At 41.8% G+C, this 72,089-nt stretch overlaps 1 non-coding gene and 1 pseudogene across 1 annotated transcript; one reads left to right on the top strand and one right to left on the bottom strand.

The window, feature by feature from the left end:
* Positions 1 to 22,212: 22,212 nt before the first annotated feature.
* trnas-gcu (transfer RNA serine (anticodon GCU)) lies at positions 22,213 to 22,294 on the bottom strand. The gene has a single exon. It is a non-coding gene; the product is annotated as a tRNA-Ser (tRNA).
* Positions 22,295 to 47,580: 25,286 nt separating this feature from the next.
* LOC113077997 (transcription factor Sp1-like) lies at positions 47,581 to 53,283 on the top strand (annotated as a pseudogene).
* The last annotated feature ends 18,806 nt before the right edge of the window (positions 53,284 to 72,089 follow it).

Here is a 72,089-nt window from a genome sequence, read left to right as displayed (position 1 = left end):
ACCACTATATATGTTCAAATGTATAAATTAAGTTAACAAGTTTCACTTGTGACTTCACTGATGGAGCAAGATCATTTATTTTATTTTTCCTGTTTAAATTTGTCATATTCTTCAGTCTCTTAACCTTTAGCAAAACCTTAAACCTTTAGTTTTGAATCTCGCTGGGTCTCTCGCGAGAAGTAAATCAAACTTGCTTTTTGTTGGAAGACTCGTGATTGGCTGTTCGCCAGTGATGTCACACATTCATGTGCATCATGTGCATTCATGTACAAAGAAAGCTGATGAACAGCATCATGGTACCAACAGAGCCGGATTGGAGAGGTTTGGTTTTGTCAACTCAAAACTAATCCTGTAACTCAGAATTTGTTCAGCTACCATCATGGTACAGGCCCCCGGTTACTTGATTATCCTTGTGGAAAAAATAAACAAACAAATGTGGAATACCGAGTAATATCCTTTTGTACACTGGGTTGCCCTTTCCGTGGGAAGAAAACGGAACACTGGTGTCCTTTGGCAGAAAGGAGGTCGTCATCATCTCCAGCCATGTCGCTAGCTGATCCCAAGGGACTGCGGGACTGGATGCACGCGACATCCTGGCTCACTGCGGACGAGAGAAGCACAACACACACACAAAGAGGCCAATGCAAGTTTGTTCTCTGGCTAACGAGCTATCGTATGGGCTATGCCGTCTATAAGAATTTTGGCTAAATGATGCAGACAGTTAGACAGGGAGGCGGGTCCAATTAGGGTCGGCCCAAAATAGAGACTTGACAGGGGGTAGCCTCGTGGGTCACCTGGTGACACCGGCTGCTTGGTTGTCGCTCTACTACTTAGCTCTCCTTGGGGTCTCTCGGTGAACTGCAAGAAACAGAATCACAACAGCATGCAAAAAGGTGAAGGTAGGAAAGAGCACAGTGAAAACAAAACACCAAATAAATTTGTCTGCAATGAAATGGAATGAATAAGAACGCTAGAAGTGTTAGGTAGAGAATAAAGGGGCTAAGCCTGCTACTTTTCACAAGAGTTTCTGCTAGGGCCTACAGCACATGCGGCTAGGGGAGTAAGAGACCTAGGAAAAGGTTGTGGCTTAGAGAGGAAATGGACCAAACACTTAACATAAATATCTGGGGGAATGTCTAATATTCTGTGCCTTATAATAAGTGGATAGGTTTTATCACATTTGGTTCACCTGGTGGAATCCAGCGGCACAGTCAGCCTCCCTGGCGCTCCCAAACACTCAACCGCAGTGTCTCTGGCCCTCGTTACTCTGGTGCTGCCAACTGGAAACCTGAGATGACTGTCCAGTCACCAGGGGAGTTCTACAATCAAATACACAAAGGATGAACAAAGGAAACTTAAAGTGAATTAAGGTTTGGTTTGTTTAATCATCAACTGAGTAAATATATATGAAGAGGTATGATGAGAGGTAACAGCTTTACCTAATAATGATAAAACAAAAACAAAAACTTATGATAATGATGGTAATTATCAAAATAACCTAAGCCAAAAGAGCGAAGAAAGAGAAACAAACAAAAAGGGCTATATAAAAAAAATAAATAAAAATAAATAAATGAAAGAAAAAAAACTACAATAATAAAAAAAAGAATAATAATAAAATAAATAACAAAAGACAGGAATGAACACGGGAGAAGAAGTAGCTGGTTTTCACCACAAAGGGTGCATATTCACTCTCTGGGCTTAACCTGGTGAGCAGAAAACTTCAAATTAAAAATTCAAAACTGGTTTAAATCAAAAAATAAGCAGGTGAGAAGAATTAAAAGGAAAATCTGAATAAATACCCTATAATAACCAATGATAACAGTAATGTATCGTTAATAATTATGAAATTAATCAGAAAGGGTAAAAGTAGACGTATGCAATTCAAAACAGAACAGAAAAGAAAGAGATCAGAGAGATGCAAGCTGTGAAAAGAAAGAGATCAGAGAGATGCAAGCTGTGAACTGACTTAACAGGCGACTGCCACTAGATGGCTTACTTCCTTCCAAATGGGTTAATCAGTGGTTGGCCTGAGACACTTAGGGTGTACTCACACTAGCCAGTTTGAACCGTGCCCCAGTGCGTTTGACTACCAAAGCGCGGTTCGTTTGACTAGTGTGAATGCTCCGAACCGTGCCCGGGCGCGGCTCGATTAGGGCGCGGCCCGCTTGGAAGAGGTGGGCCAGAGAACGGTTCAGTTGGACTCGGGCACGGTTCGCATGCAGTGTGAGCGCTAACCGTGCTAGAGCACGGAAAAGGACGCGTTGCGTCCCAGTTTTGCGACGCTCCAAAACCAACATGGCAGGGAAAGGGTCGCTTTGGTCTACGGCAGATGTGCAAAACGCATAAAAACTAAAAACTGCAAAGTCCTTGCTGCACTTGCTGGTACCTTCCAAACATCCTCATACGAGCAGCATGATTACGTGAAAATTTTTGCACCACTAAGGTGACACATCTGTTTAACAACAGGCTGTGAGAGGGCTGTGGACCACCGTGGACCAAACGACACAGAATTATCCACAAAGAAAACAGAGCGATGGACTCCATTGTGTTCAGAGAGCGCTGCTCTTCCTGTTTTTCCTGAAACCGTCGCACCATAATGACGTAAATATGCTCCGGCACGAATGCTGAAACCCTATATGTGAGTGCAGGCCAGAGGGGGAGCGGGGAGGAGGGACAATCGTACTCGGGCCTGGTTCATGGCAACCGTGCCTAGTGTGAGTACACCCTTAATTTACACTATTAAACAATTAAATTCTAATTCAAATCATGTTTGAACCAAATTCAAAGCAAATGTGAACAAAGGCAGACAAAAATTGTCTAATACTGAAATAATATTCGCACAAGCAAAGCTGTTAATGCAAATAATTATTGAGAATTTAGACAGCTAATTCAATAAATCACAAAGGGAAATAGAGGTTAGTAATTAGAGCGTCTTATCTGAAACGGCCACGAGATGGCACTCATGCAAGCTGGAAACAGAAGACAGGGCAACTTGAAACTTCTAAACAAAGGACCCCCCCCTCTGGTGTTTAGTCAGCGGAATTACAGCAAATTTCATATGACTTAGAATCTGATCGTTTGTCAGGCTGATTTTCTGCATCAAAATCGCAACTCAAAAACAGACAAAGGTTTTATGACCCTTGAGGTGCTAAATTAAAAAGTGTGTGAGACCGGAGCCTTTCACTAACCAACACACGACTGTTAATAACAGGTTTTGTCCATCTGTTGACCTCCCATAAACATTTAACAAAATAGCACTTATGATTTAAATGTTTTAGGTTTAAAATCGGGTAGCTAAGCCAATTTAGACCAGGAGTTTTTATCGTTTAATTTTGAATATCACTGTGGTTCACCACGAATTCAATAACGATATTTAATAAGCAAGGCCTTTTTAACTGAATCAGAGGAACATCGCTCAGGTTCAGAATTACATATTACAATTAATAAAAGATTTCTTCATCTTTTAATTATTCATATTAAAATGTTGGTCTTCTCTTGACAGAAGACTTTTAATATTTACTGCAGTTTACTATTATTAAAATAACAGTGACTATAGGTATTTTTAGAAACTGTTACTGTGCTGAACAGCTGGCTTTGTGCCAAATGAGTTCGCTCCAAGCGCGACTTAACTCACAATTCAAAAATGCGCATGCATAATATTAACATCCAAAAATGCTCATGAAAATGAAAATGAATATTGCTCGCAAAAACAAAGTTTGAACACTGCCCAAAATTAAACTCCACCATAAAATATGTAGCAACAATCACTTTCTGGGGAATAATTAACTCAAATGAAGTGAATATTCATGAGTCTATGAATATAACGTGCTTATTGCCTACAAATATTAAATTACCCAAAGAGGGAATATTTAATCATTTAAATGTAACCTTTACTAGAATTAATTTAAGTTAATCTAGACAATCTGTTGGTCCAGCAAACTGGAAGCTAGACTTCCTTATCAAAATTCAATAAAAATACCCTTCTTACAAACTCCAAGAAATATTAATCTTCTGATCAGGAAAAAAATATATTTTCTCTGTCTGTACTACAAAGATTACTGAAATTAATTCATATAAAACAAAGCTTGTAGCTTAGATCACACGATTCAGGGACTTCGATCTCAATGAGCAATAAAACTCATTTCTTTGAACTCAATTCAATTCAAGCAACTTATAGGATTTAATAAAAACAGACTAAAGAGTACATAACTTCTATTCACACGGAGTAAATATGAGTATATAGCAAAACAAAAATACAATTTAAACAAGGTAAACGAACAAGAATAGTAATGAGAGAAATGAGAGGAGAGAGAGAGAGAGAGAGAGAGAGAGAGAGAGAGAGAGAGATTGATTTAGATTTTTCAAAATTACTTTTATTACAATAAAAAAAATACCAACCATAAACAGTTTTTCACAATTAATTAATTCTTTACTAATTTAAAGCAAAACACAACTCTCCGTTCACAACTGAACATAAGGCTTCTCTGTAACACCATATAGATTCAAACTTCATTAAGTTATTCATTACTTTATAAAATCAAAAATCAACAACAATTCTGGATTTCACCATTACTTTAAACACCTGTACCACATCACTATCATTCCTTTGTTCTACATGATTTCTCCTACTAATGTATATAGCCATTTTCGCTTTTCCAAGTACAAAATTCAACAGCTGACATTCCCCACTTCTACTTCTCGTATATTTGAAACCACAAATTAAAATCTGTACAGAAAATACTTCATTAAAACAATTGAAAATTGCTTTCAACATTTCAAACAAAGGCTTTAGTCTGAAACAATAAGTAAAACAATGGAAAACAGTTTCTCTTTCAGAACAAAAAGGGTAATCTTGACTTGATTCAGAATTTAAAATAGAAATGAAAGCATTGACTGCAATTATTCCATGTAAAACCCTCCAATGAATGTCAGCTGTTTTTTTAAGTTAATGGTGGCTTATATAACGCTCTCCACTCTGGTCTTACATTTTCATTCAATCTCAAAACATCACGCCACGGTGTATCAACTTTTTTATGTAAACCTTTTTTGTTAAAAAACTTTACACATACCTTATACAACTGTTTTCCATTAACATCATTAAAATCTAAACACAAACTCTTTAGTTGTAGGAAAATTCCAGAATGATCATTTAAATTGGGGGATAAAACCATTTTAGGAAAGGGATCCAAATCATTAGGAAAAATAAGTCCTTCACAATAGTCGTTGAGCATATTAGATTCCTCTGATGTAAGAGCAGATTGCATCCTCTGTAATATTTGAGCCATTGTTCGAACAGATTTCATCTTCAGACAAGCAGTCACTTCTTCAGCATTAGCAAGTTCAGCCCCCACCAAAGTTACAAGTTTTTTTTTTTAAAGTTGTGATTTCAGCTTGAATAAAAAGTTCAGTGAATGTGCTGCTTGTGCTCATTACATCCAGTCTCACACCATTTATCAGGGGTTCTTCCAACAACCAAAATAAGGAGTTTATATTTTCAAACTTCACATTAAAACAACTCCAAACCTTAAAAAGATTTTGATAAAAAAACAGGTAAACATGAAATTTCTATCTTTTTAGGATCCATTAAAAACAGGGATTTATCGAGGTTCATCTCTTGAACAGATTTTAAAATACTGCTGGTTACTGTTCTCCAACTTACATTTTCTGAATTTTTTAGAAATCTATGCAAAAACTGCAGTCGAAATGTAGCAGTTCTGCTTTGCAGATGGACCAATCCTTGTCCACCTTCCTCTTTTGGTAAAATACAAAATATTTTGTATTACCCAATGTAACTTGTCCCAAAAAAATTATATCAAAATTGATTGTATCTTTGCCAACAAATATGTTGGTGGATCAACACAAGACAACAGATGCCACAAAAAGGATGCAACCAAGTTATTTATTATAATCGTCCTTCCTCTATAAGACATTGCTGACTTAAGCCACTTCCACCTGTCCAATCGAACTTTTAACTTCTCAATTACTCCTTCCCAATTCTTCTGCACAGTATCTTCATCACCCAGGTATACCCCCAGATATTTAAAACCATTCTTTTTCCATATTAAACCACCTGGTAGATTTGGCAGTTTTTCCTTCCATTTTCCCAGTAACACTGCAACACTCTTTTTCCAGTTGAATTTTGCAGAAGAAATAGATTCAAAATCATTGGCTACTCTTATTAAACTATTTATATCTTTTTGGCCCTCGGTCATTACAACAAAGTCATCAGCATATGTTGATAACTTGATTGCATTATCACATTTTGGAATTTTTAAACCAGTCAACTCTTTTCTCAGTTTGTGTAAAAAAGGTTCAATTGCCAGTGCATAGAGCATCCCGGACAAAGAATAACCTTGTCTGATCCCACGACGAACCTTAAAAGGAGCACATAAGCCACCATTAAACTTCAACACACCCTCAATGTCATTATACAAAGTTTTGATTTTATCACTAAACGCTGAATTAAAACCGAAAGCTTTCATAACTTTCCATAAATAATCATGTTCAACACGATCAAAAGCCTTCTCTTGATCGATGGAAATCAAGCCTGCATTTAAACCAAATATTTTAACTACTTCAAAAATATCTCTAATTAATGAAATATTGTCAATTATTGATCTGCCAGGGATGCAATAAGACTGATCTGGATGTACAGTATTGTTCAAAATAATAGCAGTACAATGTGACTAACCAGAATAATCAAGGTTTTTCGTATATTTTTTTATTGCTACATGGCAAACAAGTTACCAGTAGGTTCAGTAGATTCTCAGAAAACAAATGAGACCCAGCATTCATGATATGCACGCTCTTAAGGCTGTGCAATTGGGCAATTAGTTGAATAAGTTGAAAGGGGTGTGTTCAAAAAAATAGCAGTGTGGCATTCAATCACTGAGGTCATCAATTTTGTGAAGAAACAGGTGTGAATCAGGTGGCCCCTATTTAAGGATGAAGCCAACACTTGTTGAACATGCTTTTGAAAGCTGAGGAAAATGGGTCGTTCAAGACATTGTTCAGAAGAACAGCGTACTTTGATTAAAAAGTTGATTAGAGAGGGGAAAACCTATAAAGAGGTGCAAAAAATGATAGGCTGTTCAGCTAAAATGATCTCCAATGCCTTAAAATGGAGAGCAAAACCAGAGAGACGTGGAAGAAAACGGAAGACAACCATCAAAATGGATAGAAGAATAACCAGAATGGCAAAGGCTCAGCCAATGATCACCTCCAGGATGATCAAAGACAGTCTGGAGTTACCTGTAAGTACTGTGACAGTTAGAAGACGTCTGTGTGAAGCTAATCTATTTTCAAGAATCCCCCGCAAAGTCCCTCTGTTAAAAAAAAGGCATGTGCAGAAGAGGTTACAATTTGCCAAAGAACACATCAACTGGCCTAAAGAGAAATGGAGGAACATTTTGTGGACTGATGAGAGTCAAATTGTTCTTTTTGGGTCCAAGGGCCACAGGCAGTTTGTGAGACGACCCCCAAACTCTGAATTCAAGCCACAGTACACAGTGAAGACAGTGAAGCATGGAGGTGCAAGCATCATGATATGGGTATGTTTCTCCTACTATGGTGTTGGGCCTATTTATCGCATACCAGGGATCATGGATCAGTTTGCATATGTTAAAATACTTGAAGAGGTCATGTTGCCCTATGCTGAAGAGGACATGCCCTTGAAATGGTTGTTTCAACAAGACAATGACCCAAAACACACTAGTAAACGGGCAAAGTCTTGGTTCCAAACCAACAAAATTAATGTTATGGAGTGGCCAGCCCAATCTCCAGACCTTAATCCAATTGAGAACTTGTGGGGTGATATCAAAAATGCTGTTTCTGAAGCAAAACCAAGAAATGTGAATGAATTGTGGAATGTTGTTAAAGAATCATGGAGTGGAATAACAGCTGAGAGGTGCCACAAGTTGGTTGACTCCATGCCACACAGATGTCAAGCAGTTTTAAAAAACTGTGGTCATACAACTAAATATTAGTTTAGTGATTCACAGGATTGCTAAATCCCAGAAAAAAAAAAGTTTGTACAAAATAGTTTTGAGTTTGTACAGTCAAAGGTAGACACTGCTATTTTTTTGAACACACCCCTTTCAACTAATTGCCCAATTGCACAGCCTTAAGAGCGTGCATATCATGAATGCTGGGTCTTGTTTGTTTTCTGACAATCTACTGAACCTACTGGTAACTTGTTTGCCACGTAGCAATAAAAAATATACTAAAAACCTTGATTATTCTGGTTAGTCACATTGTACTGCTATTATTTTGAACAATACTGTATAACCTCTTCTAAAACCTTACCAAGTCTTGTTGCTAGCACTTTCGAAAGTATTTTATAATCACAGCATAACAAAGAAACAGGTCGCCAGCTTGTTATGAGTTAAATCACCTTTTTTTGGTAAAAGAGTGAGAACTGCTCTTCGACAGCTTAAAGGAAGACATCCTTCAGTTAAACTGTTATTTAGAACTTCCAAAAAATCCTCACCTATTATATTCCAATAAGACTTATAAAACTCAATTGGAAGTCCGTCCATTCCAGGAACTCGACCACATTCCATGCTTTGAAGATTCTTGTACAACTCTTCCAATGTTATGGGTTTATTAAGATCTTCATTAGATTCTTCAGAAATCTGGGGTAAATGTCTAAAGAAACATTGTTCTATACACTGATCTTCTTTAGACTCATTTTTATACAACTTTTCATAAAAACTGACTGCTCTCTTATGCATTTCAATTGGATCTGAAAGTAAAACCCAGATTGTAAAACGTTAATAAATCTTCGTAGACCGTTTTTCTTTTCTAACCCAAAAAAAAATTTGGATGGAGCATCCATCTCATTTGAGTTTTGTATTCCTATTAATGCTCCTTGTGCTTTTAACCCCAACAGATCAGATAAAGCAGATTTTTTTTTTGTTTAAAATCATCAATAAGGTCTTGATTTCCAGTTTGTAAATGGTAAATGGACTGCATTTATATAGCGCTTTCAACAGACCACATGGCCATCCAAAGCGCTTTACAATTTGCCTCACATTCACCCATTCACACACACATTCACACACCGACGGTGGTGTCTGCCATACAATGCGCCATCCAGCTCGTCAGGAGCAGCTGGGGTTAGGTGTCTTGCTCAAGGACACCTCGACACTTGGTCAGGTGGAGCCGGGGATCGAACCACCAACCTTCGGGTTTGTAGACAACCTACATGAACCACTAAGCCACTGCCGCCCCATTGTGTTGAATTTTGAATTCTCAAAACTTCAGCTTCTAAAATCTGAACAGATCTAGTCAATTCTTTGGTGACATTCAGGGTGTATTGTTGACATAGTTGTTTTATTTGAATTTTTCCAAAATCCCACCAGTTCTTTAAAGATTGAAAATTATTTTTTTCCTCTTTAAAATTAATCCAGAAACATTCAAAAATGTCTTTAAACTTACTATCGTCTAAAAGTGTTGTGTTAAGATGCCAATAGGCATTATTTGGCTTAACAGAATTCATAGAGATTACATATCCTATTAGACTATGATCTGAAATACCAACCGGAGAAATAAAACATCTTTTAAAGATATTAAGGTGGTGTTTAAAGACAAATAACTTGTCTAACCTTGCTAATGATAACAAGTTATCTCGAGCATGAACCCAAGTATATTGTCTAACATCTTTGTTAAAATTTCTCCATACCTCACTTAAATCATGCGTTTCAATCATTTGAATGAGCCTTCTGCGTGATGGCATATATGGCTCAATATGATTTCTGCCTAGACTGCTTACTGCACAATTGAAATCACCTCCCAAAAACAAGTATTCTTCCCCTTTACACTCTTCTAAAGTTTTACAAAGAGTATCTAAAAAACACATTCTTTGTATTGGTTGACTTGGGGCATAAATACATAAAAAAATGAATCCATATTTTTCAAAATTCGCAATCACTTTTAAAATTCTTCCTTTTATAATTTCTTCCATTTTAACTGAACTGGAAACAATTTTTATCAAATAAAATACCAACTCCACCACTAAGGGAAGTATTATGGCTTAAAAAAGATAAACCTTTCCATTCTTTCAACCATTCAACAGCATTTTTATCATCACTATGGGTCTCTTGCATAAATAAAACATCAATTTGTTTCTGTCTCACTACATCATATATTTCCAGTCTTTTCCTCACATCTCTGGCTCCATTCACATTTAAAGAGGCAATGCGAAATTCACCCATAGTACAGGATAAGATTAGCCATAGAAAACTGAGTAAGAGAGAGGCCCCATACATCATTAAATCAAGCTTCATTGTCGCTATTACTCAGTTGATTTTGAACTTTAGTGACAATTTTCTTAAGACGATACACTTCTTTATCTAAGAAGCATCCTTCACTCATTGAATTCTTAGTCACTTCAACAAATCTTTTAAGATTTGGAAAATAATCAACGACTTGTACACCTCTTAGATTTTTTGTCACTCTTAGAAATATCTTGATTTTTTCAGTGCTGCAGTCATGACATGGCCAATCACTCTCAGAACAGGTTGAAGCAGTGGAATCAGAATAATCGCTCTCACTTCCTGCACCTTGGTCAATTTCATTGGCCTGTGCTTTTGTTTTTCTTGCTTGTTTATTTACAACGCATTCATTTCTCTTCTTCCTTTTCAGGGGTGTTTTAAACAGGTCTACTTGATCTACTTCCATCAATAAGACATTACCCTCATTGTTTGGATTTTCAGTGGCAGAATCATTGTTTTAACCGCAGACTCTTGATTTTCACCAGCATCAGTTGAAACTAATCCATCCGCAGCATTAGAAAGAACCACTTCACGCAGGTGAAACAAGTTTACCAAAGCGTGAAAGCTCTCTTGCTAACACCTCATCCTTGATAAAAGGTGGAACATTTGACAAAGTCACCTTTTTCGCTGGTGTAGAGAGTGGAAGTACAGATGAAAATGAACCTCTCAATTCAATCTTTTTCTACCACCTCATTTGCCTTTTCTACCGTGCTCAAAAAAAGTACAATTGCATTGTTCATCTTTGAAGCAGCCAAAACGCATGCATGCCCAATCACATTTCCAACAGCTAAACTAACACTCATCACGCGCTCAGCATTCACTCTTAGCATTTGCAAAGAAATCTCACCCACACGCTCCTCAGCTCGCTCGCTCGCTCAGCAGACGCCCATGCATGCGTAAGAGAGAGAGAGAGAGAGAGAGAGAGAGGAAGAGAAAGTGAAAGTGAAAGTGAAAACCAATCTCAGCGTGACAATTTTAAACAGTTAACTTTGCAAGAGACCCCAAGTCATTGAATAATTTCACAAACATGGACTAGCCTAGACAACCTTGAACAGCAATTTTAGTTGCGATATAAGAAAGTACTTGCTTTGATCTGGCTCTTGTGTGTAGCTGCGTTCAAATTGTCCGTCGGTGCGGCTTCAGCGTTGTTCTTTACAGGGCAGATGATGCATGAGCTCGAAGGTTAACGCGAATGTAAACTTTGCCAAAAGATGATTAGACTTAAGTTTCGTGCTCGTGAAGACAATTGAACGAAGTCAAATATCAGAAGACAATAAAGAAAAACTAAAATGAAATGAAAAGTAAAGAAGAACAAACGAAGAACTTCTTGAAGTCCGGTTGCGAAACTGGAAACCCTCTTTTCTCTCTGGTGGAATGCCAAGAATACCAGTTTCCGTGAGCTTTTACGTAAACTTAGGTTTACACCTATCTTTTAGTAACGAAGTGTAAGAAACTGAGGCGGGGAAAAAACTTCTTTGTTTGCTGATCTCCGCCCACTGGTCTAATTTATGGCGATGACAAAATTAAAAAAAAATTCTTAAGCAAGATCGTTCCTCTTTTTGTAATTTGCTATCAAGATTCGTTACAGTCGTGTTTTTACGATTATACAGACACCAAGAACTATGATTTTACCAATCAAGTATACAGAGATACATAGTTATTCTTAACTAAATGCAGCACACAGTAACATTCGTATACCGCATACATACATTGGAATGTGTGATAGGCCGTGAGTGAAAAGGGCGGGTGTTTGTCTTCCCTTTGAAGTTCGATATTGTATCTCTGGATAGTCTCCAAGGTGTTATAACTCTCATCCACGCCAGGACGTTGCCGTCATGGCGGCGCCCAGGGTGGTGAGTTATGTTGGAAGAGGGTTGTAAAACGAAGGTCCTTGTTTTTCTTTGACTCACGTTCTGGTCTTTGAGTGTAGAATGTGTTAAAGAGTCAGGATTTATTAATATGGAACAGATGGTTGAATACCATCCGCTCATTGGTGTTACAGCGCATCAAAAACAGGATACTCGGTACCACTGGTACTTAAGAAAACCTGGTACCATAATGTTTAATTTTTTTTAAATACTGACTTGGTACAGACATATCGGGTCTTTTGACAACACTAGTGTTATGTTAGAATCATCATTACAGTTGCATGTAAAAGCTTGGGAACCCCTTGCAGAATCTTTGAAAATGTGAATAATTTTCAAAAATAAGAGAGATCATACTAAGTGTATGTTATGTTTTATTTAGTACTATCCTGAGTAAGATATTGTACATAAAAGATGTTTACATTTAGTCTACAACACAAAAAAATGCTATGCCAATGGTACACAGAGTACTGTACCTTGGTCTGCGGAATTTGCATCTCGAGCTCTGCCCTGCGAGAGGGTTAAGGAGCAGTGTGAGTAACTCGCACTCAAGCTTTCGCTTCTGGGTCGAGCACATTGCTTGCTGCTTTCACCGGAGTGTTTACAAGGGAGTCAGCTGGTGTTGGTGTGACGGCGCGATTCAGTGGTTCATCTGGGTTTCTTGCAGTCAGCTCCCGCATTCCCCTGAGCACTCCAGCACCACTCAAAGAGCTTTTTGTCTCTCTCTAAAAGAGTAAACGGTTTGAATTTGCATCTTTTTAAAGATGTCATTTTGCCCGTGTGTTTCTGGGTGCGGTAGATATATCCTCCTCCTTGTGATGGCCATGATTGCTGTGTCACCTGTCTGGGCTTTCAGCACGCTGAGACTGCGTTTGTGGATGACTCATGTTCTCTGATGTCTCTAACATCTCATTGGTGGGCTTGAGTCCTCGGGAGATGAGGATTCGTCTGTATTGCCACCCTCAGGAGTGCAAGCATTGCCCGAGTCCGATTCTGACCTTACAGGCGTTCTTTCCTGGGCAGCTGAGAGCTTTGGGCTTGAGTGGAATCCTCCACCCTGTCCTGAGCACTCGAGGCTGGATGATTGGTTCCTGGGGGCTGCTCATGCTGGTTCCTTTCTTTCCGGAAGTGCACCAGGTAGTGACCAGTTCAGAGAAGGCACCTTTAAGTGCCCGAAACCTTTCTGGTGCTTCCTCCGCCTTCACTGCCCTCGATGGCGGAGCGGCCAAGGGGTATGCTGGGATTCCCCTAGTGGAGCTTTCTGTTTAATGCAACTGTGTCCGCAGAGCGCCTCCGCATGGCTTGGTGGTCCCAAGCTTCCCTCCAAGGCCTCTAAGTTCTCATCCACGTTTGTGGCCAAGGCTTACAGAGCTGTGGGTCAGGCTGCACCTGCCCTGCATGCCATGGCCACCCTTCAGGTCTACCAGGCCAAGGTTCTCAAAGAGCTGCACGGGGGCAGAGTTAACCCAGGGGTTTTGCAGGAGATGCGCACTGCTACTGACCTCACTCTCTGGGCGACGAAGGTTACTGCCTGCTCCTTGGGTCAGGTGATGTCCACTTTGGGTGTCCAGGAGCACCACCTAAGGCTGAACCTGGCAGACATGATGGAGCGAACGACAGTAGGCAATGGGCTTCCTCACTGCTCTCGTTCTCCTCTCCCCTTGCCAGTTTTCCATGCAGAGCTGGCTCGAGAATGCAATGCCGTCTCACGCCCTCTTTGCCACTGCACGGGTCCGATTTTGTAAATCCGCACCCTCCCGTACCCGCAGTGCTTAAAACTGCATCCGACCCGTTTTGCGACAGCAGCACTAATTAAAATCTGCACCCGACCCGACCCACACCTGAAATCAAATCAGTTAAGCCAATCACATTAGACACAATTTTTTCTAATTTTATTGCCAGGTCATGGCCTACAGTAGTTATTTATTCGTTTTGTATACATTTTATCTTAATTTTGATCAATGTTTTATCAATCAATTGCGCATATTTAATAAATAAGAAGCAAATATATAGCAGACAATGTAATAACCTTAGTGTAATTAACAGAATTAGCCTAATAAAACATATTTTGCTACCTAAAACTTAAATATTTTTTTGTGTCACGCATGCATGCATGTCTATTTCCCTCATATTAAATATAAAATGTCTGGACTCCTTTATTAATGGAGTAAACAGACGTTTCAATACATTGGTATTAAATGCGTTTTCTGAGAATTTATATTTCACATTTTTACTGCAAATGTCGAAATACGTGCTCTGATCCATCAGTGCTCGAGTCACTGATCACATTAGAATAAAATATCTCATAATAAAATACAAAATTGACTGATTTATGAATGTATATGCAAAGTTCTGATCAGTCGGAAATACAGATAAACGCTTTCATTTCTTGTATTTTTGATCCTGAAAGAAAACCGATCAACAAAAGTTCAAATGCACCCATTTTTAAATCTTCTATTCCAATTGTCAAATACATGCAAGTGGAAGTCAAAGTCACCTTTATTTACATAGCACTTTAAACAAAATACATTGCGTCAAAGCAACTGAACAACATTCATTAGGAAAACAGTGTCAATAATGCAAAATGATAGTTAAAGGCAGTTCATCATTGAATTCACTTATGTCATCTCTGTTCAGTTAAATAGTGTCTGTGCCTTTATTTGCAATCAAGTCAATGATATCGCTGTAGATGAAGTGTCCCCAACTAAGCAAGCCAGAGGCGACAGCTGCAAGGAACCAAAACTCCATTGGTGACAGAATGGAGAAAAAACCTTGCGAGAAACCAGGCTCAGTTGGGGGGCCAGTTCTCCTCTGACCAGACGAAACCAGTAGTTCAATTCCAGACTGCAGCAAAGTCAGATTGTGCAGAAGGATCATCTGTTTCCTGTGGTCTTGTCCTGGTGCTCCTCTGAGACAAGGTCTTTACAGGGGATCTGTATCTGGGGCTCTAGTTGTCCTGGTCTCCGCTGTCTTTCAGGGATGTAGAGGTCCTTTCTAGGTGCTGATCCACCATCTGGTCTGGATACGTACTGGATCCGGGTGACTGCAGTGACCCTCTGATCTGGACACAGCCTGGATCTGGTGGCCACGGTGACCTCAGAACAAGAGAGAAACAGAAAAATATTAGCGTAGATACCATTCTTCTAATGATGTAGCAAATACAGAGTGTTATGGGAACTGTTTCCGGTTCCAGTTAACCTAATTAATGCAGCCTAAAAATCTGTTAACGGATTTGGATATTAAAAGCATATTAGTATGTTATGTGTATGCCAGGTTAAAGAGATGGGTCTTTAATCTAGATTTAAAATGCAAGAGAGTGTCTGCCTCCCGAACAATGTTAGGTAGGTTATTCCAGAGTTTAGGTGCCAAATAGGAAATGGATCTGCTGCCCACAGTTGATTTTGATATTCTAGGTATTATCAAATTGCCTGAGTTTTGAAAATGTAGCGGACGTAGAAGATTATAATGTAAAAGGAGCTCATTCAAATACTGAGGTGCTAAACCATTCAGGGCTTTATAAGTAATAAGTAGAGGTGGGCATAATCTAGATTAATCTCACTGTGATCTTGAAATTAATCTAGATTAATCTAGATTAAAATGGCTCATTCGAATTCTGCCAAAGGCATTCGGAATATGTGTGTTACCCAAATAAAATTTACAAACAGTAAGTCTTTGAGAAGGGGTTTATCAAGCTAGGTGGTGCATTAAAAAAGGGGCTCATCTCCTGTTTCCAAAATGTATCATAAAGTGCTTGAAAAAGCTGTAAACTAATTCCACATTGCACGAGGTGCAAACAACATTACTCCTGTTTCACACCAATGTTTATGTTTTTTTTGTTTTTTTTTCAAGTTTGTATGTGTCAAGGTACAGAAACCAAATAATAGCACTGGATAGTCTTCAATGTAAAAATGAAATATACAATCAAACCTACATTTATTCAGACACCTTCATTTCTCACATTATTACAGTTTTGCTATATATATCAAAAATTATATCTGGTTTCTGAATAAGTTTTAGTTTGACTGTTAAAACTACAAATAAAAAACAGGCAAGAGCAGTGAGTGATTTTCATTTTCTTGGATTAACATTACAGCAGCCAGTCGCTAAATTAGGCGCGGTCACTTTAAGAGTCCATGAACGCATCAAATATAATACACATCCCATTTTTTTCCTCAACTGTTTACTTTCACTTAAGAAATGACTGACAGTTTTTTTTGAGCATAATTTCCAAGGTGGATATTTTGACATATTTGGTATGTATTTGTTGGCACAAGAGCAAAAATAAGCAAATTCGATGTTCTTGTGTTTTGAGACGCCTTTCTCTGCGCGAGCCCTGAACACCACAACTGCAATTTGCATTTGTTCGTTCGGGTGCAGGAGGAACATCGAGGAGAACTTTGCAGATGAGAGCTCGGTTCAGTGTCGCTGTCCGTGATACGCGGCTCTCTCTCTCGTGCGCACCTAACGGCACGCGCTAATCTGTTCAGCTTTTCCGTGTCTAGTTTTTGGATGCTTTAATGTTTAAATCGAAAAGCGGTACGGCTTAACAACACGTGAGAAAGATAAGCTTTCGTGACGATGCGCAGCAGTGGCCCGTCAACTGTCCTGGGCATCTTTTTAAGCTGTCCTCAGCGATTCAGTTATATGAAATATCAAGGTGAAAGTCATCATAGTTTGCTTAGTATAGACCCTGCTCCCAACCCAACTTTGAGAATAGATTAACGGCGATATTTTATTTATCGCCCGATAAGAGTCTCGCGTTAACGCAGCGCATTAACGGCGATAACGGCCCACCACTAGTAATAAGCAATATTTTTAAATCTATACAATGTTTGATAGGGAGCCAGTGCAGTGTTGACAGGACTGGGATAATATGGTCATACTTCCTGGTTCTAGTAAGAACTCTTGCTGCTGCATTTTGGACTAGCTGCAGTTTGTTTACTAAGCGTGCAGAACAACCACCCAATAAAGCATTACAATAATCTAACCTTGAGGTCATAAATGCATGGGTTAACATTTCTGCATTTGACATTGAGAGCATAGGCCATAATTTAGATAAATATTTGAGATGGAAAAATGCAGTTTTACAAATGCTAGAAACGTGGCTTTCTAAGGAAAGATTGCGATCAAATAGCAAACCTAGGTTCCTAACTGATGACGAAGAATTGACAGAGCAACCATCAAGTCTTAGACAGTGTTCTAGGTCAGTGGTTCCCAACCTTTTTCAACTCGCGGCCCACACAACCAAACACATATGTTTGCGCGGCCCACTTCAAAAAAATTAACTGACCCCGCTATTGTTGGGTTAATAACTTAGTACTCCGAAGCTAGATTTTAAACTGTAAACTGTATTTATTGAATAAACTAGGGCTGTGCGATATGAAAAAAAAAAAAAATATCGCGATTTTGTTTATCAATTTTGCAATTGTGACACACATCGATATGCTTTTACAGTCATAAATGCATTCATGATTAATTTGAAACATATTTCCAAAAGAAAACCAATCAGAGCTTTATCAAAAAGTCATCTCTAGAACAGAAATAAGTCAAAATTATCACTATAGTGAAGATGTAAAAAAATGTATAGACTTGTGGCAAAAAAAAAAAAAAAAAAAAAATCCTGTATACAGGGACTTTTTTTTCTTTTTTGCCATGCATTGTTCATAGAGCTCATTAATTGTAGCGGTGCCTCAGGTGTTTGCAGTGTATGCGGTCAGCAGTGAGAGCGCATAAATATAACGCGAAAGCACATTAAAATAATGCACGAGTGCGAATCTATCTGTTCGCAGCAGATTTCCTTTGCCTCTGTCACAAAACCAGTCGTGCTTGCTCAGATACACACTGCTTTGCGAGGAGAGAGTGTGCACACTTAAAACGTGTCTCCTCTCACTTAAACTGCATCCTGTTCACTAAAAAATTCACTCTATGCTCATGTGTTAGACATTAATTATCGCACGTTTTTATTTCTAGCCTTTTACCGCAGTGAGAACGCTCTGATCCGTCAACATTGGCTCAGAAAAAAGGCGCATCACAGACAGTGTGTGAACCTGGAGTTAGGCATATGCCCAGTCTCTGTTCTCGCGGTAGGCGCAATGCATTCTGATGGGATCGGATACGGGAGGTCAGGGCCACGGAAAATTGTGGTATAAAGCGATTTAGAAATCACGCACGCTCAAATCGTGATTTTAGGACGTTTTCTTTTAATCGCACAGCCCTAGAATGGACTGGAAATGAACAGAAAATAATTGGCGGCCCAGCCGCGGACCACAGGTTGAAAACCACTGTTCTAGGTTATTTATCTAGAGTTTTTAGGTCTTATAATTAACACCTCTGTTTTTTCAGAATTTGGCAGTAATAAATTACTCGTCATCCAGTTTTTTATATCGACTATGCAATCCATTAGTTTTTCAAATTGGTGTGTTTCATCGGGCCACGAAGAAATATAGAGCTGAGTATCATCAGCATAACAGTGAAAGCTAACACCATGTTTCCTGATGATATCTCCCTAGGGTAACATATAAAGTGTGAAGAGTAGCGGCCCTAGTACTGAGCCTTGAGGTACTCCATACTGCACTTGTGATCGATAGGATACATCTTCATTCACTGCTACGAACTGATGGCGGTCAAGTACAATTTAAATCATGCTAATGCACTTCCACTGATGCCAACAAAGTGTTCAAGTCTATGCAAAAGAATGTTGTGGTCAATTGTGTCAAATGCAGCACTAAGATCCAATAAAACTAATAGAGAGATACACCCACGGTCAGATGATAAGAGCAGATCATTTGTAACTCTAAGGAGAGCAGTCTCAGTACTATGATACGGTCTAAATACGGAAGTGTATTGTTGTTTAAACACCATAACGATCGCGTTAGTTGAGCTGTATGCGCGATATAATTTTATGACAAATTTTGAAATAGGCTTAAATATATATATATATATATATATATATATATATATATATATATATATATATATATATATATATATATATATATAGTAACACCAATGAGCGGATGGTATTCAACCATCTGTTCCATATTAATGAATCCTGACCCTTTTGACACATTCTACACTCAAAGACCAGAACGTGAGTTACAGAAAAAACAAGGACTTTCGTTTTACAACCCTCTTACAACATAACTCACCACCCTGGGCGCCGCCATGACGGCAACGTCCTGGCGTGGATGAGAGTTATAACACCTTGGAGACTATCCAGAGATGCGATATCGAACTTCAAAAGGGAAGACAAACACCCCCCCCCCCCCCCCCCTTCTTGATCGCACATTCCAGTGAAACAGACGCACACACATTCATGAGACGCACACACACTCAAAAACAGGCACAAGCATTTTTGGCTAGCCCATGGACCTTTTTACTTAAACTACCTCTAAATGTATTTTAATGTCTCCCTTTTTGTGCTCAAATGTATGTATGCGGCATAGTGGAATTTATGAATGTTACTGTGTGTTTAATGCAAACTTTATATGCATTTAGTTAAGAATAACTCTGTACCTCTGTATATGGGATTGGTCAAATCATAGTTCTTGGTGTCTGTATAATCGTAAAAACACGACTGTAACGAATCTTGATAGCAAATTACAAAAAGATGCATTGTTTCAGAGGAACGATCTTGCTTAAGAAAAATGTTTAATCTTGTCATTGCAATAAATTAAACCAGTGGGCGGAGATCAGCAAACAAAGAAGATTTTTCCCGCCTCAGTTTGTTTACACTTCATTGGCTCATACTGAAAAATAGGTGTAAACCTGGTTTTACGTAAAAGCTCACCGAAACCTGTATTCTGGGCATTCCGCCAGAGAGAAAAGAGGGTTCCCAGCTTTGAAACCGGACTTCAAGAAGTTCTCAGTTTATTCTTCTTTACTTTTCGTTTCATTCTAGTTTTTCTTTATTGTCTTCGGATATTTGACTTCGTTCAATTGTCTTCACGAGCCAAACGAACTTAAGTCTAGTCATCTTTTGGCAAAGTTTACCTTCGCGTTAACCATGGAGCTCGCGCATCATCTGCTCTGGAAAGAACCACGCTGAGGCCGCATGGACCGGACAATTTGAGCGCAGCTACACACAAGAGTCAGATCAAAGCAAGTACTTTCTTATATCACAACTAAAATTGCTGTTTAAGGTTGTCTAGGCTATTCCATGTTTGTGAAATTATTCAATGACTTGGGGTCTCTTGCAAAGTTAACTGTTTGAAATTGCCACGCTGAGATTGGTTTCCACTTTCACTTTCTCTTTATCTCTCTCTCTCTTTATCTCTCTCTCTCATTTATCTCATTATTATTCTTGTTCGTTTACCTTGTTTGAATTGTATTTTCGTTTTGCTATATACTCATATTTACTCTGTGTGAATTGTAGTTATGTACTCTTTAGTCTGTTTTTATTAAATCCTATAATTTGCTTGAATTTAATTGTTTTATTGCTCATTGAGATCGAAGTCCCTGAGTCGTGTGATCTACGCTACGAGCTTTGTTTTATATTATTTAATTTCAGTAATCTTAATAGTACAGACATAGAAAATATTGTTTTTTCCTGATCAGAAGATTAATATTTCTTGGAGTTTGTAAGAAGGGTATTTTTTATTGAATTTTGATAAGGAAGTCTAGCTTCCAGTTAGCTGGACAAACAGATTGTATAGAGTAACTTAAATTAATTCTAGTAAAGGTTACCTTTAAATGATTAAATATTCCCTCTTTGGGTAATTTAATATTTGCAAGCAATAAGCACGTTATATTCATAGACTCATGAATATTCACTTCATTTGAGTTAATTATTCCCCAGAAAGTGATTGTTGCTACATTATTATGGTGGAGTTTAATTTTGGGCAGCGTTCAAACTTTGTTTTTGGTGAGCAATATTCATTTTCATTTTCATGAGCATTTTTGGATGTTAATATTATGTATGCACATTTTTGAATTGTGAGTTAAGTCGCGCTTTGAGCGAACTCATTTGGCAAAGCCAGCTGTTCAGCCCAGTAACAGTTTCTAAAAATACCTATAGTCACTGTTATTTTAATATAAGTAAACTGCAGTAAATGTTAAAAGTCTCCTGTCAAGAGAAGACCAACATTTTCATATGAGTAATTAAAAGATGAAGAAATCTTTTATTAATTGTAATATGTACATCTGAACCTGAGCGATGTTCCTCTGATTCAGTTAAAAAGGCCTTGCTTATTAAATATCGTTATTGAATTCGTGGTGAACCACAGTGATATTCAAAAATAAAACGGTAAAAACTCCTGGTCTAAAATTGGCTTAGCTACCCGATTTTTAAACCTAAAACATTTAAATCATAAGTGCTATTTTGATAAATGTTTATGGGAGTTTCAGCAGATGTAAAAATTCCTGTTGGAGAATCAGCGCTGGCGAGTGCACAGAGATTAGATCATAGTGAAACTGACTGTCATTCCGCTATCTAAACACCAGAGGGAATTTTAGAAGTTTCAAGTTGCCCTGTCTTCTGATTCCAGCTTGCATGAGTGCCATCTTGTGGCCGTTTCAGATAAGGCTCTCGAATTACTAACCTCTATTTCTCTCTGTGATTTATTGAATTAGCTGTCTAAATTCTCAATAATTATTTGCATTAACAGCTTTGCTCGTGCGAATATTATTTCGGTATTAGACAATTTTTGCCTGCCTTTGTTCACATTTACTTTGAATTTGGTTCAAACATGATTTGAATTAGAATTTAATTGTTTAATAGTGCAAATTAATTGTCTCAGGCCAACCACTGATTAACCCATTTAGAAGGAAGTAAGCCATCTAGTGGCAGTCACCTGTTAAGTCAGTTCACAGCTTGCATCTCTCTGGTCTCTTTCTTTTCGGTTCTGTTTTGAATTGCATACTTCTACTTTTACCCTTTCTGATTAATTTCATAATTATTAATGATACATTACTGTTATCGTTGGGTATTGTAGGGCATTTATTCCGATTTGCCTATTAATTCTTCTCATCTGCTTATTTTAAATTTTGATTTAAACCACTAGACTAGAACCCACAACCCTTCGATTGGGAGTCCAACCCTCTAACCATTAGGCCACGACTTCCCCAGCAAGGAACGACGAGGATGGGATACGAACCCACGTGTGCAGAGCACAATGGATTAGCAGTCCATCGACGTAACCACTCGGCCACCTCGTCACAAAGGACACCAGTGACCTGCAGCACTTGAGCCAGAGACATCTGGATACTGAGATGGACCAGCTGATGGCGAACGATCCGACGCAGAGTTACACCCACAAAGAACTCGCCAGGATCACAGGGACCCTAGCTCACCTCCTCATCGCCCAGGCACGGATCAGCGAAAAGAGCAACCACGACTTGGAGCAGGAAGCCGCGGCTCTGAGACTTCAAGTGGAGGAAGCCCTACAGCATCAGGCCCACACCCAGAGTCGTCTAGATAAGCTACTTCTCGAGACCCAAGACCAGCACGAGAAAGAGAACGCTACAGATCCAGAACTACAGAAAGAAGTGGAAAGACTTCAAAATGCCCTGGAGAATCTTCGTCTGGACACAGACCAAAGAGAACATTTGGAGAGAGTAACCCGAGAGAGACTCGAGGCAAAGCTCCGACAAGGTGACGCTCTCCTTGAAAGGGCTGAAACCGAACTGAAAGAAAGAGATGCTAAAGTTAAGGCCTATGAAAATCGACATTCACGCTTATTTACAAGATATAGACTTTCACTTGCAAACTGTCACCAACGTAACCACTTGGGACAAATTGTACCTGCTCAGAATTACGTCCAGTCGTGAGGTACGCAGTTTCTTAGACCGTCAACCAGAGACTGTCAAAATGGACTACCAGCAACTGCGAAAAGCTTTGGTGCGTGAATTCTCTGATCCAGAATCAGACCAAGGGCTAGTAACCGCAATGGACCTCAAGCAAGGTCGACTTGAAACCCCACCAAATTTCTACAACCGACTGCAACGTGCCTACTTCGGAGCAAGGAATGAACCAGGCATGGAGGAAGACGTCAACTTCCGAACTTTGTTTCTGCGAAACCTCCATCCTACTGTCAGCCACCATTTGGGAGTGTTAGCGTGCCCGCGTAGCATGTCAACGCAACAGTTACGTGATTTAGCACATAAGGCCTACACCAAACAAAAGACTGTGTCAGAAAAGACTGTAAAACACCCAACTTTTTGCTCTGTCTCTGAGTCCTATTCAGAGTTGACCCTAGAGGGCACCCAACAGCACCCCAGTTATACACCCAGCAACCGAGAGTCAAGACCGTTCCAAGCCAGCAGAGGGCAGCGCGGTCGCGGTGGTGGTGCTGTCCGAAGCACCAGAACGACCGCTCTGGAATATCCCGGGACCGGCCTCGCCCCTCCCATAACCAAAATGGGGGGGCCACCTGGGAAGCCGGCCGGAGACCTAGAAATAGCCAACCTCCAGCCTCCAGAACATCAAGCCCAGGGAGGCGGGAGGGGGAACACTCTCGACGTGATGCTTGGAAACTCAAGTCTGAGCCCACATCTAACAAGGAAAGTGCAGCCACATCCGAAGCTGCAGAACTTCTGAGAATACTGAGAGAGTTCCTTCAAAAGAAACCTCACAAGGAGGACAAGAAGGATAAACCAGACACCGCATGACTAAACCTTATGCCTGAAACCAACACCATCCCGACTTCTCCACAACTGAACCAAGCACACAGAACACTGTTTTTCAACCACGAACTATTGAACTACCTGTTGCATTAACAAACGATAGCAACACCCACTCAGTCCAGCTGACGTCTGCACCTCCTGACCAAGAAAGCATCATCCCACACACTGAGGTGCCAGAAAGTGCTGTTTTGGTTATCTGTACCCACAACGAAACGCACAAAACATACCCTAACTGCTTAACGATCAACACACAAGCCCCAACACCAAAACTCCTGGGGAATCTGATCGAGAAGGGAGTGACTCGGAAACTCTACCTAACCATCACTTTAGAAAAGGAAATGAGACTCGAAGCCCTTGTGGACACAGGCTCAGACCTCACGTTGATTTCAGCTCAACTATTTGATAAGCTCAAATTTGAAGCTCAGAGACAGAATAGAACTCTAAATTTTCACACTTGCAAGCTGAATGTGCAGTCATACAGCCAAAATGACATCCAGCTCAGAAATGTAGCTCCCATCCACCTGACAATTGGTCCTATGAGTCTAGTACATCCTATTTATGTCTCACCAATGAACAATTATTCATTTCTCATCGGGAAAGACCTGCTTGATCGCTTTGAGCCTTTACTGGATTTCAAACAGCTGAAAGTCTGGGCTCAAGTGCGAGAACCTCTTCCCCTCCAGCCACACAGGTCACCGGTGCCAGGCGGTCAGGTCACAGAGGTCACGAGAATTCCCACAGAGCCAGACTGTCAGGTGACAGAGGTCACGGGAACCCCAGCAGCCAGCCATAGGTATCCAGCCTCAACAACGAACCAAGGCTCAAGTTCGATCCTCTGTACCTTCAAGGCCATTAAAGACTCTGATACCTACTGCCCCAAGGTCAAAACCGAACTGCAGCTGCATGATATAACAACGACGGACAGTATTCTGGCCATATGGGCAGACAACTCAGCCATTAGTCTCTCACTATACAATGCAATCACTGAGAAGACACCTGACCTCCCTTATGCCAGCAAGCGCACTCGTTTCCCTTTGAACTCACACCCATCCTCAATGGTGTCTGCTAGAGGAATCTGCGCTTTGCATGTGAAATGGAATTACCGGTGCCTGACTCATTATTTCCTGGTCCTTCCGGACCTGCCCCACGATGTTTACATTGGAGCAGACCTCTTGATTCGCCTCAAGGCTCATGTGGACACTTTTAATGAAGTTGTATGGGCCCCATTGACTTTGCAGCCACACGTTTCCATCAACCATGACAACCTCATATCAGGGCAGACCATCCCAGAAGTCTGCACTTTAGTCAACGAACAGGAAATGGTGGTACCAGCTTACACCAAAGGGGTCGCTATTCGGCTCAACATGCGATGGGGTCAAACCTTAAACCACATGCTGGGTTTCTTCCGACACTCACCTGAATGTGTGGAACTCGGACTCACACTGGAAGCCACACCCCTCACTGAAGTGTCATCTCGTGTAGTCTACATCCTGTTCAACAACTGCATGGCAACTGACATCAACATTCCCAAGGCCTACCGGCTGGGATGGCTAATGAGCCATGACTTTCATGATTTTGAACTTGTACTACCTGTAATTGGTCCCATTCCACCTGCACTGATACCCGAAGGGAGTACAGACAGTACATTGTTCACTGCACCCTTCAAACTCATTCCCATCACATCTGTTATGTCAGTGCCTAAAGACCAAGTGTGCAGAACGGAGCTGACCGAGGACGAACACCTCACAATATACACAGTCTCCCACAAGAACGTCGGTGAGGCTCATGAACCTACTACACCTCCCAATACCAACCCGACTGATGACACACCGATGAAGGAGCCTTACCCAGGTTTTGAATCTCAAGTGCAGCAAATTCTACAAGACGCTAATGCACTTCAGAGTGATACGGATCGTCAAGGACTCAGACAAGTTCTGTATAAGTTCAAAGAATCCTTTGCCAAAGACTCTCTAGACTGTGGTCGCACCAACCTCCACACGGTGCGCATCCCTACGCACCCTGATGCTCCTCCCACTTTTGTCAGACAGTACAAGATTCCCATCGCCTCACACGAACCAGTGCAGGAGATCATCGAATCTATGCTTGAAAAGGGGGTCATCCGTCCATGCAACAGCACCTACTCAGCCCCCATCTGGCCCGTCCTCAAACCTAACGGCAAATGGCGACCCACCATTGACTACAGGAAACTAAATCAACAGGTGCCGCTGTCACGATGGCCCATGACCCAGCTAGAACAAGAACTACCCCGAATCAGAGGAGCCACAATCTTCTCTACACTTGATGTGGCCTCTGGATTCTGGACCATTCCGGTGCACCCGGAAGACCAACACAAGTTGGCATTCACATTTGGCAACAGACAGTTCACCTTCAACAGGTGTCCGTTCGGCTACGCCAACTCACCAGCCGAATTCAACATCTTTCTGAACAAAGCCTGCCCAGACGCTAGAATGAGAGGCAACCTGATCTATGTAGACAATGTTCTCATGAAGAGCACAACGGTGGTCGACCACCTGAAAGAAATAGACTATGTTTTGAACCAATTATCCACTGCCGGAGCCAAGATCGCCCTCCACAAAGGACAGTGGTGCCGAACTAAGGTTAACTACGTGGGCCTGCTCATCGGATCCCAAGGCATTGAACCTCAGTCAAACCGCATTCATGCCATTCAAAACATCAAGCCTCCCACCAATGTCTCTGAGCTGCAGAGTTTTCTAGGGGTATGCAATTACTCACGACAGTTCATCGAAAACTACTCAGACATTGCCAGACCTCTGACAGCTCTGCTAAAAAAGGACTGCCCTTTCGTCTGGTCAGAGGCTCAAGAACACGCCATGAAAGAACTAAAAAGACATTTATGCACAGCTCCGTGTCTTGCTTACCCCGATCCACAAAAGGAATTCTACCTGGAAGCTGGGTTTTCCAACCAATGTCTCAGTGATGGCCTGTACCAACGGCCTGACCAAGACAAGAAAGTAGTTGCCTATGCCAGCAAGACACTGCTTCCACCAGAGTGTAAGTTCTCAGACTGTGAAAAAACTCTGCTCTGCACTGTATGGGCCATTCAGCGATTCTCCAATTACATTGGGGAACAGAAAGTCATCATAGAGACTTGCCACCAGCCAGTAATGTTCCTCAACAGCCAGCGAATACGAGACGGCGTGGTCACCAATTCACGCATAGCCACATGGTTAATAGCTCTCCAAGGACGCAATGTTGAGGCACGGTATGCACAGAATCACAAGTCTGCACTGGGCAATGGCCTGGCCGCATGCCAAAACTGTTCTGATAACACATCTGCAGAAGAAATGGGTGTGCAAGAACCCCAACAGCAACAACCGACCTGTCACAGGTACTTTGAAGAGAATGCGTCTCAGGGCATGCTCACAGCCTACGTCGATGGATGCTCCTACAACCACGATGGCATCCTTAAGGCAGGTGCAGGAGTGCTGTGGGTCAACGACCAGCCGTGTTCCCCACAACACTTCAAGTTAGGTCCCCAGTCATCACAATATGCAGAAATAGCAGCCATTCTCATAACTCTGCAGATCGCATCAGCCCATGACATCAGAGAAATCCTCATCTGTACAGACTCGAACTATGCCAGACTCAGTTTTGTGTGCCACCTTCCGGGCTGGAAACAGAATGGTTTCAAAACGGCAAACAACAAGCCAGTCAAACACCAACACCTGTTCCAAGAATGTGATAACCGAAATCACCAAATGCACAATATGACTGTATACTGGAAGAAGGTAAAAGGACACTCTAAGCTACCAGGGCTGGACAAAGACTTAAATGATCAAACCGACGCCCTCGCCAAAACAGGCGCACTACACGGGGAGGTGTGGTCACCCCCAGAACCCACACCCAGCCCCGATGTTGCAGTGTTAACCCGCAGCAAACGACCTTCACCTGTGGCAGTGCCCGCCCCACAGTCGCTATCGCTAACTCCGCAGATCTTCAACAACGACATTGCGGATATGCAAGCCTCTGACACTGCCATAAAGACAATTCTTAACCACCTCTCTGACCCCTCCAACCACCCTATCACTGAAGCTGAGCTCAATGATGACTCGTGCCTCCGACACCTGTATAACACCAGACACATGCTACGTGTACAAGACGACATTATGTGGTTTGCACCTGATGACAGCACATCGCCACGGCTCGTGGTGCCACGATGCCAAAAGGGGGTAATGCTAATGTACGCCCATGACACACCATGTGCACCAAGTGAATACTCAAAGAAAAGACATGAGGGAGATATCTATAGAAAGCTTGACATGTCTACTTTTAAACTAAACAAGTGCTGCCGAAAACAATTATTCGGAGATAAAGTAATCCATATGAAAACAACGTGATGTCTGTTTTTCATGTCTCCCTTCATTATATCTAATGTGACCACGCCCCCCGCGATTAACGCGCTATTCAGATTCAAACTGAAGCGCGCGGCTTGAATACGCCCACACAGAAGAAAAAGCAGCCAGACTGTTCTTCAAGTTTTTATTTTATTTTACTGTTTGCTTCGCGATGAGAGGAATAAGACATAATTCACCCCAAAAAGATGTGATGTGGTTGAGGATTTGAGAAATGGATTTCCTCAGAAAAAAGAATGAAGCACTTTATTCAGCAGAGATCATAAACATGAGTAAGTCTCTTTTTATTTATTTATATACTTGTACTAGTTTTCACATAACGTGTAAACATTTTACTAGTTAGACTTTTTCCAAAGAGTTTTTCCAAACTATAATTCCTGACTAAATGTATAATCAAGTGAAACATTATGAAGTTTCAATAACAATATACAATACTATACCATTCAAAAGCTTGATGTAAATAATATAAATGTAACAAATAGAGATGTGTGACTGGAGTAAGGATGCCTAAAAATTTGTTTGAAAGTAAGCTTTGATTGTTCCTAATAAACTGTTTAACTGCCCCCCCAAGTTGATATTAAATTATGTTGTGGGATAATTAAATATATTCTTAATAAACTACAAACATAAAATTATATACTTTTATTTTGTTCTCACATTCTTTCTTGTAACTCTTCCCCCTCAGTGGCACAGCTGAATGAGAGGCTCATTATGCAGCCCTTTGTCTTCTCAGGTGTAAATAATAATGATATTCATGATAGTTGACGCCTACTCACATATGATTTTACCAACAAAAAGTGTCTTAGAAAATTTAAATCAATATATTGTTTTCTGTAAGTGAGTAAACAAGATGATTTTCACATAATTTAGAAAGAAAAATTCTAGGCTACAAGCTCCAGTTCTCAACAGCAGAGGTGGAAAGAGTACAAAAATATTGTACTCAAGTAAAAGTACCATTACATTAATGAAGTACAAGTAAAAGTACCAGCCTAAAAATATACTCAAGTAAAAATAAAAAGTAGCTCATTTAAAAATTTACTCAGAGTAAAAATTACTTTGTTACATTTTAACAGTGGGAGGGAGTCAAAAATGGGACAGACCAAGGGTGTCAAACTCAGTTCCTGGAGGGCCACAGTCCTGCACAGTTTAGATATAACCCTAATTAAACACACCTGATCCAGCTAATCTAATCATTTAAGTTTATTTGAAAACTACATGATATGTGTGCTGGAGCAGGGTTAGAACTAAACTCTGCAGGGCTACGGCCCTTCAGGAACTGAGTTTGACACCCCTGGGATAGGCCTATTAATCTCAAACTAGTTGTTTTTAATTAAAGGAATCAGTTATTTAAAATAATAAAACATTTGGGCTGTTACCAGGCAAATCAGTATCAACAAACTCATCTTTTAATGCAGAGGAAATGCAGAAGATTCATTGGAAGTGGCATTTAGATGTATTACACTGTTTAGTGCAGGTGTAACAGGTCAAAGAATGACATATATTTTTGCAACCTTTTATCTTTTATTTTCTATTGTTTGTGAGTTTATTTCACCAAAATACTATATTGTTCAGTTATGTCATTGTAGCTTTATAGGTATTGGGAGAGTTATTTTTTTTTTGTGTATGTGCGCCCTCTATTGGATGTGAGGTCATATACTGGATTTTAGCAGTCTTTTCTCAGTCTGCATTCTACGTGATTGAGAGAGGTATGTGTTCACGTTAGTGCAATGTAAAGATTGAGATATACCTGTTAAAACTTTAGTTTCAGAGCACATGGTAACTTGTATGTGTAATTTATGATGAGTGCGCTTACATTTAATTGAGATGTTTCGAGAATTTTGCTGTTTTGAGAGTTTGAGAAACTGCTAACATAGCTAACCTCGTGTTTTGTTTAGCTGTATGTTAGCGATCGTCATTCTGTCCTCTTGTGTCACAGCCCACGTTTCAGTTGTCCTTTTTCTTATGTTAGGCTGATTCTAATTCGAGGATTGAATCCTGAATTATCGCTCTCTTTGAAATTTAACAGGTATGTACTCCCAATACCAGGTTATGAATATAATGTGTTCATTTAAAACGTTTTCTTGTATTGATTAATGTTCAATGGCACTACAAAGCCCAGATGTAAAGCATGTACGTGTTGCTTTGTGCATATTACTGTATATGTATTAATTATTGAAAAGATAGTTTATTTCATGTTGCATAATGTTATTGTAAGAGCTAAAAGCCCAGAGTGGTGAACAGAGATAACATGCAATATGACACATACACATTATATATATCTATGTCTAATGTGATATGTTTAATTATTCTTTTGCTTTTTTTTTTCTGATTTTTGTATGTGATTAAATGTTTAGTCTGCATTCTACGTGATTGAGAGAGGCTGATTCTAATTCGAGGATTGAATCCTGAATTATTGCTCTCTTTGAAATTTAACAGTGAGCCGAATAAAGTGCCTTGAGGAAAGTCAGTGTCCTGTCATCAGTGCACTAGAACACAACGCAGTAGTCGGCGAAGTGCAGACCACGCCAGCTACATTGGTGCCGTGACCCGGATATCTCCGCTTCAGATCATCGCCAGGGTGATCGCCGGTGGTTGCTGTGACGAGTAGGAATCTCTTTTGGGACATTGACAAGTACAAGGGCTGATATTATTGTGTAAATTGTAACTTTTAATTGGCTCTATCTCAGCTAGTATCATTTTACATAGTTTTTTTTTTTGCATCCCATATTCGCATGTACTAGTAATTCACATATTATTATCATAGTCTATCACATTACAACTTTTTTTTTCCAAAATGACTGATGGCAAGCATGTGCAGACACCACTTAGTGTTGGGGATGCAGTGGGAGTAAACCTAGGGAGGGGTAGGTTTATGAGTAGGGTTGAAAGCACGCCGGTTAAATGTGCTGGTGTACTAGGTCGACCTGTATTCTCGTCCAAACGCTTACGCACTGATGAACATTCTCCCGCACCACACATGAGTAGGTTAGGAGATGCACCAGACATTGGGAGTGACGTTAATTCAGTGGGCCATCCTGTATTTTCATATACTCATGCACATTCAGATGAATATTCTCCACGTCAGCCAGTGTCTAGTCCAGATGTGAGTTCCGCAGACCTAGGAAATCTCATCACACAGTTAGCTCACGAAATAGGAGAGAACATTGCTAGCCAACTACAGAGATCTGTTGGTAGTGCAGATAGCCAAACCACTCCTACACTTAGCATGAACTTAGGATATGGACAGTCTGACTTGAACATGACTGGAGTTAAGTTAGTTATGAAGACAGATGTCAAAGAGCCGCCGTACTTCAGGGGTGATGGAACGGACAAACACACAGTGCATGAGTGGGAAGAAATTATGAGCGTTTACCTGAATAAGAGGGGCATACACCCGCAAGAGTACTCCCAGGAGATAATGTCAAGACTAATGGGAAAGGCTAGAGACATTGTAAAAGTTACCCTGCGCAGCATGCCATCGCTGCAGCCAGCTGAAAACTCCAAGCTCGTCTTTGATATTCTGAAACAACATTTCAGCGAGGTAACCTACTCTTCAATGCCTTTAGCAGATTTTTACAACACGCTTCCTTTGGCTGGAGAAAGTCCCATGGACTATTGGATACGCTTTAAAGCTGTGGATGTCGCGGATGAGTGTCTGAGAAGGCAGGGGCGAAACATTGAGGACCCCTCTCACGAAGTCACAATGATGCTGGTGAAACACTGTCCCGACCCCGCTCTTGCAAGTGTCCTGAAGTGTAAAACAGCTGAAAAGTGGACGGCAAATGAGATTCAGGAACATCTAGTTGAACATCAAAGAGAGGCCAGAACAATGTCTCAAGCCAAATCTTGTCGGCCAAAGAACATTGGTATACATGCTCAGACATTAGCAACAGAGACAGCCACTGTTAATAACTCCACAGACATTACAAGCCACCCGAAGGCAATGGGGCTCCCATCTTCTCCTCAGACCGAGAGTGTCTGCATCCAGTCTCTCATTGGCTTGCTGAACCGTGTGCTGGAGCAGACGTCACAGACAGCAGCAGTTGTGCCACCGAGCAGGGGCCCCGCGGCCATTGTTCAGAATAGATGTAAAGTCTGTCAGTCTGCTGAACATTCAACTACTGCGCACTGTAGACAGGCAAACCTCTGTATGGGCTGTTACAAGCCCGGCCACTGGAAGAGGGAGTGCCAACAGCACCGGCCAAGAATTAACACCAGGCCACAGTCAGCGCAAGCACCGCCTAACCCAGAGCAAGGTGGAGCCAGTTTAAACTAGATAGCTCACATACGGGAAGGGGATGTGTGAGCACCAGCACGTCAACCCTGAAGAATTGAAGGAGATGTATGTCAATGTTTGTAAAGCAATGTCTGATAATTACACAGTAATTGTTCCGAATATTCACACAGTCGAGACATTCAGTGAGTTATTTCACACACCAGTGACAGTTAATGGCTGTGCTCAGTTGCAAGGGCTCATCGATACAGGCTCAATGGCCTGCACGTTAAGTGAAGAGGCAGAACAGAGACTACTATCAGACAGCGTCTTGACCCAACAGCAAGAACTCCCGCAGCGCATCATCCTTGTTGGCTGTGGAGGAGTACAGGTGAGCCCCAAGTGTATGTATGATATAGAACTAAGTTTGTATGGGGTGAAGTGTATGGTCCCAGTTCTGGTGGTCACTGGTCAGAAAGATGACATCATAGTAGGAACCAACATGTTGAAATGTGTGCTGCATCAGCTGAAAAACGAGAACAGTTATTGGACACTTATCTCGAGCAATACAAGAGGGTCTTCAGACGGCGAACAGTTCTTGGAAATGATGACAAGTCTCACGAGATGGAGAGGTGAAGATGTGCCGGAAAAAGTAGGGACAGTGAAGCTAACTCAGGCGGTGACTCTCCTTCCCAAACAAGAGTACTTGCTGTGGGGGAGACTGCCAAGTAATGTGCCCAAGTCACCTGGGAGCACAGTTATGGTGGAGCCTACAACCTCCAGGTGTGTGCCTCGCGGCATCATGGTGGGGAGAGTGCTAACACCACTTTGGGGAGATGGCTGGACCCCCATGAAAATCACCAACATCTCCGACAAACCACTCACTCTGAGAAAGAACAGCAAGCTTGCAGACGTCTCTACTTGTGTTGCAGCCGAAGACCTCACACTGTTCCAGGGTTCCTGTCAGAGTGACGCTGGCTCTGTTAAAGTGACTCATGTTGAACAGGATGACAACACTGCCCTGAAAGACAGGCTGCAAAAGTCTGGTCTAGGAAATGTCGATATTGACCATTGTGAAGTGAGCTCCTCCACCAAGCTCCAACTTGTGACATTGCTTGAGAAATATCAGGATGTATTTTCAAAGCATCATCTTGATTGTGGAGAAGCCAAGGGCTTTGCGCATAGAATCCGCCTCACTGATGACCGTCCCTTCCGTCTTCCGTATCGCAGAGTGCCACCAGCCCACTATCAAAAGCTGCGTCAAGTTCTCACCGAGATGGAAGAGCAGGGAATCATACGGAAATCAATGAGTGAATATGCTTCCCCACTTGTGATGGTCTGGAAGAAAAATGGCGATCTCCGTATATGCAGAGACTTTCGATGGCTGAATGCGAGAACCATCAAGGACGCTCATCCTTTGCCCCATCCTTTGCCCCATCAATTGGACTGCTTGGCTGCCCTTGGCGGTAATGCTGTCTTCAGCACCATGGACCTTACGGGGCTTTGCAACAGTCCCGCGTCGTTCATGAGGATGATGCTGAGTATCTTTGGTGATCTTAACTTCAGCAGTCTCTTGTGCTACCTAGATGACCTCTTGATCTTTGCCCCCAATGAACAGCAGGCCCTCAGTAGATTGGAGGTTGTTTTTCAGAGGCTGCAGGAGCATAACCTGAAGTTGAGTCCAAAAAAGTGCCATCTGTTACGGAGGTCTGTGAAGTTCCTCGGACACATCGTTGACGGTGACGGTGTTGCTGTTGACCCGGAGAAGGTCGAGGTCATTGCCAAAATGTCAAAGAGGGACTTGATGGAAGACGATGGCTGCACTCCTTCAGTCCACAGGGTGAAGTCGTTCCTGGGGATGGTATTTTACTACCAACACTTCATCCTAAATTGCTCCTCCATCGCAAAGCCCCTGTTTGCCCTCACAGCTGGCCAGAAACAGAGAGGGAAGGCCGGGAAGTACAGTCAGAATCCAGGAGTGTACAGAAAGCTCAAACCTGCAGATTGGACCCTTGACTGTGACTCCGCTTTCACCAGTCTTAAAGAGAAGCTCCTGAATTGCGTGGTCCTTACCCATCCAGACTTCTCCAAACCCTTGGTTCTGTCCATTGATGCGTCTCTTGACGGCCTTGGGGCAGTTCTGTCCCAGATACCAGAAGGGGACATGAAGGCACGCCCAATCGCTTTTGCCAGCAAGACCCTCACTGGCTCACAAAAGAGGTATCCTGCCCACCGCCTGGAGTTCTTGGCGCTCAAATGGAGTGTTTGTGAAAAATTTAGCCACTGGTTGAAGGGCCACACTTTTACAGTGTGGACCGACAATAATCCTTTGACCTATATAATGACCAAACCAAAACTTGACGCTTGCGAACAGAGGTGGGTGGCAAAGCTTTCCCCATACACCTTCAGCATCAAACACATCCCTGGGGTAAAGAATGTTGTGGCGGATGCCCTAAGTAGAGATCCTTTTGCAAAATCAGTGAGTCAAAGGTTGATCAGTGAGCCATATGAAAGTCTTTTGGCTGAAGCGGAGGGAACCAAGGAGGAGAAAGTCCAGGATCTTTTCCGGTGTAAGACCCAGTGTCTCCAAGCACACGATGCAAGCTGCTGCGTAACCATGGGCACCACTCGAGATAGGTTGGCCGGCAGTCAAGAACCCTTGCATGTAAGATCTGCTTGTGAAGCTCACGTAGAGTGGGAAAGGGGAGCAGAGATAAGAGCAACACAGTTTCTCAGTGCTCTACCCCAGGCGGTGCTTTCAGGACAAGACACACTTCCAGCCCTCTCCATCGGTGAACTAAGGCACAGCCAGGAGACGGATCCTGTTATCAGGGAGGTCCTGCCACTCGTTCAGAGGGGTGAGCCACCACCTAGGCGAAAGAGACGTGGGTTGGCTCTTACGGCCCAGACACTGTGCAAGCAGTGGCATCATCTAAAAGTTCAGGATGGAGTCCTATATAGGGTAACCAAAGACCCATTAAGTAGAGAGAAGAGGTATCAGTTTGTGCTGCCTGTTAGCTTGAAGGCCAAGGCTCTCGCTGGTGTGCATGACCTCGCTGGGCATCAAGGGCAGGCTAGAACAGCACATCTTGCCCAACAGCATTTCTTTTGGCCACAAATGGGAAGAGACATCAAGGAATATGTGAAATGCTGCCGACGCTGTATCCTTGCAAAGACCCCTGAACCGGCTGCCCGTGCTCCCTTGGAGAGCATTCATACATCGGCACCCATGGAACTAGTGTGCATTGATTTTTGGAGTGCTGAGGACTGTAAGCAAAGGTCTGTGGATGTGTTAGTCATAACAGACCACTTCACAAAATTGGCCCATGCATTCCCCTGCGTCAACCAAACTGCAAAGCAAATAGCAAAGAAGTTATGGGATAATGTATTCTGCATCTACGGTTTTCCAGAGCGGATACATTCTGATCAGGGAGCCAATTTTGAAAGCAAACTCATAGCCGAACTCCTCAGCCTCACAGGGATCGTGAAAACACACACAACAGCATACCATCCCATGGGAAATGGGCAAAGGTTCAATAGGACGCTTGGCAGTATGTTGCATTCCCTACCCCTGTCAGCTAAACAACACTGGGTCCAACAAATACAGACTTTGACTTTTGCGTATAATGCCACCACTCATGAAACAACTGGATATCCTCCATTCTATTTGATGTATGGTCGAGTCCCGGTAGATATGGTCTTCAAACAAGTTTTGAAGGATCCAGTCGTGGTGAATTATAAGACCTATGCAGAGAAGCTGATTGCGGACCTCCATGTGGCTGCCAGCATAGCTCAGCAGCATGCAAGGAAAGGACAGCAACATCAAGCTGATGGCTACAACAAGAGAGTGCGTGGAACCCACTTGAACATTGGCGACCGAGTTTTGCTTGCTAATAAAGCGGAGAGAGGGAAGAGGAAGGTAACCAGAGGTGTCAAGTAACGAAGTACAAATACTTCCTTACTGTACTTAAGTAGAAATTTGAGGTATCTATACTTTACTTGAGTGATTATTTTTCAGCCGACTTTTTACTTCTACTCCTTACATTTTCAGGCAAGTATCTGTACTTTCTACTCCTTACATTTTAAAAATAGCTTCGTTACTGCTATTTCATTTCGGCTTGTTTTCATTCCGGCTTGTCATCATTCAAAAAAAAAAAAAAAAAAAAAAAAAAAAAAAAACCTATCCAGATAAATCGCGCCATCCGGATGGAGTGAATTTGATTGTGGTTGGATGAGAAGTATAAACATACACCATTTCGATACCCTATTGGTCTGTACGCGATCCATCGCACCTGCACGTGACACAAATCACATCACAGTCCAGCCAGGACATAGACAGTTTTGGGTTCGTTTATCAAAAAATATATTTCTTAAAAGTAGGGTTGGGTATGGAGCCTCAGAGTCAGTCCGCTTAAATTTCACATGAAACCAGCGTCAGACTGGTCTCCTCCCGTCTTTCAGCGCGCTCTTCAATCCGCAGAGGCGCAGACCGCGAACGGAGCAGCGCATGCGCACTTAAACAAACAGAGGACACAAGGTATGTGTTTATCGATAGATTGTTAGAATATCCATATCTGTGCAGTTCTTTGTCATAAATACAGTTTACAAAAGGTCACGAGGTAGTTTTCGCTCATTACACCACAGCCGTTTCCTCCAGCGAAAATCTAGCCCTTAACACATATGAATGAACACATACTTTAATTACACTTACTTAAATATACTTAATTTAATCATACATACTTTATACATACACTACTGTGCAAAAGTCTTAGACACGTTAGTATTTTCACTTAAAAGAATGGTGTTCGGACAGTTATTTATATATTTTGATGCAGTGTGTCAATATAAAATATCAGTTTACATTTCCAAACATTCATTTTGCCGTTGTCAGACTGCTTGTGCATTCAAAATCACACTAGATTATTATTAAAATTAATGGCAAACTGATATTTCCTACTGACACACTACAGCAAGAGATATAAATAACTGGCTTAAAACCCTTTTTGGGGAGAAAATACTAATTTTTCCATAAGACTTTTGCACAGTTCTGTATTTTAAAAACGACATTGTTGCTACTTTATAAAGAATGACCATACAGTAATTCACAGAACTGATTTAAGACAGTGACAGACAGCACTCATCTTAACTAAATATCAGAGTGACAGAGATACAGTAGAAACATTATGTGTGGTTTTGTATTAAATAATGACCCAGATTGTGAAATACATTTATTAGCCTTAGATTAAGGGAAGCACAACTTGCTCAACAAGCTATGGATTTATTTTAAATATTTGTAATGTTCTTTAAAGTTATCCATAGTTTTTTTTGTGGTTCTTTTTTTTTAAAGTATCGGTTCAGGCACCGTTTAGGAGCCGGTACCATTTTAAAAGTATTGAAAAGGCACTGGACCCTACTTAAAAGTTATTATTTCTCACTGGCTCATTTACCAAATTAGTGTTTTTTCTTCATCCTCCACAAATTAAGCTACTGTAGGTAGTTCGGTAGCGAGACGTTTTAATAAATTAGCGTTTTCGATTGACGATGCGATTGACAATGTTGTGATAAGTAGGCTATACCAAATTTGTAACTCGTCCCCCCCCCCCGAACACTGGACATAGCAGACGTATGTACCGAATACAAGAAGCTATCAATCAAGAAATTATCAGGATTATGATTTATTTTTCAGTTTTAGTTTTTGATTAATCACTTGGATTAATCATTCATTTTGACAGCACTATAATGTTTACTGTAAATAGACAACCATACAAGTGTAATTGTTACTAAGCCTGTACCAATGTTCTTGTCCATTGCCCTCGCAGATTCCTGCAGCTAATCTTGGATGTACATTTACATTCCATTAAAAGTTATTGATGAGAAGCCTCTGAAGTTTGACTTTTTGCACCATAACAATACTTATTGGCAACTAGTCATCATATCTCTAGTCCTTTAATTTATTTGCATTGTACTAAAGTGCGTTCATTTTAAATGGGCATATATGCGGCTGATGAAGACCTGAAGGTCGAAACGTTGCTTGATTAAATTCCTCTGGAGTAGTAGTTTTCAGTGTTCAGACTTCACTTCTTTATTTGTCTATATCATTTAGTTGTCTTGCACCTGCGTCCTAATTGGATGTTTGGGATGTGCACACCATTTTTGTATTTTCATATATGCGGCTGAAACAGGAAGCCTAGTGCATCCCAAATTTTTCAACATGAACATTTTAATATATCATTATAGTCATTATGGCCTATGGCCTTTAGAAAAATGTTTTTTGAGGCGGTGTGGTAGTGCACAATAGGCCCCTCTGGTGCGACCTAAGCTTTTGTTCTTAATGGCATTTTTCCCCCATACATTACTTTTACTTTTATACTTTAAGTAGTTTTTTTAAACCAGTACTTTTAAACTTTTACTTGAGTAAAAAGCTTGAGTTGATACTTCAACTTCTACAAAAGTCTTTTTAAACCCTAGTATCTATACTTCTACTTGAGTAATGAATGCCAGTACTTTTGACACCACTGAAGTTAATGGACAAGTGGGAGCCCACTATGTATACCATAATAGACCGGAACCCTCAGACACACGTTTACAAAGTCAGGGATGAGAGTGGGAAAACCAAAGTCGTCCATCGGAATCTGATGTTGGATGTGAGCTTCTTACTAGAGTTGTTCCGATTCCGATACTAGTATCGGAAATATCTCCGATACCACAACAAATTCTGGCATCGGCATCGGCGAGTACATGAACCCATATACCGATCCGATACCATTTTCTTAAAAAAGACCTAGTTATGACCGCAAGCTTTGCCTAACCGCTGCACGGTTCTTCTTCGCTGCTCAAAATGCATTGAAAACACAGGAAGTTGTGCTGTGTTGCCACAAGCAACCCCTGTTTAGAGCAGCGAAGAAGAAATGAAAACGCGTTAGCAGCCCTTATCTATATATGACTGGATCACTCATCACATTCTAAACTGCCAAAAGACAGTGAAGCCGCTACTATATTATAGATCAGTGGTTAGCAGTATGTCTCTGTAGTACCGGTAGTTACAGACTCTCGAGTATATTCAGTACCGGCAACTGCGTTCAGTCGCTTCCGTGTAAGTCAAAACGCAGGGCTCCAGACAGTAGCCGAATATATACTAGTGTCTGTGAATATTAAACTGCAAAATACTATTTAAATATTACTCCCGCAAAATCTACATCTCTGTGGGTGACTGGCACAGATGCGCGAGAGCTCGCTGTTTTGTAGTCTCTGCTGTGTGTCATGAGGACACGAACGAATAAACCGTCACTTCATGAGAATTTACCGTTTCATTTGAGAATACTGTCATATCATAAACACAGACACTCAAAGATCTTCATGGCAGCCCATTAAAATAAATGTTTGGTTTACATGAGTAAATTGACAATATATAAAGCTACTGTTGTAGCCTACAGTAATAATAATACATCTCTATAATAATAATAATTATGCCTAGATGGTTGCTTGTTTTTTACTTGTTTTTTACTTGTTAGAGATTATCTGATTAATAGATCTTTTTTTATATTCCTAGACTTATTTGTTGCAGTTTTTTTATACAGTTATATTGTAAAACTTAAATACCTTTTTTAGTTTGCGGTGTTAGATTTTTGGCTGCATTTGAAGTTCTTTTTTGCATAAGAAAATAAATAATACTGTCAAATTCATGTTAGATAATAAAAATACTGTAATAAATACAGTAGTTCACCATGTATTTGTTCATGTTTTATTGAGGGATCTGTCTGAAGCACACCATAAAAAAATTCTAGCAATTTACACAGGGCTAGTAGTATATACAGCTGTATATACAGATATACACCCAGGTATCGGATCAGTACTCGGTATCGGCCGATACCCTGAGCCCAGGTATCGGAATCGGTATCGGGAAGAGAAAAAGGGTATCGGAACATCTCTACTTCTTACCTGTGCCCGAACAAAGCGGGGAGAAGATGGATGAAGCTGCCTCAGATGTGGCCAGTGAGTTCCAGCCTCCTTCTGTTGATGCCTTGAGTGGCCTGGCAGTAGACGCTTCCGAGGACCGTACCTGCTCCTGGTTAAACGTGTCATCTGATGCTGAGTCTGAGTCTATGGGAGAAGCTGTTGAGTCTGAGATGGAGAATGAGATACCCCACTCTCTGTCCAGAGAGTCTGTTCAACTGACACCCACGAGAGCCCAGTTTAGTGAGGTCAGAAGCCAAGGAGGAACCGAATACTCACCTGTGAGAGACTTGTTGGGTTCCAGTGTGTCCCCTGATTTGCACACAACTGACATTGACTCTGCCGCTCCAATTAATGTCCCTGACTTAGATGAGACCGAGTCCCATGACGGCACCTCACCTGTTACAATGACTGATAGTCACACACCCACCCAGGCACAAGGGCCTGAGAGACAGGTTGTCAGGACACGTACTGGCAGGGTTGTTAAGGCAGTCAATCGTTTGATAGAGAACATGGTGCAAAAACCACTCACCAAGAATTTTGTAAAAGGGGTCAATAGGAGGTCACTGTCTTTACTTTCTTTATTTTAGACAAAAAAATAGAGATTCAGATATTTTTCTTTGTCACCTTTAGTATGACTTGAGTCATGAGATGTTCATATTGGAGGGAAAGTGTTCCGAGATCTAATATGGTGTAAAAGGCATCATATTCACTAGAAGGGGCAGTAGCCTGATCAACTGCTGTTTTCTTTCAACTTACTTTGTAAGTAGCTTTATATGCTGTGGATGGGGAATGGAGTCCCAGTGTTATTTTGGACCAAGTGAACAAGCGTTTTGTTTTGTATGTTTTGTTTCTTTTCTACCCTCTACGTGCTAAGGATTTTGGTGAAATTAAAGAGGGGAGAATGTAGCAGGTCAAAGAATGACATATATTTTTGCAACCTTTTATCTTTTATTTTCTATTGTTTGTGATTTTATTTCACCAAAATACTATATTGTTCAGTTATGTCATTGTAGCTTTATAGGTATTGGGAGAGTTATTTTTTTGTGAATGTGCGCCCTCTATTGGATATGAGGTCATATACTGGATTTTAGCAGTCTTTTCTCAGTCTGCATTCTACGTGATTGAGAGAGGTATGTGTTCACGTTAGTGCAATGTAAAGATTGAGATATACCTGTTAAAACTTTAGTTTCAGAGCACATGGTAACTTGTATGTGTAATTTATGATGAGTGCACTTACATTTAATTGAGATGTGTCGAGAATTTTGCTGTTTTGAGAGTTTGAGAAACTGCTAACATAGCTAACCCTCGTGTTTTGTTTAGCTGTATGTTAGCGATCGTCATTCTATCCTCGTGTCACAGCCCACGTTTCAGTTGTCCTTTTTCTTATGTTAGGCTGATTCTAATTCGAGGATTGAATCCTGAATTATTGCTCTCTTTGAAATTTAACAGGTATGTACTCCCAATACCAGGTTATGAAAATAATGTGTTCATTTAAAACGTTTTCTTGTATTGATTAATGTTCAATAGCACTACAAAGCCCAGATGTAAAGCATGTACGTGTTGCTTTGTGCATATTACTGTATATGTATTAATTATTGAAAAGATAGTTTGTTTCATGTTGCATAATGTTAATGTAAGAGCTAAAAGCCCAGAGTGGTGAACAGAGATAACATGTAATATGACACATACACATTATATATATCTATGTATAATGTGATATGTTTAATTATTCTTTTGTATTTTATTTTCTGATTTTTGTATGTGATTAAATGTTTAGTCTGCATTCTACGTGATTGAGAGAGGCTGATTCTAATTCGAGGATTGAATCCTGAATTATTGCTCTCTTTGAAATTGAACAGTGAGCCGAATAAAGTGCCTTGAGGAAAGTCAGTGTCCTGTCATCAGTGCACCAGAACACAACGCAGTAGTCGGCGAAGTGCAGACCACGCCGGCTACACAGGACAAGAACAAATGCATGAATAAGGTTTTGATATACAAGACATAAAATGTTGAATACTCATTTGAAATGATAAGAAATTAATTATTTTAAAAAATCAAAAGATACTTGTGAAATTAAAATGTCCAGTATGTGTCAGCAAGTCACTGTTAATAAGTGAGTCATTGCGATTGAACCGAATCATTTAAATGGTTGATTCATTCAGGAACGAAACACTGTCACGTTGCTCAGAGATGCAAAACTGTGCTTTGGTGGCTGTGTTTGGAATTATTTTCTGTTGTAGAAATAGAGCTAAAAAAGGCAATATGGTGTCTAAAATGCAAGTCTCTTAATTAACTTGTTTACTGAACTGTTATATATTTGTATGTATATATTCACAATGATTTTTGAAGAAAAAGACGGCATTCTTTGTGTGATTCTGATTTAATATATGAAATTATATAAATATGTGAATTTTCTGCCCCTATATCTTCAATTTTGTGATCATTCTAAATGCATTTTAGGAGACTGAATCACACAGTGAAAGAACGCACTATAAATGTGCGCGCACATTAAAACAAAAATTATGATATTATCGCAGACGATATAGCACACTCCTCACCACTGTCTTTTTGGCTAATTTGTGCAAAACCTCTTGCTAAAATGTCAAAGCTTCATTTTAACCACCAATGCAACGATGCAATTATTTAGCTTACCTCTACATTCTTGCAAAGGGTTGATGCCTTGTCGAGATTTTATAAGCTGTTAGTTTGGTCTTCCTAGGCAAGTACAGCTTACACTGCATAATAGAGGATACATATGGCCAGGGGTTCACTTCATTTCCTTTCTAGTTAGACTTCAGAATATCACGGGGTTTCGTTTTCAGCGGTGTCTGCACCACTAATAACGCGCCTGTTTTGTCCGTCTGCATCTTTCTGTTAGTGCCAGTTTGCCCTCCTGCCCATTATTTACTACCTTAGTTTCCAGGGAGCAATTTATTTATTTATTTATTTTTTTTACTCCGTGATTAATGTGTTTTAAAATGTAGCGAAGTACAATACTTCAAACAAAATATACAAGTAAAACTAAAATTACAGATTAAAAAAAATACTTTAAAAAGTATTAGTACACAAAAAAGCTACTCAATTACAGTAACGCGAGTAAATGTAATTCGTTACTTTCCACCTCTGCTCAACAGTCCCGGGAACCAATGTTATGTATGTGTTTTATGGCCTTATTCAAATTATTTAACATTTTTAGTTTTTCACTAACCATGCATAACTTTTTTTTTTCTCAAAAATACAATCATGTACATGCATGCATTTCACATATTATTATAGCCCAGTTTGTGCTGATTACAGTGATATTAGACTTTACCCATTTAGATATTCATAAGAAACTGAAAAAAGCACAAATATCAGGGCATGACAAAACTTCTCCAGGCCCCAAAAATACCCTTAGACTCCAGAGGGTTAATGACTCATACAGCCATTCACACGGTTGTGATTTTTTTTTAAGTGGAAAGTAGGCCTATTTTTACATTTGCACATGACTGTTTTGAACCCGTGTTTAGACCTGCGTTTCCCTTGTGTCCGACCCAACCCGCACCCGTATCCGACACAGTTGGATATTTTTCACCCGTTTCAGCCAAATTTGTGGGTCACCCGTCGAACCCATGCAGAACTCTATGCTGTAGTTCCCTTGACCCCACTGGATCGGTTCCTTGGAGCCTGGCTAAAGCTCCCCAACATCCCGCTGGCTCATCCGAACCATCCAGTTCGGCTACATGATTCAGTTTGCCCAGTGTCCCCCCAGGTTTCGGGGTGTTCGTACGACTATAGTGGGCAATGATGTTCATGTCATTTTTCATATTGTCGCTTTATACCGAGCTCTTCATAGACTTCCGTTCAAGATGCTAACACCCAAGTGCATTTCGAAAATGCATTCGTCTGTTGGATTGGTTTGCAGCAATCGACCTGAAGTATGCGTACTTTCATGTCTCCATTCTTCCTCGACACAGACCGTTTATTCGGTTTACTTTTGGGGGGCAGGCATTTTAGTACAAGGTTCTCCCAATCAGGTTGGCCCTTTACGAAAGTCATGGAGGGAGCCCTGGCTCCTCTCAGGGAACGATGTGTCCGTATCCTCAATTATCTTGAAGACTGGCTGATTCTAGCTCACTCTCGAGTGCGGTTGTGCGAGCACAGGTATCTGGTGCTCAGACACCTTGCCCGGCTGGGTCTTCGGGTCAAATGGGAAAAGAGCAAACTCTACTCTGTGCAGAGGATCTCTTTTCTCGGTATGGAAATAGACTCAGTCACCATGTTCGCACAGCTTACGAATGAGCACATGCAGTCACTGCTGAATTGCCTGAGACAATTCGAGGGCCAAAGATTGGTTCCACTGAAACTGTTACAGAGGCTCCTGGGGCATATGGCATCCGCAGCGGCAGTCATACCGCTCGGGTTACTCCATATGAGACCGCTTCAGCACTGGCTTCACGACCGAGTCCCTAGAGAGGGGCATGGCAACAGAACATGCTCCAAGTGACTGTCACTCCGGCTTGCCTCTAAACCTTCACCCCGTGGTTAGACCTCTCGTTTCTATGGGCTGGCGTTCCCCTAGAACCTGTGTCCAGACATGTTGTGGTGTCAACAGATGCCTCTGCCACGGGCTGGGGTTCCATGTGCAATGGGGATGCTGCGTCAGGCTCCTGGACAGGACCCAGACTTCAATGGCATGTCAATTGCCTCGAGTTGCTAGCAGTACGGCTTGCTCTGCACCACTTCAGGGCCCTGCTGAAGGACAAGCGCATTCTGGTCTGTACAGACAACACTGCGACCATAGTATGCATCAACCATCAGGGCAGTAGATACTCCCGCCACATGTCGCAACTCGCTCGCCATCTCCTCTTGTGGAGTCAGAAGCATCTGAGGTCTCTGGCGCACAGCTGGCCGCTGGGCCTGTGCAAGTATGTGTTTCCCCCAGTGAGCCTTCTTGCACAGACGTTGTGTACGATCAGGGAGGACGAGGAGCAAGTCCTCATGGTTGCGCCTTTTTTTCCCCAGCCGGACCTGGTTCCCCAAACTTGTACTCCTCGTGACAGCCCCTCCCTGGCCAATTCCTTGAGGAAAGACCTTCTTTCTCAGAGACGGTGAACCCTCTGGCACCCACATCCTGATCTTGGATCCTACATGTGTGGGTTCTGGACGGGTTACGGAAGGTTTAGGTACCTTGCCACCTCAGGTGGTAGCTACCATCACTTCAGCTAAAGCCAAGTCCACCAGACATGACTCCTGAAAGCTTTGGCTTCAGTGAAGAGAGTCAGTGACCTGCAGGCATTTTCAGTTGATGAAGCGTACCTGGAATCCGGGCCGGCCAACTCTCATGTTATCTTGAGACCCCAGCCTGGGTACATGCCCAAAGTTCCCACCACTCCCTTTAGGGATCAGGTGGTGAACTTGCAAGTGCTGCCCCTGGAGGAGGCAGACCCAGACCTGGCACCACTCTGTCCAGTATGTGCGCTCTCCACTTATGTGGACAGACCTCAGTTCCTTACGACCTCAGACCAGCTCTTTGTTTGTTATGGAGGCCAGCAGAAGGGAAATGCTGTCTCCAAGCAGAGGTTATCCCACTGAATAGTGGATGCTATTGTCCTGGCTTATCAGGCTCAAGACCTGCCATGCCCCCTAGGGGTGAAAGCTCACTCAACTAGGAGTGTAGCTTCCTCCTGGGCTCTGGCACATGGTGCCTCACTAACAGACATCTGTAGAGCCGAGGGCTGGGCGACACCTTTCACATTTGCAAGATTTTATAATCTCTGTGTAGAGCACGTGTCCTCCCAGGTACTCACCCCTTTGGGCCAGTAAGACCCTGCTTGGTGTCAATCTGCTTGCTGCATCATTCTCCTCCAAGGACTGGATGCTTGGGCTGTTCCCCATCGGTGAGTTCCACAGTTCAGAACCCTGGGTTCCTCCAGCATTGTTGATGTCCAGCACTTGCGTGCATGCCCCTTTGGTCTGCCCTGTGTGGGACTAGGTGCCTCCAAGTATTGTGATTCCCCTTTTCGGGCAATCCCACGTGTATGTCCACAGTAAGTCTCTTCATGGCATGTGTCTTTCCCTTGTCAAGTACCTCGCCAGCTCTGTCATTGAAACTTCCACCCTGCAGACTGGGTACCTCAGAGTTCATGTGTATCACCGCCTTTTAGTTGATACCTGCCTTTGTAAGTCCTCCTATGAGCAGGCAGCCTGCTACCATACATCCAGCTGGAATATGCTACCCAGTATATTCTGTTTTAGCTATAGGCCCTCACTTGTGCTAGCGTCATGACAGGGTGCTATCACTCACACGGGTCACTGAAAGACAGCTACTTGGCGTTTTGTAAGGGACCCCTTCATCAGTCTCTTTCTGACGTAACGTTAGATTACATACGTTACATACATATATATCTAAATGTAAAGAACCAATTTTTTTTTTTTTTGCTCATCTGAAAAATGTGATATGATAATGTAATATAATCCGCTGCACCCCTACTCTCTTGACTTGTTATTTTAAGAAAAAATACAATATCTTTTATTTGGGCTAGTTTAAATCATTTTTTAGAAAATTTTGTGAGCCCAGGATTGTTAATTTCCTTTCTTGTTCTGTCTTATCTTTCATATGTTGTTGCCTCATTACTGTGCTATAAATTTAAAAGACATGCATTTAATTAATTGTATATATTTATTTAGAATTGTATTGTTTTTCATGAATGTATATTACAATACAAAGAGCAATGTGTAACATTTTACCAGATTACACATATTTACTTTTATTTTCCTCTCCACTAAATAGTCTTTTAAAAATGTTTTTGATGTACATTCTCTAAATGTTTAGATTTCATAAAATTATTGTGAACTCATAATTTTTGTGGAGTATCTTCTGCTACTGAATGATCCACTAACACAATGAAGTTGTTTATATTTAGTAGGTTGAGTGTAATACACAAAAGAGTGATGATCATCAGGTCAACACACACTGAGGTATAGACATGTAAAATAAAAATAAAAAATAAAAACTGGTATCGGATCAGTATCAGTTCTGAAATAATGGTATCATGCCACCCCTACTAATTATTCATTAAAGATTTTTATTGTTTGATTAACATTAAAGTGTTATGAAACCCCTCTGTTTTAGCACTGTCTGTTGAGTGAAATCAACCATTAAAACAACACACTAATTATATCACTGACAAATAAATATTAATATGAAAAAAGCAGATTTATGGGCCACCTTGATGTATCTTACACATACATGTACAATTACAAGTAGCTCCGCTACTGCTCCCACCACAGCCTCGGAGGACAAGAGCAGACTGCCGGCGGTGCAGCAGCAGTATGTGATGGCCTCCTCACAAAACCTGCAGAGTCAGCAGGTGCTCACCACCCTCTCTGGTGTGATGCCTAATATCTAGTGTCAGGTGGTCCCACAGTTCCAGACTGTAGATGTACAGCAGCTCCAGTTCAATCAGGCAGCCCAGGACGTGTCCGCCGCAGCACCTGCCCCCACAAACCCAGTCGCTGGCACTGGCAACATCTTGACCATCCCTGGCCTCTTCCAGCAAGCAATCCCTCTGCAAAACATCAGTCTGGGTGTCACAGTCTGCCCAATCAGACGAAGTTCCTCTCCAATGTGCCTGTCCCAGTGAATGCTAACATCACCCTTCTCCCGGTGTGCTCTATTGCAGCTGTTGAATCCGTAAGTGATGCAAACACCGGAGGAACCATAGGTACTTCCCAGCAGCTGCTCCAGAGCACGGTCTCTAGGACTGCAGCAGAGTACTGCACTACCATCAGCACACAGATGGCTGCTTCAGGCAGCGGCGTAACACTGACCCAGAGTAGCAAAGGAGTGTCTGATAACAGAGGCGGACAGAAACCGTGTCGAGCTCAGATTCTCTTTATGTCGCAGCCGGTCCTGCAGATAATCCAGCTCAGCTCTGTCATAGCCAGCGGGCAGGTGTACACCACACAGAGCTTGTCTCAGGAGTGCAGAACGTTCAGATCCAGACCATCACCAGCCTCATCCTGATTTGTAACGTAGGTCCGAACGGCCAGATCAGCAGGCAGACACTTCACCTGCTGAGCCTCGCTAACACCCAGATAATGCTGGCACAGGCCGGGATGCTCTCTGGCCTGCAGACGATCAACCTGAACATGCTTGGCAACACAGGGCTGCAGATGCATCAACTCAGTGACTCCCATGTCACTGGGGTCCTGTCACCCTTGATTGACATGACGGATCTCGTGACTCGACAGTGCCGCACATGGCTGCTTCAGTGCTTGGCTCTCCAGTGTTTGTACTGTTTTTGTTTGTTTTTCCTGTTTTTTGTTTAACAAACACGATCAGTTTCACCAGGGATGAACTGCTGAACATTCGGCAGAACACACTACAAGATCTTTTACCAGATTTAAATTATTCAGACGTTTTACTAACGTTGTTATCGGAGGAGCAGCGGCGCTGATCAAGCGCTTCAGGACGCGCAGATAGGGGAAGCGAGCGGGAGCGCTCGTCAGACTCAGGAAGCGCGGATTTGCCTAGTATCATCTGGCAAATTTCCGCTCTCTACCTAACAAAACAGACAAACTCCTTCTGCTCTCTCAGACAAATAAGGATTTCTCACACTCTTCTGCTCTGTGTTTCACGGAAACTTGGCTGAATGACGCCATACCGGACAGCGCACTCCTTCTGCCGGAATTTCAGCTGTTTAGAACAGATCATGAATCAGAATCAACGGGGAAATCGCGCGGCAGCGGGACATGCTTTTATATCAATGAATGGTGGTGTAGAGATGTAACTGTGTTAAAGAAGATGTGCTGCTCAAACCTGGAAACACTCTTCATTAACTTCAAGCCGTTCTATTCACCACGGGAGTTTCACTCGTTCATTCTGGTCAGTGTTTACATTCCTCCGCAAGCGCACGTGAGCTCAGCTTTACAGAAACTCGCTGATCAGATCACAGACACAGAACAACAACACCCGGACTCTGTTTTAATCATTCTTGAGGACTTTAATAAAGCCAATCTCTCCCGTGAACTGCCAAAATACAGACAGCATGTTTGTTCTGTACCGGTTTCACAGTATGTGTCCAAGTTATTATTGTTATGGTGCTGACATCTAGTGGTTGTTAAAGTAACTGCAGGTTATATATATATCAGGAAGTGCAGCTAGGCACATGGATGATGCATGTTGCTCTGAGTGTTTGTCTTTGGATAATCCTCATCATTCCTTGCCTTTGGAAGTTTTGAAGAGCAATAGCTGTAAGTTTTATTTATGTACTTGCTTTGGGTAACTCAAAAGTATATTTTGACATTATGTAAAGTTATTAGTTGTGTTATTTGGATCTGTGTTTAGTTATGAGTCTAATTGGAGATTGTATTTCTTTTCTTTAGTTTCACTCTGATCCATCGTAATGTTGTGAGATCAAGTTACAATAAATGCTGAAACTTCAACTTGCATTTCTTGATTATAATGGATGGAGTTTAACTTGCTGTCAAACTTTGTAAAGATAATACATGAAGGGAGGACAGTATAGTGAAAAGCTATTGAGAAGCTACTGAAAAGCAAGCATCAATATAAATATGGAGGATAAATCTAGCAAATCTGGGAAAGCTTCGTTGGTCAGTTCTATCTTCAAGACCTTCAACCAGTGATGCAGCGGCAAGAGCCAGAGCTGTGTCTGAAGTGGCACGAGCTCGTGCATCATTCGCAGAAAGAGAGCTGCACATGAAAAAGGAAAAGGCCAGATTAGAAGTGGAGAAAGCCACATTGGAGGCTACATTGGAAGCATTGCAAGCTGAAAAGGAGGTGGCAGCTGCGCTTGCTGAGGCTGAAATTCTGGAAGCTGCAGCAGAGGCACGTGAATATCACAGCGATTCTAAAAGCAGTTCAGACACACCTCTAACTGTCCAAGAACGAACAAATGAGTATGTTGAGGATAAAAGAAAATGGGTTGTCATAGACAGCATCCCTGGAAGTTCATCACAAAACAACACAAATCAGTCATCAGCAATACATGATATCACTCAGATGAATCATTCACGCAACGATAACACCACTTCATACGTTGTGACTGATGAACAACCGACGAGGAGTGAGGTCAAGAAACCAGCGGAAATAAAATTCCTCAAATTCAAAGTGTACAGTTGCCAAACATCCATACCATTAAAAGAAGTTATTTCAAGAGCGAGATACCTTCACCTAATTCGATCAATGCTCCTCATCAGCATTCCTTTGATCATGCAACGCCATACAATACTCCTCGAGCAGATCATACCCAAGCAGCCAGCATGACGGACTTCGCAAAATATCTTGCACGCAGAGAGCTTGTTACCACTGGACTTACCAAATTTGATGATTGTCCTGAAAATTATAGAGCATGGGAAGCTTCTTTCATCAGTGTAATTGAAGGACTGGATCTGACAGCAGGTGAGGAACTTGACCTCTTAGCAAAGTGGCTTGGCAAAGAGTCATCAGAATATGTCAAAAGATTCAGATCTGTGAATATAAACCACCCCAAACTAGCCTTGAAAATGGTCTGGGACAGACTCAGAGAGTGTTATGCAGCCCCTGAGATTGTAGAAAGTGCACTTTTCAGTAAGCTCGACAATTTTCCTCGCATATCCAACAGAGACAATGTCAAATTAAGAGAACTCGGAGATCTTCTCATGGAGTTACAATCTGCCAAAGAAGAAGGCTACTTCCCAGGTTTAACCTACTTGGACACTGCCCGTGGTATCAACCCTATAGTAGATAAATTGCCGCATAATCTGTAGGAGAGGTGGGTTTCCATCGGATCAAGGTATAAAGATGAAAACAACGTGCACTTTCCTCCGTTTTCTTTTTTCACACAATTTGTATGTTGCGAAGCAAGGACACGAAATGACCCCAGCTTCAAGCTGTCTATCAGCAACACCATGACTCCCAGGTATGAGAAGCCCTCATTCAGGAACACTGTATCCAAAGGTTTAATTTCTGCACACAAGACAGATATAACCACTCCACTGAAATGTCAAACTGAGAAAAAGGAGTAAAGAGATGATTTAACCAAAATCTGTCCTATCCATAACAAACCCCACTCCCTTGTAAAGTGCAGAGGATTCAGAGAGAAGCCCATAAAGGAACGCATAACCTATCTTAAGGAAAATGGTGTGTGTTTTAGATGTTGTGCATCAACCTTTCACTTAGCCAGAGAGTGCAGAATGCCACTGAAATGCGGAGAATGTGAAAGTGAATTCCACTCAACAGCTATGCATCCAGGTCTGGCTCCTTGGACCTCAAATCCAGCAGAACAAGTGCGTACAAAACATGAAATCGAAAGAGAAGAGAACCTCAGTGACTCAGCTGCTGTAAGTTCCCAATGCACAGAGGTATGTGGTAGTAACCATTCAGCTCGTTCTTGTTCAAAAATATGCTTAGTGAAAGTGTATAAGAAAGGACAATCCGAGCATGCAGTCAATATCTATGCAATCCTTGATGACCAAAGTAATCGCTCCTTGGCTCGTTCAGAATTCTTTGATTTGTTCGATGTTCAAAGCAACCCACATTCTTACTCATTCAAAACCTGTGCAGGTGTCATGGAGATGATGGGCAGGAAAGCATATGGATTCCAGATAGAAGCATTTAGTGGAGTTGTGAGCATCGATCTTCTTCAACTTATCGAATGCAATGAAACCCTTGATAACAGGTCAGAAATTCCAACCCCAGAGATAGCACTTTGTCATCCTCAATTGAAATCAACTGCAAGATTCATTCTGAAACTAGATTCAAATGCCCAAATCCTGCTTTTGTTGGGGAGAGATCTTATTAGAGTGCATAAGGTCAGGCAGCAAATCAATGGTACTCATAATTCTCTCTTCGCCCAGAGACTTGATCTAGGCTGGGTCCTGATCAGCCGACTGTAAGCAGCTTTAGGACAAATGTGCTAGAAAATGGCAGACCTTCTTTCCTTACTCCTTGTGGAAGTCACATATCTTTGAAAGAGAGGACAAAGCATGGCGGGGAGTTCAATCAACACAATAGTCTAAATGCAGTTACAAAGACATCCAATGACATTGGTCACTTAGTGTTCGAGAGAACTAAAGATGACAACAAGTGTGCTCTTTCATGTGAAGATCAAGCCTTTCTAAAGATCATGGAGAAGGACTTTCACAAAGATGAGAGAAACTTCTGGGTCGCTCCGTTACCCTTCAAAACACCCCGATCACTTCTCCCTAACAATCGAGATCAAGCACTCTAGCGACTTCTCTCCTTGAAACGCACTCTGGACAAAAGACCAGTTGTTAGAGAAAACTTTCAAGAATTCATGGGAAAGATGTTTGAAAACAGGCACGCCGAACTAGCTCCTCTGCTCAAAGAGAATGAGGAATCCTGGTATTTACCTATCTTTGGAGTCTATCATCCACGGAAACCAGACCAGATAAGGGTAGTATTCGATTCCAGTGCATAGTACCATGGTATTTCTTTGAACAGTACCCTTCTTACAGGGCTCGACATGAACAATTCTCTCCTTGGAGTGTTGTTGCGCTTCAGAAAAGAACCTATAGCCGTGACTGTTGACATACAGCAGATGTTCTATTGCTTTGTGGTACAGGATAATCACAGGAAGTACCTATGGTTCTTGTGGTACCGAGACAACGACATATCAAAAGACATCACAGAGTACCAGATGCGTGTACATGTCTTTGGAAACAGCCCTTCTCCTGCCATTGCAATCTATGGTCTCAGACGTGCTGCAAAAGAAGGTGAACGTGAACATGGGTCAGACACTCGCCAATGTGTTGAGCGACATTTTTACGTGGATGATGGTCTTATATCTCTGCCAACCGAAGAGGATGCCATCAGTCTACTGAAGCGTACCCAGAAATCTCTTGCACAGTCAAATATAAAACTCCACAAAATAGCTTCAAATTTAACCACAGTGATGAAAGCCTTTCCTCCAGAGGATTTAGCCAAAGGCATAAAAGACCAGGATCTTACTTAAGAAACTCTTCCTAGTCAGCGGAGTCTTGGACTATGCTGGGAAATGGAGTCAGATACATTCACCTTTCATGTCACAAAGTCTGAGAGGCCTTTCACTCGTCATGGAGTATTGTCTGTCATTAACAGCCTTTACGACCCACTTGGTTTAGTGACACCAGTTACTATAAAAGGAAGAGCTTTATTGCGGGAAATATCTCATGACACAAGCGACAGGGACGTTCCACTCCCTGAGTCCAAACAAGAGGAATGGGAATTATGGAAAAATTCCTTACAAGATCTGAAAAATCTCCATATACCACCTACATATGTCCTACTGTCACTTTCCAGTTCGAAGTATAGAGAGATATGTCTGTTCTTAGACGCATCAAACATGGCTATAGCTGCAGTGGCCTATCTTAGAGTTTTTACCGAAGAAGGACTAAGTCATGTAGGATTTATTATGGGCAAGGCAAAACTGAACCCTCGTCTAGAGCCCACCATTCCACGCCTTGAATTGTGTGGAGCTGTATTACCTGTTGAAATGGCAGAAATAATACTTGAAGAAATTGATTTCGTTCCAGATGCAGTCAAGTTTTACTGCGACAGTAAGGTAGTTCTTGGCTACATATTCAACGAGACCCGGCGTTTTTTTGTGTATGTACACAACAGAGTGCAGCGAATCCGTCAAAGTACGGTCCCAGAACAGTGGCACTTCGTACCAACAAATCAGAACCCAGCCGATATTGCCACCAGATCAGTGTCTGCATCACAGCTTGCTAACACACAGTGTTTTAAAGGTCCAGATTTTCTGCACAAACCTCTCACAGTTCAACAATAAACTCAAAAGACATTTGAGTTGGTAATGCCAGAACTGGATGGAGAAATCCGACCTCATGTCACAAGTTTTGTAACTCTCACTGAAGAAAGGCATCTTACTTCAGAACGCTTTAAACGCTTCTCTTCCTGGAAAGCACTCCTGAGAGCTACCACACTGCTTATCCACAGTTCGTTCATTCAAGCCGATCTCAAATACTCACACAAATGAATGCAGAGGATGGCACATATGTAAAAGGGTCAGAACTCCTGAAGAGCTTTTAGCAGCCAAGCTTGTTATCCTTAAATCTGTACAGAAAGAAACATTCCACGATGATTTCAGTGCCTTAGCAGAACAAAGGAACATTCCGAGAAGCAGTGCACTTAAAAACTCAATCCTCAGATCCACATTGATCTGCTTAGAGTAGGTGGACGTCTGAAAAATGCTCCTCTGGATCAGCATGAGAAGAATCCGATTATTGTTCCCAAGAACAACCAAGTCACAACCCTGTTGGTGAAACACTACCATCAAGAAGTGAAACATCAAGGTCGTCAATTCACGGAAAGAGCAATAAGGACTGCAGGCTTGTGGATTGTGAATGGCGGGAGGCTCATAAGCTCCATATTGTATCATTGTGTAACCTATCGAAAACTAAGGGGTAGATTTGCACAGCAAATAATGGTGGATCTTCCACCAGAGCGTCTGGACATGTCTCCTCCTTTCACCTATGTGGGACTGGATGTATTTGGCCCATGGACAGTTTTGACTCGACGCACTAGAGGAGGTACAGCAAACCGTAAATGTTGGGCAGTCCTTTTTACGTGCATATGGAAGTAATAGAATCCATGGATACATCCAGCTGTATAAATGCATTACGTCGCTTTTTTCTATAAGGGGACCAGCAAAACAGCTAAGATCCGATTGTGGAACAAATTTCATTGTAGCATGCAAAGAACTCACTGTCCAAAAGTATCTAAGTGAACAAGGCTGCTCGTGGCAATTTAACCCACCTCACGCATCACACATGGGTGGTGTGTGGGAAAGAATGATAGGGATTACACGCAGAAACCTTGACAGTGTGCTGCTGGAAAACAAATCGATCCAGCTTACTCATGAGGTTCTGTGTACTCTGATGGCGGAAGTGTCTGCAATAATCAATGCCAGACCACTGGTTCCAGTCTCCTCTGACCCAGAGATGCCATTGCTACCAACCCCTAACATTCTGATCACCCAGAAGACTGGATTTCCTCTTGGAGTTCCTACCTGTAACTTCTCTGAGAAGGATCTTTATGGAAGTCAGTGGAAAAAAATACAGATCCTTGCAAATCAGTTCTGGACCTGCTGGAGGCAAGAGTACCTTCCCATCTCGCAACAAAGATGCAAATGGACTGAATCATGCACCAATCTTCAAGTTGGAGATATTGTTATTTTGAAAGCTAGTACCCTTTGTTGCAATGATTGGCCAATGGCAATGGTCACCCATACATTCCCAAGTGCAGACGGACATGTAAGAAAAGTAGAGGTTAAAACGACTTCTCAAGGTACAACCAAAAAGTTCTTCAGACCAATTTCACAGGTCATTTTGCTTCCTTCAAAAAAGGACTGAAATGTTATAAGCTATATTGATGTCTAATGACATCAGGCGGGGAGTGTTCTGTACCGGTTTCACAGTATGTGTCCAAGTTATTATTGTTATGGTGCTAGTGGTTGTTAAAGAAACTGCAGGTTATATATATATCAGGAAGTGCAGCTAGGCACATGGACGATGCATGTTGCTCTGAGTGTTTTTCTTTGGATAATCCTCATCATTCCTTGCCTTTGGAAGTTTTGAAGAGCAATAGCTGTAAGTTTTATTTATGTACTTGCTTTGGGTAACTCAAAAGTATATTTTGACATTATGTAAAGTTATTAGTTGTGTTATTTGGAGCTATGTTTAGTTATGAGTCTAATTGGAGATTGTATTTCTTTTCTTTAGTTTCACTCTGATCAATCGTAATGTTGTGAGATCAAGTTACAATAAATGCTGAAACTTCAACTTGCATTTCTTGATTATAATGGATGGAGTTTAACTTGCTGTCAAACTTCATAAAGATAATACATGAAGGGAGGACAGTATAATGTTACAAGTCCCACCAGAGACAGTAATATACTGGATCACTGTTACACGACAATAAAGGATGCATATCACTCTGTACCACGAGCAGCTTTGGGACGTTCTGATCACTGTCTGATTCATCTTATACCGTCTTACAGGCAAAAACTTGAGCTGTCCTTTTTCTTTTGAAATAAATTTTGTTTTTCTTCTAAAGCAAAAAAGCAGCTAGTCACTGCAACATTTTTATCTGTCTTAGATTATGGAGACCTGGTGTATAGGACCGCTTCAGCACAATGTCTGTATAAGATTGACACTGTTTATCATGCGTATCTGAGATTTATTACGAATTGTACAAACTTGACTCATCATTGTGAATTATATTCGAGAGTGGCATGGCCATCGTTGTCCAACAGGAGATCAGGGCACTGGCATACTTTTATCTATAAGGCTATGCTTGGTCTTTTGCCATCCTACATCTGTAGTTTAATCACATGGAGAAGTGTTGGTTCTTATTCATTGCGATCAAATTATCACTTGCTGCTCTTTGTTCCATTTGCCCGTACAGAACTGGAAAAAAGGGCTTTTGTCTACTCAGCTCCTTCTGCATGGAACTTTTTGCAAAAAGACTTGAAATTATCTGAACTCATTTCCTTAAATGCTCTTAAGTCCAGATTGAGAGAACCTGAAATGACCTGTTTAAATTGCAAATGTTTTAAATTATTTGTATTGTATAACTTTTATAAATGTAATTGACTGTGTTTTTGCTGGCTCTTGACCAGGACTCCCTTGAAAAAGAGGTTTTAACCTCAATGGGACTTTCCTGGTTAAATAAAGGTTAAATAAAAAAATAAAAATTTGCTAAACCTGTAGTAAGGACTGTGAAGAGATGGACCAGCGAAAAAGAGCAGGATTTACAATCTTGTTTTGACCTCACTGATTGGAGTGTTTTTGAAGCTGCTACCACCGATCTGGACGAACTCACAGAGACTGTAACATCCTTTATTAGTTTCTGTGAGGATATATGCATTCCTACCAGGACTTATTTAACATTCAACAATGATAAGCCATGGTTTACAGTAAAACTCAGACATCTTCATCAGGCCAAAGAGGATGCCTTCAGAAATGGGGACAGAGTCTTGTACAATCAGCCAAGGAACACACTGAACAAAGAGATTAAAGTGGCTAAAAAGACCTACGCTAAAAAGTTGGAAGATCAGTCTACTTCCAATGACTCAACTTCAGTGTGGAGAGGACTGAGAGCCATCACAAACTACAAGACACCATCCCCTTGCACTGAGGCTAATCAACGACTTGCTAACGACCTGAATGAGTTTGTCCTTCAGATAAGCCAGAACCAGTTTTTCAAATGACTTCATGACGACAGACGTTAGAGCCACAGGTCTTGTGTCCTGTTATCTTGGGTTTCTTTGGAATGGGGATTATGGTGGAGCGTTTGAAGCAGGAAGGCACTTCACACAACTCCAGGGATCTGTTAAAGATCTGTGAAAAGATGGGGGCCAGCTGGTCAGCACATATTTTCAGTGGTGTAACGCCATCTGGGCCTGGTGCTTTTCTTCTTTTGTTCTTCTTGAAGACCTGGCGCACATCATTTTTTTAAGTCTGCTTTATTGTCAATTTCCACATGTACAGTACATACATACAGAGAATTGAAATTGCGTTACTCTCAGACCCCGGTGAACTCTCTCCACAGTCGCACTGTTGATGGTCAGAGGAACGTGCTGAGTGTGTACTCTCCTGAAGTCTACAACAATCTCCTTTGTCTTCTCCATGTTCAGAGACAGATTGTTGTCACTGCACCACATGGCCAGGCGGCTCACCTCACTCCTGTAGTTTGTCTCATCTTTGTTGCTAATGAGACCCACCACAGTCGTGTCATCTGCAAACTTAATAAAGAGGTTGGAGCTGTGTGACGGTGTGCAGTCGTGGGTCAGCAGAGTGAAGAAGAGGGGGCTCAGCACACATCCTTGGGGGGCCCCAGTGTTCAGTGTGATGGTGCTGCATGTGTTGCTGCCGACCTGTACTGCCTGAGGTCTTCCAGTCAGAAAGTCCAACAGCCAGTTGCACAGCGAAGTGTTTCCAGCTGGCCCCCATCTTTTCACAGATCTTCAACAGATCCCTGGAGTTGTGTGAAGTGCCTTCCTGCTTCAAACGCTCCACCATAATCCCCATTCCAAAGAAACCCAAGATAACAGGACACAAGACATGTGGCTCTAACGTCTGTCGTCATGAAGTCATTTGAAAAACTGGTTCTGGCTTATCTGAAGGACATCACTGGACCATTACTGGACCCCCTGCAGTTTGCGTACCGAGCAAACAGGTCCGTGGATGATGCAGTCAACATGGGATTGCACTTCATCCTGCAACATCTGGACAAAACAGGAACTTATGTGAAGATCCTGTTTGTGGACTTTAGTTCGGCTTTCAACACCATCATCCCAACATCCCTCCAGACTAAACTGACCCAGCTCTCTGTTCCGAGCTCTATCTGTCAGTGGATCACCAGCTTTCTGACAGATAGGCAACAGTTAGTGAGACTGGGGAAATTCATGTCAAACAGCTGCTCCACCAACACTGGTGCCCCTCAGGGATGTTTTCTCTCCCCTCTGCTCTTCTCCCTGTACACCAATGACTGCACCTCTAAAGACCCCTCTGTCAATCTCCTAAAGTTTGCAGACGACACTACATTCATCGGCCTCATCCAGGACGGTGATGAGTCTGCTTACAGACAAGAGGTTGAGCAGCTGTCTGTCTGGTGCAGTCTTAACAACCTGGAGCTGAACACGCTCAAAACAGTGGAGATGATCGTGGACTTTAGGAGAAACCCACCTGCACTTTCCCCACTCACCATCATGAACAGCACTGTGACTGCAGTGGAGTCATTCAGATTCCTGGGAACCACCATCTCTCAAAACCTTAAGTGGGACAATCACATTGACTCCATTGTGAAAAAGGCCCAACAAATGGTATATGTTAATACATAGACACTACATCTAGCCCTAAGCAAGGAGGTTGTCTGGGCCTCGGGCTTCTGTGTTTGTGTTTTAGGTCAACACTTTTGGTGGACTGGTTTCTAGACACTAGAACCAAAAGCTTCTCCCCTGTCTGTTTTCCTCGTGTGATGTAGTCTGTGTCCAATATTATGTTTTAATATGTTTGTTAACAGGAATGCAGTTTGTTTGGGGTTGGAAGATATCCAAACACATTTCCATCTCAAACCTGTAAGTGTTTCAGATTTGCTTGATCTATTGGCTCAATATTATAGCTAAGCCATCACTGTTTTGATTGTTTGCAACAATACTGGAAGGATCTGGCAATACGAATTTACAAAATATTTCCCATGGCAATAAAGCACCTAAAATTTAAAAAATGAAAAATATCATTAAAGTTTCACCAAGAATATTACCCATCACAATTTCTATATGCTTCTCAAAAGGTGGTATGTCCGGACCTGTCTTTCTACCTCATCTATATTGCTAACACCTCTGTAGGACCAGTACAACCTGATCTGTAGGTTGAAAAGATATACTTATGAGGAGTCTTAAGTTAAAAACGATTCAACATCCTTGCTCACTGCCCCTATCCACCAAATTAACCTCACCTAACAATTTATTTATGACTGTGAAGGTAGTTATGAGGTCTAACTGACAGAAGATACAAGTATCATCTATATGCTTGTGCTTATGGATTTACAACATCCATCTCATTTTATATGCACAGAATCATGCTTTAGTTCAGTTCATGAAGCACAATAAAACAGCAATGGTTGACCATGGTGCTAAACAATATTGTTAAAAGAAATCAAAGTACATAACATGATATGACAAGATAAACCAAATTTAAAATAAGCTGTGGTTTAGACAATGAATCAACACTAGCGGATTCTTTGGTCTCTCTCTCTCACACTCTCTTTCACACACACACACACACACGTTGGTTTTCCATGTTTTATGGGACATTCCATAGATGTAATGGTTTTTATACTGTACAAATGTTCACAATGCATATAGAATTCAGAATACAATTGTAAAAGTTTTTTTGATTGTAAATTGATTTGTAAATTATATTTTTATGACTCGACTAGATTTAGTCATCTTGTTCAGATAGCAGATGACACAATTCACTTTTTTTGGGGGCTGTTTTTGTTTTAAATTGATGCTAATCCTTGCATGGGATAGAGAGTGTGATGAGTACACACCTATTCATTTAAGAAAATTATAAAACATTTGACTGAAATCTTTATTTTGACAATCCTCCATTTCAAACCATTCTCCCCTGAGGTGTTTATCTACAGAATCTTTTTTCAGCACATCCCACTTGACATTAAACATTATAGTACACTGTAAAAAATAAAACGACCCTTTGTTCAGCAAACAGTTTTTTTTTTAGTTACAGATAATATGAATTGTGAATATTGTGAGTCTATGTAAAAATGCATGTTAGTCCAACAATATTTTGCAAAATATTATAGCAACATCATTAACCAAGTTGAATGAACAAACATTTTTTAATTGAATTGCGCCTACGGGGTTTCCCTTCTCATTATCAGCATTGCCACGTTTTCTTGCTGCCATTTTGGACTTGGAGCGGGGAGAAGGAACTCGACCGGAAGTTGAAGTCGGGTGGGAGCTGCCATCTTTTAGCAGAACTTCACTTGCGTTAGTATTCCCATTGACTCCCATTCATTTTGGCGTCACTTTGACAGCGAATAACTTTACATCTGAGGCGTTTAAAGACTCCGTTTGTCCATTATTTATTTCTAAAGATACACGACAATGTATAAAGGGCTCCATTACCTTCTATGTTACATTATGGCCCCGTATAAACAGTTTTTGTAAAAATAGGCTAACGATTGCGTCATAACCACTTGACTCTCTGTCGCATTACCATACAGACAGGAGGAGAAGCTCGCAGGCAATTAACTTAATATGGCGTACTGGCGTTACATTTTAAAATACTATACAAAATAATTAATCAGAATACTTACTCCTGCTCACTCACGCCAAAGAACTCCCCGCTCAAGCTCGCCATCTCTGCAAGATTAACGATGGCAGTTTGCACGCACAGCCACTTAGAAGATTTACATCTGTCAGACAGGTTGCTGTCATGTGGCGCCGTCATGTGGCGCCCCCGATAGCAAACTGACATCGAATCAACGTAGAATCACCGTTTCTCGCGGCGTCGAAACCACGTTGATCTCCGACGTCGATCCAACATCGTTTTGCTCATCGGGTTAACGTTGATCCGACGTCAGGCGCGCCATTCAAAACTAACGGAAAATCGACGCAATTGGTTGTCTTACCTAACGTTGAATCTACGTCGTTTTTCAGTTAGTTGAAACTACATCAGAGAATCAATACGTTTTCAACATAAAATCGATCTAATTGGTTTGCTTACCTAACGTTGAAACGACGTTGATTTCATTTGGGTAAAACTACTTTACTATTAACATTTTCTGCTTGTTTTAAAAATCTCACACCTTACTACTAAATAAATTAGCATGTATAAGTAAAACTTTATTAAACACATCACATTCAGTCACAATTTCTTTATTATTTATACAATACAGTTAATACACGGTTACAAATGTGTAGAGCACAACCCATCTAAGTCTTGCAAATCAAATGCTTTTACAAACAAATACACAAATAGGTATAAAGTATATTATATGCTAATATAAATTGTGTCAAGTAACAAATTAAAAGCTATATTCACTGAATAAAAAAAAAAAAGACCAAATGTCTTTGACTTATTTTCAGTGGGTCACAAAAGAAGATGCAAGGCAGAAACTTACAAACCGACAGCCTCAGTCACAGTTCACCATCATTGCTTTTCTAAAAATATTATATATATACACATATAAAAAAATAATGGTGACTGAGGCTGTCACTCTTTACTTTTGTGTTCCACAAAATAAAAGACATATGAGTGAGATGATGGTCTATAAAGAAGACAGAGGTACATAGATCAATCAGTTTTCATTTGCAATCAAAACTTGAGTTGTTTGTAATATCAGAGATGTGACCTTATCAGGTCAGGTTTGATCGTGTAGGCCACAATTGAGACACTTTGTACATTTATTATAACAAATTTGAGCACTTGTGACATTGGAATTTGTATTTGTAGAGAATATTTCAAAAATCATAAAGAAAATGTTTTTGGAGTTTCAAGCTTGTATTTTGTTTCTCTCTCTCTCTCACAAACACAACAAATCCTTCTCCTATTCCTATTCTACAAATTAACAATTTCACAGGCTCTGTTATACCAGATTTTTGCAGGGGCTGCATTTCATCTTGCTCATATTATTGAATATTTTTTTTCCTGAAACGTGTTTATTAGAACTGGACATATTTACAAACTTTATGAGAATAGTAATATTTGTAGACAAGATCATGGTAGAATGACCAGCTTTTATTAATTTGAACACCTGAGTCTTCAGCCATTTTCCAAAAGCACTTACCTTTCTATTCAGTTAATTTCTATTCACTTTGCTCTAATTTGTAAAAAAAAAAAAAAAAAAAAAAAAAAAGTAAATAACTTATGTGTAGTGTGCTAGACTAAAGCCCCTTTCAAATGCACGGTGGTCCCCAAAAAAAAGGCAGATCAATGTTTTTGACGAAAAAATATGTGCGAACTGTAATGAAGCAGAGATCAGTTAGTTCCTCAATATCCGTTCTGAAGCTGACTTCGTTCACCAGCTTAAGTGAAACAAAACACGTCACATCATAATGTCGTGTCTTTACGGAATCTTTATGGTTTGTGTGTGAACGCATACACAGATTCAGGAAAATCACTGGCAGAGTGAATGAACCAAAATCTAATGATCCGGGAACAACTGCCAGGACACATTAACCGTGTATTATCTAGAATCTCAGTGTGAAAGGGGCTAAACTGAGCACTTGTATAGACCCTTTGCAAACACGTGACTATGACCACGCACCTACGCCATGACAGACGGCAGAATCACCGGAAGCACAAGCTAAATAGTAGTGGAAGTTTCATTCAGTTTAAAATAAATAACACTAAACTTTATGGCTTCTTCTATTGAACAAGCTGTTGTGCTGTTATCGGTCGAGGTAGGGCATCTGGTAGGTGCTCACAAAGAACGGTATTTGGAGAACTTTGAGATCATAGGATTGGATACCAACCCTTACCTTTTTCCTCCGTTTTCACGGACCTCATTAAATCGCCAAATCTACCCGACTTCATTCCACACAATCTGTAACACTATGTGGTAAATGGGGTTGGTGTTGATATCAAAGCTTTTAAAAGTCTGGATGCTTACCAGTTCTTTGTAACGTAATGTAACCTGTATTTAGAGGACCTGGTCGTTCGTGGCTACCCACTTAAGTTACCGTTGTTCATTGGGTGTGCCAATGGAACTTTCTAATGCAGTTGATCTACTGTATAACGTTTTATACCAAGTACCACCTAAGAAAATATTTGGCTGTCCAAATACCACCACAATGACCAATATTAAAATTACAGTAGCGTACAGCTAACGTTACTGCTCTGCACAGTTAAAAAACGATGCAGTTTTATTCCTAATAAGAATATTTATTGTTGTCAGCTACTTTAACATTGTAAATACACAGTTTGACCATTATCAAACTGTAGTAAAAAAAGTAAAACAAAAAACATTTTATTACACGCACGAACACGAACTCGTATTCGTTTGGCTTGCGGTCCTACAGCAAAGCTCTTCTGCCGTCCGTCATGCCGTTCACAATTCGCGCGAGTAGAGGGTGACGTCACGTGCAAAGGGTCTATACTGTTGTTCTCTTATTTGTAGAATAGGGTTTGTGCACCTCAGAATATGAAATGGTGTAACTGTTGTGTTGTGTTTGCTGGAGAGAATTAGTTAAAAAGAAACATTGTTAGTACTAAAAAAAATGTATCTGTGACTTTCAATTTACAAATATGAATGTGTGACTATTCATGACAACATTTCCACTGTCACAGGTGCTCAGGTTTCCTATAATACCTTCACAGAACATAATAGTAGCAGTCAGCTATCAATGCAAAGAAGTCAGTGTGGTGTACTGTAGGTACAGCTGTCCAGGCCAACATCTGATGGGCTGATCTCTTCAACGCTCATCCCAGGAAGCCTTCTATAAAAACAAAATCCATCATACATTACCAATATAACAGGGCTGCACAATCCTGTTCCTGGAGATCTACCTACCTGCAGAATTCAGATGTGACCCTGATCCAACACACGTCTGTAACTGTCAACTGCTTTCACTGATGTGCTGTGAAGTAGATTTGCTGACAAGTTCCTCCCTGAAAGTACATTGATAACACTGTGAAACTATATTTTCTCAAAAGATCGTTTAATAAAGTCACAATATTACTGTAACGGCATCAGAAAGGGGGAAGCGGGATCCGGTGGACAATCAAACATAGCTTTAATAATAAAAAAAAAAGACAAAACATCGTGCCAGCCCCTCGCAGACGACTGTCACGCACAAACACAAAATAAAGTCCAGGCCTGGTCCTCTCTCGTCCTTCACTGTTGTCGCTCCTCTTTTGTATCCTTTGATCTCCTCCGTGGGAATCAAGACCGGTGAGTGGAGCAGGTATCCCTCATGTCTAGGGTTGGGTTTCATTTTTAGCGATTTCGATTCTGATTCTGCTTATTGATTCCGATTCTTATCGATTCCTAGTTTAGATTCCAATGAGATAAAAAAATCCAATATTTAACAAAAAAAAAGAAATTAAGTAAAACATTTAAATGTCAAACATGTATTCTGTTTTTTACAATGTATTCTGTTGCAGCTGAATAACATGAGCAAAAATCAGCAGCCCACAAAAAACTGCAAGAGGAATTTTGCCTGTGCGTTAAAAAAATACCATAGCAAAAACAACTAGATTAATATACATTTCAAATATTAAAGTGTTAAAGACAAGTAAAAAGTCAGTAATAAGATATGAACAAACAAATCAATAAGCAATATCATAAATAAATACAACTAAACAAAATTTCAGGTACAGACACTGTAATTAAAAGTTTAAAAACACCTCATTGTTTTCTTTTTATAAATAAAATAAAGATTAATCAATTAAAGTTATTAAATATATTCAGTCAAGACCAGTGAATCGTTTTCTTTTGTTCTTTGATTAACATTAATGACAGGCAACACGATTATTAGGCTGTTGTTTCTTTAAGCAAAAATACTGTACACGTATGTTTTCTTTCTCATCTGTTTACGTTCACGTAAGACGTAAACGGCTGCGTTTATGATGATATACTGATGTGGTTTTCTGTATATTGGTTGACAAATATGAAAGAAGTCAGTTTCGACTCTGAACAACCTTTTCTACAGTGGAAATACACAGAACAGTCCAAGAACGGACACAAACCGGTAACCAGCAGCGCGACCGCTGCTCTCTGTGCACGCGCTTGTGCTTCATGCACACTGCACACAAACAGGGTGCAAATTATTTCTGTTCCTGCACCTAATCGTTTTTAATCAAATTGGAATTCGAACGCTGGAATCGTTAAGCAGAATCGAAATGCACGCGTCTTATCGAATACCCTGTTCTTGGAAATTTGGAACCGGTTCTAAAATGGAACCGGTTTTCGATCCCCATCCCTACTCATTTCCCAATCACTCCACTGGCCTCGCTCCGTTCCCAAGGCTCTCGGCCCCACCCCACTCGTCACAATTACTTTTTTAATGATCTCGGTAATAACCTCTTTAAATAAAATTAGCATTGCTAACAGGCGAGCGCTTATGAGAAAGGCATGCAACAGCTTTTTATGTTCATTTACAGTCATTTACATTTGTATCATAAATACATAGGAGTACAAGCAGAAAATGTAGGAGCACACCTTAAATCAGCCTGCAAACTTACCTTTTAGGGCAATGATCACAATATAAGGATTATTTAGCAGCTTTGCATGTTCATCTATAGTTTCCATCATCTGAAATCTTTGTGAGGTCTGGGATCTTCTGAAGTCTCCACACGCGAGGCTGGAGAAAAAAGAAAACAAAAAGAGAAAGATTAGCATAGCTGTTCATATTTCAAACTAAAGATTTATTTCATCACATTTAACAGAAGTGAAACATGAGATGTTTTCTTTGTGAATACATGTTAAAATGTAATTGAACGTTCACAGTGAGCTTGATTGACAGGTGATCTGACCTATCAAAACGCCAATACTGCCATCTTGCCTGACAAACAAATTACTATATTTTCCGCACTATAAGTGTCACGGTTCATGAATGCACCGTCTCCAGCTGTATTCATGTTACGTCATGTTGACTGTTTCATGTGGGTGTTGCCGCTGATCGTCTGATCAGCGGCAGGTGCTAATCATTCCAACAGCCTATTTAACACCCTGTCTTTCGTCTCCTGTTTGTCAGATCGTTGTTTGTAGATCCGTGGCTGATGTCTTGTTCGTGTGTTCCTGCCTTGATTTGTTTCCTGTCTGGTTTCTGTTGGACCTTTGCCTTCACCCACGGATTATATTCACCGCACTTGGATTTACCACCACTGTCATCGTCATCAGCGCACTCAACCCATCTACTCACTAGTCTGTGCTGCCATCGATGTTCCTGCGTCACTCTCCAACCTTCCATCATCACATCTTGTACAATAAACTTTGCTTACTCGCTTTTGCCTCCTGTCTCATTTACCGAGCGTCACAGAACGATCTGACCATTATGGAGGCAGCGAGTAGTCAACATTCCACCCTCGAAGAAATTCTCAGCGCCAGTGTTCAGAGGATGGACTCCCAGGAGAGGAGTCTTAACGACACTGGTCGCGCGGTTCAAGCCCTGGTGACGCAGGTGTCCGAGCTCACCCAGCAATTCCATCTTCTTCGAGCTCCCACTGCGCCACCCACACCGCCCGTTCTCCCGATACCACCAGTGACCGCCTCCCAGCCGGAACCACGCCTTCCGATCCCGGAAGCATACTCGGGTGAGACTAGCTTCTGTAGAGCATTTCTAACCCGTTGTGATCTGCATTTTTCCCTTCAGCCCAGAACATTCTCTAATGAAAGAGCGAAGGTGGCCTTCGTTCTTACGTTGCTCTCTGGGAGAGCGGCACTATGGGGGACGGCGGTGTGGGAGAACCAGGACCCATGCTGCAACTCGTTTCAGGCGCTCTCCGCCGAGATGAGGCGGGTCTTTGATCGGGCCGCCGCAGGACGGGAGGCGGCAAGGAGGCTGGCGGAGTTACGCCAGCATGAGAGATCCGTCTCAGACTTTTCGATCGAGTTCCGGACCCTGGCGGCAGAGTGCCACTGGAACGAGGAGGCGCAGTGGGACATGTTCCTGCATGGGCTGGCTGACCGTGTCCAGAGGGAGATCTACGCCTTGGATCTACCCCCCTCTCTCAATGGACTTATCGAGCTGGCATTACGGGTCGATGCACGTCTCACACGGATGGAGAGGAGCGGTCTACTCAGCACCCCATCCAGGGGACCGGCAGATGTGCGATTCAGCGGCGGGGACGCAGTCAGCCCCGTCTACGATCACGAACCCATGCAGGTAGGGCGAGCTCGGCTTTCCCGGGAGGAGAAGGAGAGGCGGAGGTCCCTTGGCCTGTTCCTCTACTGCGGGGGAGCCGGACATCAAGCTCACACCTGCCCGATAAAAGGGCCAGGCCCGGTAGTACGTATGGGGCTACTATCGGGTGGGATATCCGCCGAGAAGACCTTATCATCATCATCCTCTACGCTCCTCCCGGTAAGACTGAGGTGGGCAGCACAGACCCACCACTGTCAAGCACTACTGGACTCAGGGGCAGAGGGTAATTTCATGGACAGTACATTGACACACAAGCTCCACATTCCCCTCAGACCTCTTCCGCACCACATCACGGTTCACGCCCTCTCTGGACAGCAACTCCCTACCATCTCATACATCACTGCAGACATTATACTCATCACATCTGGCAATCACTCCGAGACCATCTCCTTTCACATCCTTGACTCCTTATCCTGGTGTAAAAAGTGTCATGAGTCTTGTTTGGTGTCTGCCTGTCCGTCTGTGTCTGTGTTACAGGAGGAGGCGGTGGATTTGTCTAACGTGCCCGCTGAGTACCTCCATCTGAAGGAAGTGTTCAGTAAGTCTCGTGCTGCTTCTCTTCCTCCGCATCGTCCCTATGACTGTGCCATAGAATTACTGTCAGGTAAGTCTCTGCCTAAGGGCAAACTTTATTCACTTTCTGTTCCAGAGAGGGAGGCTATGGAGAAATATATTTCTGATTCTCTGGCTTCTAAATTCATCCGCCCTTCCTCCTCTCCTGCGGGGGCGGGGTTCTTTTTTGTGGGAAAGAAGGACAGATCACTGCGACCTTGCATTGATTACCGGGGACTGAACAACATCACGGTTAAGAATACTTATCCTTTGCCGTTGATGTCTTCAGCCTTCGAGAGGTTGCAGAGAGCGTCAATTTTCACAAAACTGGACTTACGCAATGCGTATCATTTGGTTCGGATCAGGGAGGGGGATGAATGGAAGACCGCTTTTAACACCCCCAGAGGGCACTTTGAATATTTGGTTATGCCCTTCGGGCTATCCAACTCCCCAGTGGTCTTCCAGGCACTCGTCAACGACGTGCTGCGAGATATGATTGATCAGTTCATTTATGTCTACCTGAACGACATATTGATTTTTTCTTCCTCTCTCCAGGAACATGTGCAGCACGTCCGACGAGTGCTTCAGAGGTTGCTAGAGAATGGGCTTTTTGTCAAGGCGGAGAAATGCGAGTTTCATGCACAGTCAATTCCATTTTTGCGGTATATCGTGTCGACTGAGGGAATACGCATGGATCCCGAGAAAGTTAAGGCTGTGGTAGAATGGCCAAGCCCAGATTCCCGTAAGGCCCTACAGAGGTTTCTGGGGTTCGCTAACTTCTACCGGCGTTTCATTCGCAACTTCAGCCAACTAGCCGCGCCTCTGACCGCCTTGACCTCCGCCAAGACTGCGTTCAGGTGGTCAGACACAGCTGAGGCTGTGTTTGCCAAACTGAAGAGCCGTTTCATTTCAGCCCCTATTCTGATTACCCCTGACCCTACATGTCAGTTCGTGGTGGAGGTCGATGCGTCAGAGGTGGGGGTAGGAGCGGTGTTATCTCAACGTTCTCCACCCTTGCGCGTATTTTTCATATCGTTTATCTCCTGCAGAACGAAATTACGATATTGGTAACCGAGAATTGTTGGCAGTTAAGATGGCATTGGAGGAATGGCGACACTGGTTAGAAGGATCGGGGGTTCCTTTTATAGTATGGACTGACCACAAGAATTTAGAGTACATTAGCACCGCCAAAAGGTTGAACTCCAGGCAGGCTCGATGGGCACTTTTTTTCAGAAGTTTTGACTTTACTATTTCGTACCGCCCGGGTTCCAAAAATATCAAACCCGATTCTTTATCACGTATTTTTGACCATTCCGAACGCCCGTCTACTCCCGAGTGTATTTTTCCTGAGACATTAGTGGTCTCCACTCTCACATGGGAGATCGAATCGAAGGTCAGAACGGCCTTAGAAGGGGTAACGCCTCCGCCCGGGTGCCCACCGAACCGCTTATTTGTGCCGGAGGGATTAAGGTCCAACGTTATCCAGTGGGGACATTGCTCTAATGTAGCTTGCCATCCAGGGGTTAACCGTACTAGATTTTTAGTCAAGCAACGATTCTGGTGGCCACTTATGGCTCGCAACATTCACAGTTTTGTTTTGGCTTGCTCGGTTTGTGCCACTGGTAAGGCTTCCAATCGGCCTCCTGATGGGTTACTCCAACCGCTGCCGGTTCCTTCGAGACCCTGGTCCCACATCGCACTAGATTTTATTACCGCCCTCCCGCCCTCCCAGGGCAACATGGTTGTTTTAACTGTGGTGGACCGGTTCTCGAAGACAGCCCACTTTATTCCCTTGGCCAAGTTGCCCTCAGCCAAGGAGACAGCGTTGACCGTCATAGACCACGTCTTTCGTTTACATGGCCTCCCGATAGATGTGGTTTCTGACAGGGGACTCCAATTTGTGTCTAAATTTTGGCGAGAATTCTGTAAACTACTGGGAGCGACTGTAAGTCTGTCCTCAGGGTTTCACCCCCAGAGCAATGGTCAAACCGAGAGAGCCAACCAAGATTTGGAAAGGGTGTTGCGATGTTAGGTCTCCAAGAATCCTTCCTCCTGGAGCCAACAACTGTCAATGGTGGAGTACGCCCACAATACCTTACCAGTATCAGCTACGGGCCTATCTCCTTTTGAGTGTAGTGTAGGTTACCAGCCACCTATTTTTCCCAGTATGGAATCCGAGGTTGCGGTCCCCTCCGTTCACGCCTTCGTCCAGAGGTGCCACCGCACTTGGACCAGAGCCCGCGATACTCTACTCCAAGTGGGGGCGCACACCAAGGCCAAGGCCGATCGCCACCGGTCTAGGCCTCCCGTATACGTCGTGGGTCAAAAGGTGTGGCTTTCTACCAAGAATATTCCTCTCCGTTCCGTATCTAATAAATTGGCTCCCAGATTTATTGGCCCGTTTACTGTCACCAAGATCATTAGTCTGGTGACAGTCCGCCTTAAACTCCCTCCTACGTACAGGAGAATTCATCCCGCCTTTCATGTATGCAAAATCAAGCCCGTATTTCATTCTCCCATTAATCCGCCTACCCCGGTCCCTCCCCCACCGCGTCTCGTAGATGGGGAAACCACCTATTTGGTTAATCGCATTCTGGACTCTAGAAGGAGGGGACGCGGATTTCAGTACTTGGTGGACTGGGAGGGTTACGGTCCGGAGGAGAGAAGTTGGGTACCTGCTAGGGACATCCTGGATCATTCCCTTATCGATGATTACTATCGACAGGTAAGAGATTCTGGGGACGCCAGGAGGTGTCCTTAGGAGGAGGGGTACTGTCACGGTTCATGAATGCACCGTCTCCAGCTGTATTCATGTTACGTCATGTTGATTGTTTCATGTGGGTGTTGCCGCTGATTGTCTGATCAGCGGCAGGTGCTACTCATTCCAACAGCCTATTTAACACCCTGTCTTTCGTCTCCTGTTTGTCAGATCGTTGTTTGTAGATCCGTGGCTGATGTCTTGTTTGTGTGTTCCTGCCTTGATTTGTTTCCTGTCTGGTTTCTGTTGGACCTTTGCCTTCACCCACGGATTATATTCACCGCACTTGGATTTACCACCACTGTCATCGTCATCAGCGCACTCAACCCATCTACTCACCAGTCTGTGCTGCCATCGATGTTCCTGCGTCACTCTCCAACCTTCCATCATTACATCTTGTACAATAAACTCTGCTTACTTGCTTTTGCCTCCTGTCTCATTTACCGAGCGTCACAATAAGGCGCATCTAAGAGCCTTTCATTTTCTCAAGAATCGGGCGTGCACCTGATGATCCGTTGCGCCTTATGTGTACACTGAAGGGGGTCGCACACCAGACGAGAAGCGCAGCGCCGCGTCGCGTCACGTCTTTAAAATTCGAACACATTATTCTCTATGGGTGTACACACACCGGCGGTGCCATTCGGCGTCTGTCCGCGGCGCCCAGCTACGACTCAGAACGCTGTTCAAATTTCTGCCGCGCCACAGAGCGCCATCCGCATAGTTTTATATAAAAAAAAACAGATATTATAAACTGAAACTGAAATTAAAATACAGTACACTTATTTAATTCAAATAAAACATTACAAAAAGTGTTTGGTTACGTTTTCAGCTGCACAGTTGCCTAGACAACAGATACAACAAAACAATAACAGACTTATTATAATAACACAGATTCTTTTCATTAATTAACGTTCAAAACTCAGCTTTTATCAATTAAAATCATATATTTAAAATAATAATAATAGATGAAGTTAAAACTCTCCCATCTTGCTGCGAAATTGAGCTCACGCATATAGAATGTGCGCGTCCAGTGTGCGATACCTTGAGTTGT

Source organism: Carassius auratus, unplaced genomic scaffold (assembly GCF_003368295.1).
Source record: "Carassius auratus strain Wakin unplaced genomic scaffold, ASM336829v1 scaf_tig00023751, whole genome shotgun sequence".
Lineage (NCBI taxonomy): Eukaryota > Metazoa > Chordata > Actinopteri > Cypriniformes > Cyprinidae > Carassius > Carassius auratus.
The sequence above is the reverse complement of the archived record's forward strand: the minus strand, read 5'-3'. Positions and strand labels throughout refer to the sequence as shown.